At 44.9% G+C, this 71,888-nt stretch overlaps 1 protein-coding gene across 1 annotated transcript; it reads left to right on the forward strand.

Annotated features, from left to right (window-relative positions):
• The first annotated feature begins 536 nt into the window (after positions 1-536).
• On the forward strand, positions 537-51,403 carry IL17REL (interleukin 17 receptor E like). Its single transcript, XM_051962647.1, has 17 exons — positions 537-713; positions 22,476-22,503; positions 28,985-29,134; positions 29,545-29,654; positions 30,656-30,770; positions 32,299-32,343; positions 33,092-33,231; positions 33,840-33,911; positions 34,845-34,899; positions 35,213-35,376; positions 37,310-37,354; positions 40,313-40,370; positions 41,170-41,315; positions 41,879-41,950; positions 46,844-46,901; positions 50,404-50,461; positions 50,697-51,403. The coding sequence occupies exons 1-17, from the start codon at positions 612-614 to the stop codon at positions 50,725-50,727; spliced, it is 1,449 nt and encodes a 482-aa protein (XP_051818607.1). The 5' UTR covers positions 537-611; the 3' UTR covers positions 50,728-51,403.
• Positions 51,404-71,888: the final 20,485 nt, after the last annotated feature.

The following is a 71,888-nucleotide window of genomic DNA, read 5'->3' on the forward strand; positions in this document are numbered from 1 at the left end:
AGAAATTGTCCCATCCAGATAGCCAAGTTTCTACAGTTCAACATTAAGGATCTACTGGGTAAGGGGCAGCTGGTTGGTTTAGGGAATAGAGCACCGGCCATGAAGTCAGGAGGACTTGAGTTCAAATTTAGCCCCAGACACTTAACCTCAATTACTTCAGGAAAAAAAGAAAAAGAAAAGGAAAGGAAAAAAAAAGATTTGCTGTGTATGACTAAAGCTCAAAATCTTCGGGTACTTCTCAGTTTCTGAGGGCACTTTGCATGTATTATGTGATTTGATCCTCCCCGTGTGACCTCAGGTAAATCCCCTCTGCCAAACTGGGTCACTGGACTAGCTGTTCTCTGCAGTCCTAACCTCTCGTGAGGAGTCTCTGAAATTCTAGTTACTAAATGCTCTTCAGCTCCCTCCCCTGGGAGAATCTGAAATCCTAAAGGAGCCTTAACAAATCAGCACACATCCTTGTCTTCCCCGCCCCCCCCCTCTGCCCTCCCCCCACAGAGAGTCAGTGTGGAATCTCTCCTATTTATAGTGGGGCAGGAGCTTCGGTGTCTCAGCAAGGAAAGAGAGGCCAGCCTCCAGCACAGCCTCCCTGGCTCCCCGCAGACCCAGAGATGCTTTCAGGAAATGCCATCCTTTTTCTAACCCTGGTCTGGGGGACCCGGGAAGGGCAGACTATCCTCCAGATCGCAAAATGTGGCTTTGCCTGTTCAGAGGTAAGTGCTTACCTTCTTCCTCCCCAAGTCAGGGTCTCTGAGATTGCCTTGGAGCCGGTGGGCGGCTGGGGAAGGGCTCCAGAACCTGATTTGGATCCTCCAATACCGACTTAGGATCGCCCCGGGCAGGAGGAGGACCAGATGCGCAAACCCAGCGCTGAGCCGGCAGGCTTTGGAGAATCCCCGTGGATGCTGAGTGCGATGGGGAGTCTGCCGGCTGCCCCTGAGTCCCGAAGGGTGCTGAGCTGCCGGGATTGTTAGGATGAGGAGGAGCCAATACAGGGAAAAGGGAATCGGCGCCTGTTTGGGTTGCCGTGCAGACTTTGGGGGAGCCCAAGCTTTTGTTCCAGCCTCTCCTTGGATCTTCTGGGCTGAGGCTTGGTCCCAGGGACTACACTGAGACACCTCAGAACCATTCATCTCTTGCTCCGGAGGTGATGTTTGCTTCATGAATCCCCTGGTGTGTTATTCCCAGGCTGCATTTCTGAGGCACTTGTGTCAGACTCTTGTGCTGAATTGGGGTATCAGGCAGGAGGAGGGAGCTGGAGCACCTCAGAACCATTCATCTCTTGCTCCAGAGGTGATGTTTGCTCCATGAATTCCCCCTAGTCAGGTGTGTTATTCCCAGGCTGCATTTCTGAAGCATTTGTGTCAGACTCTTGTGCTGAATTAGAGTATCAGGCAGGAGGAGGGAGCTGGAGCATCTCAGAACCATTCATCTCTTGCTCTGGAGGTGATGTTTGCTTCATGAGGTCCCTGGTGTGTTATTCCCAAGCTGCATTTCTGAAGCACTTGTGTCAGGATCTTGTGCTGAAGTGGGATATCAGACAAGAGGAGGGGTCTGGAGCACCTCAGAACCATTCATCTCTTGGTCTGAAGGTGATGTTTGCTTCATGAGGTCCCTGGTGTGTTATTCCCAAGCTGCATTTCTGAAGCATTTTCTCACATCAGAGTCTTGTGCCAAGTTGGGGCCGGAGCAGGGGGATTGCATTTGTGCTTGGATGGGGATTTTCTTCAGGATGAGAGGGTAGGGCTGTGCTTGAGAATGAGGGAACAGCAACTGGACCTTCCAAGCGATTTCCCACTGGACTCATCACTGTTTTGTGGTCTCAGCATTTAGGACACCCAAGAAAATCATTTAATGTATCATAGTAGAGCAGATGCATTCTTTTAGGGTGGCAGTCCACAAGCCCCCCTTAAAAGCTATTTGGGATGTTGGAGCATGCAGTCTAGGGTGTTTATGGCCAATGGAGTGCCATGGGGACCGATTGGGGAGGGGGGTTCACCAGTGGTATTGGAGCTTAGGAATCAGAGTAGCCCAGGTCTGCCTAGTGTTTTAAGTTTACAAAGTACATTCTTTACTGCCCTAGGAAGGAGGCCATGATTGACCCAGAAACCCCTTCCCAAATGAAAACCAGTAACTACCCTTGCCACTTACTACCTACCCTAGAACATGGGAATAAGGGACGTACTGGGTTCAGTTTTCCAGATGGGACTGATAAAGGTGAAAATGACCACTTTGATAAAGGGTATAAAGACCTCCAAACCCTAGAATTCAGAACTCTTTCTGTTGGAGTTTTACTGAATCAATCCGGCGGACACTGATTAAGCACCAACTATATGCCAGGTACCATGCTAGTCTTTCGGATAGAGACAGAATTTTTAAAACCAGCTTTGGGGTACATGCCCAGTAACCAGAGGAGAATTAGCAGGGGGCAACAGCAGCAGACACTCATGTTCAGATATGGGGTAATGGAGAGAGCAGGAAGGTCCAGGGTTTGAGGCTCTGGCACTCAGGCTATATGATCTTGGACACGGGATTACTTAGGGGAATCCTGAGGTCCTTTCAAGCTCCAGAATTCTGACGTGCTGCTGTTGGTCTAAGGACACCTGTAGAGGGAGGGGTGTAAGAGAATGAAAATTGTCCATTCCAGGAGCCATCTTGGAGAGACTTAAGTCATCACTAATCAAAGACAGAAACCAATGGCAATAACTGCTCCTTCCTACAAGGCAATGATGTTGGTGCCTTCTTTGCATCACATATCAAGCTTTCTGCTGGCTGAAAGTCTTCTCCTCTCTGATGGAACTCTGACTCAGGATTTCCAAGGTCAAGGCAGTTGCTTTTTCTCACTTTATAATGAGTCAGCTCTGATAATTTTCAGAAATAGCATTTTCTATTTGGAGAATCCAGGCCCTGGTTTGCAGAGGCTGGGACGTATGGCCCTGGCAGTGCTAAACAAATCCACATTGTGTATCCAGGACTTCCCAGGGCAATTCTGGGGCTGAGCCTTATTTCTTATTTAAAAGGCAAGAAGAATATATGAGATCAGATATTTTGCCTTATTCCACATTATAGATCATGATACAAGAACATCCCTCCCCATGTCTCATATTCTGTGATAGCAAATCAGTGGTCATTACGTGCACTTACAGGAATGTGTATCAGACCATTTGATCCGATGCAAAGATGGTACCAGGTGGGCCTGATTGAGTAGACTAACCACACACTACCCCCATGTAGCTAATGAACCAGCAGTGATTGGAGGAGCTCAGGACCTAGGGCATGAGTGTTCCAGGCTGTCAGTAGTGTTGAGTGACTAATTTCAATTGTGTGTGGGTCATCTGTAACCTCATTTAGGGTTTTGGGGGCAAAGCCACTGGAATGGTTTGTCATTTCCTTTTGTCGCTCACTTTACAGATGAGGAAACTAAAGCACACGGGATTAACTGATTTGTCCAGAGTCATACAGCTAGTGTCTAAAGCCAGATTTGTACTTATGAAGATGAGTTTTGTTGACTCTAGGCTGAGTTCTTTATCCATTGAGCTACCAAACTGCTTTAGTCACAATCCATGACTGTCCAGAAAATAGTCAGAAAAGTTATCGGATCCTTGATCAGGAATCTTTGAAGCCATGTGGCAGAGTAACCCCAAACACCCAGGAATATCTTCTACCACTCCCCCAACTCATAGTTATTCAGTCTTTGTTCAAAGATACCCCAAAGGGGTGAACCCTGCACCTTCCAGAATAACCAAGGGGCTTTAGTTCAAAATGGTGGCCTTTGGGCCCAGAGAAGGCCTGAAGAGTGACTGTGGCTGAGTCATTATACCTTCTTTTTGGAGTTCCTTTCTCCAATGGACTGTTAGATCCTCAAGGATAGGGACCTGTCTCACTTTTGCCTGTGCATCCCCAGGGCCTAATTGAATGACCACGTTAGCACCCTGAATGTGATGACTGCATTAGCACCCTGGATACCTTAGGATCAGCTGGAGTCAGGATAACCAAAAGTCCTTGGTCTTTATTCTTGGTCTTTAGGGGTAGAAGTGAATTGGATGGAAGCAGAATCTCAGCAACCTGCCTCTCCGTCTCCTGCCCAGGAGTGACTCTGGCTAGTCTCACTCCACCCCCTAGTCCCTCCTACAATTCTCTGTATACACCAAACGATTGGGCCAGAACAGGATAGTGTGAAGGGCCATTTTCCAAGCATATTCTTATAGAGTATTGTCCAATAGGTAATTAGCCTCAAGTGCTCGATTGTATGACCTCAGTGCATTAACTCAAGAGTTTCATCTTCCGCTTTCTTTTGTTTTAGAACATAGGTGGTCACACCATCCCTTACTTCCTAGGGAGGTGAGAACCCCAAAAAGGAGATGATCACATCCTCCCTGACATCTCAGGAAGGGAGATGAAAAGCACCAACAGGAAGTGTGGGGATTGCTGGAGGGTTTCTGGGCTGAAGGGTCTTATTAGAAAAACAGGTATATGCAGGTCCATTGTCTGTTTTTATTGCTTGTGGCATACCCATAATTGCAAATGCTTGGATAAGGAATTCATGACCACTCGGGCTGTCTCTTTTGCTGCTGATATTGCAAAAGTGAATCCTGAAAAAGTGTCTGCCACAATGTGGATAAAAGACAGATGACTAAAAGATTTTTAATGGGTCACATCCATTTGCCAGATTTCATTGGGTCTCAAACCACGAGGGTTCTTCCCTGGAGGCAGTGTAAGAGCATCAAAAGGAAGGCAAGCTGTATGGGCTTTTACTTTTTTTTTTTTTTAATAACTTTTTATTGATAGAACCCATGCCAGGGTAATTTTTTACAGCATTATCCCTTGCATTCACTTCTGTTCTGATTTTTCCCCTCCCTCCCTGCACCCCCTCCCCTAGATGGCAAGCAGTCCTTTACATGTTGAATAGGTTATAGTATATCCTAGATACAATATATGTGTGCATGTATGGGCTTTTACTATGCTCCTAGCTTCCTCTCTTGTTATCCCAAATTGTAAACATAAAGCTCGAGCAGCCTGATGGTATTTAGAATGAGATTCTTGAGCTTCTTTAAATAAAGGAGTATTGGCCAACATAGTCAGAAGGCTATCTGCCTTTGAATTACCATCAAAAATAGAACCTGGAAGTCCACTATGAGAGTGAACATGCAAGATATAAATCTTACCTGGATGCTTTCTCATTTGCTCTTGAAGTTCCTTAAAGAGCTGATATATATTGGAAGCTACAAATTTTATTTGGGCTGTGGCAATTCTTTGCACCACACCTACTGAATAGGCCGAATCAGATATTATATTTATATCTCCTGGATAATAAGAGCTATTCTCTTTTTAGTTAAGTCACGAGAGTATACAGCATAAATATTATGTTTGGATGCATCTGTAAAGATAGTTGGTCCTTTAAGAGGAACTTTAGAAACCTTTTCTTCAAGAATCCATCGCCAATTATGTAATAGTCTGATTATCTTTAATGGAGACCCGTGTGTAAAATTTGGAGCCATGGCTAATAAAATTTGCCACTCTGGGATGGTTTCACAGCACACATTAATTTGTGCATTAGTATAAAAGATATATATCTTGTCAGGTCTTATCCTAGATAATTGTACTGTTCACTTAATGGCCTTTAATAAAATTCTAGCCACAAGCACTGGGTAAGGAAGAAAGGCTTTGTTCTGGATGTGCCAGGAGGTTCACCCACTCTATCACACTGTCTCCTTGATGAAGGACTGCTGTGGGTGCCTCTTGTGTAACAAAAACTGATATTTCCAAGGGTTTTTGAGTGACTCTTTCAACCACATTGGATAAAGCCAGTTCAACTTCTCTCAAAGTCTCTTGAGTTTGTTTTGTAAGCTGGCGTGGTGAATTTAAAGCACTGTCTCCCCTTAAAATGTCATATAACGGTCGTGGTTGATAGGTAGTCAAGCCTAACACTGGATGCATCCAATGGATATCTCCTATCCATTTCTGAAAGTCATTTAAGGTGTTTAGCTTCTCTGTTCTTAAGGAAAGTTTTTGTACTGTGAGCACCTTAGGGTGTTCTTCATATCCTAAATATTGAAAAGGAGCATGCCGTTGAATTTTTTTTCTGGAATTATGTACAATTTGTAGTTCCTCAGTGTTTCCATGGTCTTTTGTAGACATGCTTCTAACATTTGTTCCTCAGGTGCACATCCCAATATATTATCCATGTAATGTAATAACATAACTTTTGGAAATGCTTTTCTTATTGGACTAAGAGCAACAGCAACATACATTTGACACATAGTAGGGCTGTTTTTCATTTCCTGTGCAAAACTGTCCATATCTTTTGTAAGGCTCAGCTAAGTTAATACTGGGCACTGAAAAGACAAATCTTTTCATATCCTCTTTATCTAGAGGGATAGAATAGAAACAATCCTTAATGTCTATAACCCAAAGAGGCTATTCTCTAGGCAATTGAGTAGGAGATGGAAACCCAGGATGAAGAGTTCCCTCAGTTTCCATCTGTTCATTTACCTCTCTTAAATCAGTCAACATCCTTCATTTTCCAGATTTCTTTCTTACAACAAATACTGGGGAATTCCAAGGACTTAGAGAAGGTTGTAAGTATCCTTGGTCAAGTTGTTCCTGTACTATATCTAATAAGGCCTGAATTCTATTGCTACCTAAGGGCCACTGTTCTATCCGCACTGGTGTATCAGTTTTCCATTGGATAGGAATGGGTGAAAATGTTGGCAGGCCTTCAACAGCAGTCCTGCCTAAAAAACCGAAGTACTCATTTTTAATCCTAATTGTTGTAAAATGTGTCTTCCCCACAGATTGAAGGGGATTTTTCAACTATAAAAGGAGTAAAAACTTCTGTTTTGCCTTTAAATATCCATCTCAAAGGGGTAGTACTAACTTCACATGCTATTGATCCCCCTCCACCAGACATGTAGGTGTCTGCCTTAATCTTTGGCCAGTGACTGGGCCAGTTGTCACCTCTAATGACTGTACCATCTGCACCTGTGTCTACCAATCCTTCTAATGGTATACATTTTATATAGATAGTGAGCATAGGTCAGTCAACTGTCACAGCTGCTGTCCAGTATATTCCTGGATTTTGTGGCTTGGAGTCAGAATCTGGGCAACTATCACCAGATTGCTTATTAGGATCTGTATCAATAAACCTGATGCTACTACTTCTCCTGGTTGATAAGTCACACATTGTCTACCTGTGTTAGTGACTGGGATATTATCTACACATTCCCTAGTTTCCCACAGTGTGGATGGACACTGTTTTGTAAGTACACTCAGAAAGTGAAAATGGTCAAGCCTACTGTGCCTGGAGGCAAGGGATCCATCGGCTGGAGAGGAACAGATTTTATCTCTCCAGAGGGTATTTCAGTTGTCCCAGCTGCATACAACTCTATTCTCCCCAATTGTAATCCCTTTCTCCCATCAGATGGCTTCCTGGCTGATTGGTCATGTCTGGGTACTGAACTTCTAAGCACTCTCTGGGTATAGCATCAGCTACCATCATGCCCCAAGTATTTTTTGCCTTGGGCCCTGGGGCTGGGCTCCTCTTCCATTTCTCTGAATCAGTCTACATTTTGATGCCCAACAGAAGCCTCTGTTGCATTTCAGACATGGGGTTTTGGGTCTTGTTCTCCCACCCTGTTTTCTCACTCTGTCTCTAAGACAACATTGAGCTTTCAGATGCCCTACTTTACCACAATGAAAGCATTGATGAGTCTCTCTGGAAGTCCCTTGCCAAAAGGGTCCCTGTCTTCCCATGTTCGGATCTTGGGAAGTCTGCATCATAGCCTGGCTATAAAAGGCATTTGTGCCCACTGTGGCACAGCGTCTTATGAGCTCCTCTAAAGGAGCATCCTTGCGTAGTCCTAGTATAATCCTTCTACAAACCTCATTAGCATTTTCTTTAGCAAGTTGCCTTATCATAATTTCTGTTACTGCATTTTCACAATTAGTTTGTATGACAGCTGTCTGCAAACGTCCCACAAAATCAGCAAAGGGTTTATTTGGCCCTTGTGCAATTTTTGTGAAGGCCTCATCCTTGTCATTTTTACCGGGGAGAAAAGCCCATGCTTTGAAAGCAGCAGCAGCAGCAATTTGCTCATATGCTTCTATGGGGTAATTAATCTGTATTGAAATTTCTGCATAAGAACCTACACCTGTTAGTTGATCATAGGTGATTGGAGGATTAACTCCACTATGACTATTTTGTTGGGCTTGTATCCTACAGAGCTCATTATATTCAGAAAGCCACAAGTTTTGTCCAGGTTCTAAGCATGTCCTTGCTATAGATTTCCAGTCCCTAAGGGTTAAGACTTCATAAGCCAAATTCTGTAATAACATCTTAACATAAGTTGATGTAACCCCATAAAGAGTGCAAACTTTTTTCAGATTTTTGAAGATTTCTATATCAAAAGGAATGTATCTTCTACTTTCTTGACCTGAAGAATTAAACTGTTGAATCACAGTATACGTTCTGATTTTCAAATCAGATAAATCCTGTCCTCCTTCTGTGGCTTTAAGTAGTGCCTTTTGCAATCTAGTCATAGGAGGGGGTGATTGCTGGGGGGGAGGTGCTGGTGTTATCACTGCCCCTCCCACTACTCCTCTTCCCTACATCCTGGAAGGTGAAGTTGATGGGGGCGTGTCAATGACCTGCTCAGGTGTAGGCGAGGTTGAAGCTACCTGGTCAGAGTGAGAATCACCATGCTCTTCACCACACCCTTCATCATGCCCTTCACCACGCCCTTCATCCTCACTTAACTCCACATGCCCTCTGGTGATATTGCTATTAATCTGTTCGTTGTCTTCCTCACACTTCCTCATCTGGCTGTTCTTAAAACTTTTCTTTTTTCTATAACTTGCAGGATTCTTTAAGGCCAATTGTATTATGTTGGATATATAGAATGTTTCCTTGGAAATTGAATGAGGACCTTTATCATTGTAGTATTCACATAGTTGATCTCCTACCAGCTTCCAATTATCTAGCCCTCTTTCTTCTTCCTTTAAGAACCAAGGGGACCTGCATTCTAATGTACCCGAGAGTCTAGCGATCTGCAACCAAGTTACAATTAAGCCTTGTCCCTTGATCAACTTAAGCATGCTTTCTATAGCGGCCCCTCGGTGTGGGGCTGGGGGTGGGGCTGGGGTTGGGGGAGAATCTTTTCCTAATATCTGCCCCATTTCAGCTAAAAAAGGTTACTAGTTTAGCCCTTAACAAAATAAGTTCCCTGTTTGCCTATTAAAATACTCACCCTATTTCCTGGTCCCCGAGGACTTCATCAGTGAAATTAGGGTCCGTGATCCCACGTTGGGCACCAAATGTGATGACTGTGTTATCATCCTGGATACCTTAGAATCAGCCGGAGTCAGGATAACCAGAAGTCCTTGGTCTTTATTCTTGGTCCTTAGAGGTAGGAGTAAATTGGATGGAAGCAGAATCTCCTCAACCTGCCTCTATGTCTCCCTCCCAGAAGTGACTCTGGCTAGTCTCACTCCACCCCCTAGTCCCTCCCACGATTCTCTGTATACACCAAATGATTGGGCCAGCACAGGATAGTGTGAAGGGCCATTCTCTAAGCATATTCTTATAGAGTATTGTCCAATCAGTAATTAGCCTCAAGTGCTCAATTATCCGCCCTCAGTACATCAACTCAAAAGTTTCAGCCCTTTACACCTAATACATAATAAGTGCTTAATAAATGTTTCTTGAGTGGTTATAAACTGGGGGGACTAGGACTGGATGGCCTTTGGGTCCTTTTCAGCTTAGCCTTACATAAGACTATCTACTCAATGAATCTCTGAAGGGAGGGGATGACTTCATGGGGAAGGGAGGGGATGACTTCACGGGGAAGGGAGAACTCTCTACCCTCAAAAACTCCAAATCTAGCTAGGAAACTAGACTAGCAAACAGCAGTCAACTTGACAATGTTCCCAAGAGCATGTGATCCAAAGCAGTGACCCATTGGCTGATGCTGTAGGAGCTCGGAGAGGCCAGATGGGCTGGGGCGATCAGGAAAGGCCTTCTGAGAGAGCAGAGAGAATTTGGACTGAGATGGGGAAAATGGTAAAGATGAAAAGCTGGGGCGAGAGATAGTAAAGACACAAAGAGACAGTAAAGGCACAAAGACATAGTAAAGGCACAAAGACACAGTAAAGGCACAAAGAGCAGGAATGAGCTGGCAGTCTTTGGAGCAGAATGAGAACTCCAGATGACAGGGAAACAGGATGTCTCTTGGGACTCAGCAACCTTTTCTCCGGCACCTAAGGGAGATTAGGATGGGAGGGATCCTGGAGGAATTGTTTGAGGAATTGAGTGGGAAGACTCCTACATATCCGTAAGGCTTAAATGAGACTATTTACCAAAAGCAAACTTGCTGCCAAGTCATGCTGACAATGAGACATTTGGGGAAAGTCTCCTGGCACCCTCCCTTAGCATTCCACAGAGCCAAGGAGCTGGTACCATCAACAGCTGGCTGCCCAGCAGGGGCTCCTGATGAATCTTGGTGGCCTTCTTGGCCATCTGTCTGCTGTAGTCATCTGTGATGGATCTAAACCTGCCAGGAATGACTTTTATTTCTCCAGCGGGATCCAATGGGGGTCAACATTCAGGAAGTTCTCATTATTCTTAGCCAGCTTTCCTCCTGCCTGTCCTGGATCTTTATGGGCAGGACAAACCCCGCTTTTTCTCCTTTTGACTTTAGGACAAGCTGGGTCTGGTTGCGGAGGGGTGCTCACATCTGGGTGTCCAGGAAGGGTAGGCTCCCTCCCCACAAAAGAATGACAGGAAGTGTGAACTTTGTCTCATCTTGCTTAGACTTTCCAAGAGCTCTTCTGGGCTGGCCAGTACCCAGTCAGCCCCACTTAAGCCCAGCTTCCCAGGCTGAGGTATGGAAGTTCCATCTGTGACCCCCAATTATCCTAAGAACCCCACGTGGCCATAGCCAACAAGACAGTTTTCCAGACAGATTTGCAATGAGAGTTTAACCAAAGTGTTGGAGGGTTTCCCCCCACTCCTGTTAACTGCTTGGATTCTTATTTTAGTGAGGGAAGCTTCTTCATAAGGAGTGCTACTGGACAGCTGCACTGTAATAAACTGTGCCCTGGTGGGCTGCGCCATAGAGGGATTTAAGACATGTTCCCATTTTCCATCAGCCTTTCCCTGGCCCCTTCTAAGTCTGGCCTGGGAAGCTAAAAAAGTTCATCCAGGTCCAAGTTTCATTGTGTCCTGCGAGTCCCTTCTCCTAGATTCTCATCCTTCCCCATTTATTAGCATCAAACTGGTTTGTAGCCTCTCTTCCATCACGAGATCCCACCATTTGGGGCCCAGGCCCCTTAGCTCCCTTCTTCCCTCAATGTCTGGCTTGTACTGGGTACGTACCCTACCGTCAGTATGCAGAGCATGGGAAATATGACACTGCAGAGGAATGGGGGCAATAGGACATTTAAACACAGGGCCCACTTGCCAAGACCAGACTCTTATCTCCAGCTCCACAAGATGGAGGGGGTCATCTCTAGTCCCAGATTACTGACACCTAAGACTACCCTCCTTAGAATTTCTTTCCCTCTGCCCCCCATAGTGAAGAAGTAGCCCTTATGGGAGTGGCTAGAGGGGTCCCCCATGCAATGTTTTTCCTACTTCTGTTCTTGACTTGCCTCCCCTGGAACTTCTTTCCTATAGGAGATAGCTTTGACTCTTTACAAACCATGGTTTCTCACCCTTTAGGATTTTTCAGTGATTTGTGATCAGGAAAGGACTTTTATACTGGTTAGGGGAGTGTCTTTATGGGGAGAGAGAACTTAGCCTGAGCCTCTAGCTAGGAGGGGGCTAGTTGGCAATAGAATGGATGGGAGGGTCTTCCTTTGGAGAGATCTGCTCCATTCTGAATGGAACCAAGGTGAGACTCGGGTGCTTGACCTTCCCAGCCAGGTTTGCCCCCTCCCTTTCCACCCCCCCTCCCCATTAATGAAGACACATTTGTGGGGAAAGGGTGGGGGTGTTACAAGCCACTAACAAGTATTTCAAGAACCGGGAAGTTTTAATCCCTTGCCTCCAAGCTTCAAGTTGTGAAATTTCATTTTCATAACATCTCTTTTCAGCAGCAAGCTGGGCTGTGTCCAGGCCAGGGCCAGGGGCCAGAGGATGGGAAGGCTCAGGAAGAGGAAGCAGGGGGACCAGGTGGGATTCCCCGGTTACCACAAGACTGTCAACCAAGCCTTGGGAGTTCTGTCAGCTTTCCCTGAGAGTGACTCACTTAACCCCTTCTGAGAGTTACTTCCTCCCAGGCCTTGGGCGAGCTGAGCTGGGTGGGCCCATGTGCTCCAGCCAGTGCTAGGCTCCATGGAGGGGGAGGCAAGCCCAAGCCTGCCCTCGGGGAGACCCCCCAGAGCTGGAGCAGACAGGGAAAACTTCCTGAAATAGGCACTTATTTGTGAACAATGTTAATCTAGGTAAAGGCATGGTGACGGGGAGCTCAGAAACCCAGAAGCAGAGGCAGCAATGAGCCTGACTTGTAAGGATGTGACTCAGTTTCCTCCTCTGCAAACAGAGAGGCTTGGATTAGGTGAGCTCTGAAGGCCTTTCCATTCTTCATTCAGGACCCTAAACAGTCACACAGGTGATCCCTGTAGGGTCTGGGACTGTCCCCCTCTCATGAAAGCGAGACACCTGTGGTTGGCAGGGACTTGAAGTTACCTAGAACCACCCCAGCTGGAGGTCGGCACCCAGGGCTGCTGGCCTCTGGGCTCCATCCTTCCTTCCCCCTCCTAAAGAGTTCCGTATACAAGTCCCTTTGGCTAGGTCTGGCTTCTGGGAGGAGGCGATGAAGATGATGGGAGACATCATCTTTCTACCCAAATAAGGGGCAGCTCTATTCCCTCCTTCCTGCTAATGCAAAATAAAGCTGAAGTTGTTCAGCCTCAGCCCTTGCCTTTCACCCTGCGCCATCTCTGCCCTTAGCTCCCTCTCCCTCTCTGTCTCTGTCTTACTTTGGTTCCTTGGAAGGCATTGGAGGAGGAATAAAAGATTTATACTCTCATGGGTTTCTGGTTCGTGACTGATTTTCCATCCTTGTTCCATAAGTAATCCTGAATAAAGTGGAGATCCCAAGAAAGGGATTCTTAACCTAGAGTATGTGAACATTTCTTTTTTTTAGTATTTTGTTTTTTCCAATTATAGGTAAACATAATTTTCACATTTATTTTCGTAAGATTTTGAATTTCATTTTTTTTCTCCTCTTCCCAAGACAGCAAGCAGTCCCAATATAGGTTGTACATATACAATCATGTAAACACATTTCTATATTAGTCATATTGTAAAAGAAAAAATAGAACAAAAGGGAAAAACCACACAAAAAAGGGGGGAAAAAGTGAAAATAGTCTGCTTCAATCTGCATCCAGACTCCATAGTTCTTTTTCTGGATGTGGATACATTTTCCATCAAGAGTCTTTCGGAATTGTCTTGGATCATAATAATGCTAAGAAAAGCTAAGTGAATCAAAGCTGATCATCGCACAATGTTTTGTTTTTTGTTTGTTTTTTACTGTACAATGTTCTCCTGGTAGTTCTCAATTCACTTAGTATCAGTTCATGTAAATCTTTCAAGGTTTTTCTTAAATTTGCTTGCTTATCATTTCTTATATATATAATATAACATTATATTCATCGTGGCTTATTCAGACATTTCCCAATCAATAGACATCCCCTCAATTTCCAATTCTTCGCCACCACAAAAAGAGCTGCTGTAAACATTTTTGTCTGTGTGAATCCTTTCACTCTTTTATGATCTCTTTGGGATACAGACCCAGTGGTGGTATTATTGGATCAAAAGGACATGCAGTTCAAAAGGACATGTAGTTTAATTGCCCTTTGGGCATAGTAGTATGTGAACTTTTGAAAGAGATTCTGGTACAGTTAGATCACTTTCCTTTATAATCTGTCTTTTATTTTATGCATTTACAAGGATTATTTTGAGAAAGGATCCCAAGACTTCAGCGGCCTGGCTACCCCAAAGGATCTGTGTCACACAAAAAGACTAAGAACTCTTGCTATAAGAATTGGGAGTGGGAAAGTGTTGAGAAGGAGGGGTAGAAGGCCAGAGGATGGATCGGATCTTGATTTGCCAGGCTTCACCACTGCCTTCACCAAATAGCCTTCTGCGGATGAAATAGCTTTGGGAAGCCTGGCCTGCCTGGGCCTTTCGTTGCCCTAGAGTAAGATAGAAATGAGGGAAGAATCTAGGAAGGAGTGTATCCATTCTCACTGCAAAATCCCAGAGCCACCAGCTGTAGGACAAAACCCAGGTCCACGTGGTCTAACTCAGTCACTGAAGGTGGGGAGGAGAGAAGAGGAGTCCTCTTCCAATGGAGGGGGCATCCATTCTCAGAAGGGACTTAGGATCTAGGAATGCCCCCTACCTCCTCCTGGACAAGGAGCCTTTTCTTCAGGACCTCCCTAAATACACTCTCTTCTCACCTCCACAACATCCATTCCCTCTCTTTCCTCAAAATCCTTTTGGAAGCTATGCTAGTGATGGACTGGAGAGAGAGAATTGAGGGAAAAGGCAAGAGAATGTCAAGCCCTGATCTAAAGTGGAGGTTGGGTGGGGGGAGGGGAGGAATCAGATCGGAGGGGAGATGTGCAGATAGAAATGGCAAGCTCTGATTGGCTCTGTAGAGCAAGAGACAGGGAAGAGCAGGGATGCTGTCACAATCGGGCACCCGAGATGCTGGAAAGAAAATGATGGCTTCCACAGAAATAGGAAAGGCCGGGAAAGGGAAGGATTTGAAGAGAAAGGCAATAAATTCTGTTTTAGACATCAAACTTAATATCCAGTAAGTGATTTGGTAATAAAGGAACCAAAGGTCAGGAGAGAAACTAGAACTGGATATTTAGTTCTGGAAATAATCTTCGGTGAGTGCTGATGAGCTAATTGAGAGAAAGCGTAAAGGGGAAGAGACAGGACTCAGGACAAGGCCTTGGGAAACACCCACAGTTAGGGGACATGAAATGGATGAGGAGCCAGCAGTCAGACGAGGAGAGTGGAGTCCCAGCCAAGAGAGGATGTCTAGGAAGAGAAGGTGCTCAAAGGCAAGGAGAATGAGGATGGAGAGGAAGTCATCAGATAGGATAATTCAATTAGATCACTGGTAACTTTGTATTTATTGATCTCAAGCCTAGTCAAGGTCTGGCACATAGTAGGCACTCAATAAGTTCTTGTCAACCGAGTCAGTCCGTTCAACTTCTGGATGTCTCATTGCTAGAAAGATTTTACTTATAATGAGCTGATGACTTCTTGATGACTTCCATCCTTTTTGTTTGTTTGTTTGTTTTTTTACTAGTCTACAAAGACAATTAATGCAGAGAAAATGGGCCAGAATTGCGATTGCATAAATATTGGCAAAGTATTGTCGTCACCCCCATTTTACAGATGAGGTAACAGATTCTGAGAGGTGAACTCAGTTACTTCCTTAATACCTTTGTGCTCTTGAGCAAGTAACTTCCCCTCTTTGAGCCTCAGTTTTCTCATTTGTAAAATGAGGAAGCTGGGTTAAATGACCTTTCAGGTTCCTTCTGGGGTTTTTTTTTCCTCCTATGATTCTCTGACTCAAAATGTGTGTGTCTGTCTTAGGCACACTCATATAGGTATATGTAAATGGACTGAAAGATTATGAAGGAGCCAGGTTGTGAAATGTTTTATATGTCAAATAGAGGATTTTACATTTGGTCCTAGAGGCAGTAGGAAGTCATTGAAGTTTATTGAGTGAGAATGAAATGAAATAGTCAAAACACACATATAGTCAAAGGAAAATCACTTTGTGAGCTGTGTGGAAGATGAATCGAAATATAGAAAATCAGGGACATCAACTAGATAGTATTGAAATAGTATAGCCAGGTAATTAATTAAGGTTTGAGCTAAGTGGGGGCTTCTTTGGAGTGGGATCATACATGTCTGAGAAATGTTGGAAAGATGGAAGCAAAATTGGCAAAATCGTACTGATTGGTTGTGTGGGTTGAGTAAGAGTGAAGACCCGAGGGTGAAATGGAAGCTATGAGAGTTGTGTCTGGAAGATGACCATGATACCAATACCCAACAATAAAAGGAAGTTCAGAGTAGGGGAGAAAGACCACCAGGTCCATGACATTTACTTTCTCGGTATCTTAAGTATCTGTGATCTGTAGCACAGTGGAAAGAGCATTAGTTGTGGAATTAACTGCGTCAGATTGGGCAAGTCACCTCATCTACATAGGCCTGTTTCCTCACCCATAAAATGGAGGAGGGATGGCCTGATGGCCTCTAAGATCTAACTCTAGAGCCTAGATTGGATGATTCCATGATCGCTCCAACACCACCAGTCCCAGTCTCTCTTTGACTCCGTGGAGAAGACCAGATGCCCCTGTGCTGTGACTTCTTCACACTTAGTTGGGCAGGTCCTTGAACACATGCCATTTAGGCTGCCCCAGATCCAGGCCTGATGCTACTAAAGCTTTAAGGACTGTGCTGGTACAGCAACTCAGAAGAGTCGAGGAGAACTCTGGTCCAAATCTCATCTCTCCCAATGAGCTTCTTGGAGACTCAGCTTTCTCTTCTGTAAAACAGCTGCTAATTCCCCTTGTCACTCATCTCCTAGGATTGCCACAAAGTTCTGGTGTGAGAATACTTGGGAAGACATTGCCAGTTTCTAAATACCAGAATGATGGCAACTCCAGCAGTCATGGAGACCTGGGATCGCTTCCAACCACTGGGATACGGGGAGACTAGAATAGGAATAAATGGAAAATCTGACATACTTAGGTCCAAAAAATCAACCATTCAAGGGGGAACTGGAGGGCTGGAGGAATGGTGGCTACCCTGCAATTTACAGGAAATAAAAAATATAGAAATTACAAGAAACAGCAAACTCAATATAACATAAACAGAAAGGGTCCCTATCTTGGAGTGAGGAAGATTTGGATTCAAATTCTACTTCAATTTGCTAGTTATGACTCCGAGCAGGCACTTAACATCTCTGTTCCTCAGTTTCCTTATTTGTAAAATGAAAGCATTGGATTCAGTGACCTCTAAGGTCCCTTTGAACTCTAAATCTCTGGCCCCATTATTCTCCTATGGTGAAGTAGAAGACAAAAGAGCTTATTTGGTCTTCAGATGTGACCTCAGAAGCCTGGTGACCAGACGAGGAAGGTGACAAACTTCAGCCTGCCCTTTGCTCCAAGCAAACCACATCTGATGATTCAAAGAGGAGATATAGGGTAGTGGATCAAACCCAAGTTTGATGCCAAATCAAATGCCCCCTTAATCAATAAGCATTTATTAAGCACCCATTTTGTCCACACCAGGCATCGTATGAAGTATTTGGAGATATGACAATTTTAAAAAATGATGAAATTTCTACCTGTGAGGATTTTCTGTAATATTGACACTTTCTAGTGACATGATCATGAACAAGATACTTCACCTCAGAAGCTCAGTTTCTTCATCTGTAAAATGTACCGTAAAACTGGGGCTCCATGAAATGGCTTAATTCACCAAAACTCAGATGTGAACCCTATCTGCTGACTTTAAACCTCCCCCCCTTCTACAAAATGTAAGGTCCTCGTGAGCAAGAACTGCTTAGTTGGACTCTAACCATGATAATACCTGGCTCAGTACTGAGAATTTCCACACTACCAGATCACTTTTGTTCATCTTTACATATTCCCAATGGAAAAGATTTGGTTTTGAATGCTTATTATTGTTCAGTTTATTACTTTTCACTTAATTAATATGTTTCTGTCAGATTATGCCATGTGTACTACAGCTTCCCAATAAAATAGCTAATTAACACTTAGTGAGTAGTTGCACGTTTAAACAAGTCCCAAATAACAAATGCTTGTTTTAAAATATAAACTTTCTCCAATACACGAACTCCTTCTTCAGCAAGGTTTTTCTTTCCAGGAAGAACAGTTCAATTTATTGTGTGATACTGGAAGCTAATCAGTTGAGCATGGAAATAAAGGGAGCTTTAGAGAAATCCAATCTGGAACTTATTTCCTCTTACATCATGGCACATTATGTGACCATTCTTTGTTTCTGCCTGTAAAATCCTTGGAACAAGTAATGGATACAAAACTGAACTGTCTCTATCATCAGTGACACAATTCTGTACCTTGTTAATTAAAAAGTTGTCACTGGAACTGGGCTACTATCATATGAAAATTACTGTCATCTTTGGATGAAGCTTTTGTTTTTATCCCTGTTTTATGGCTCAAAACTTTGAAAATAAGAACTAAGTCAAGAATCTTCCTTTCCTTAATGGGTCATTCTGAAGAATAAAAGAAAAGGAAAAGAGTCAAGTTGAGAAGAATCTCAGATAAACTGGAGTTGTGTAGGACAAGGATGATGTGATGGGGTGTGGTATGTATCATGATTTATGATACCTAGAAATGTAGTTCCTCTCAATAATTATGAAATTTCAGTGACCACTTAGAAAACAAGAAACCTTCACAACAATTTGTCCATGGTACAAATAGTCTTACCCTGATCCCAAGAGTCCAGGATGTTTGGAACAGGTTATATACTAAAGGATTTCAACATTCATATGAGAGTAACTTTGTGACAAAAGTTCACATCCATAGTTCCTTCAAGAATTGGGTTTTTCAACTCCTAAACTCCAGTTTCTGGGATAAGAATTCACTATTTGACAAAAATGCTGGGAGAACTGGAAAATAACATGTCAGAAACTCACAACCCATACCAAAATAAGGTCAAAATGAGTACATGATTTTGGCATAAAAGGTGATATTATAAGTAAATTAGGAGAGTAAAGGATAGTTAATCTATCAGATCTTGAGAAGGGAGGAATTTATGTCCAAAGAAATGCAAAATGGACAATTTTGATTACATTAAAAATTTTTTTTCACCAACAAAACCATAGCAAGGGATTAGAAGGGAAACAGAAAGGGGGAGGGGGATTTTTATAGTCAGTGTTTCTGATAAAGGCCTCATTTCTAAAATATATAAAGAACTGAGTCAAATTTATAAGAATACAAGACATTCCCCAATTGATAAATGGTCAAAGGATATAAACAATTTTCAGATGAAGAAATTAAAACAATTTATAATCATGTGAAAAATTGTTCTAAATTACTTGAGAAATGCAAATTAAAACAACACTGAGGTTCTTCCTCACAACTCTCAGATTGGCTAAAATGACAGGAAAAGATAAAAATAAATGTTGGAGGGGACTGGGAAAACTGAAAAACTAATGCATTGCTGGTGGAGTTGTGAAATGAGCCATCCATTCTGGTACAATATGGTACTATGCCCAAAGGGCTATGAAACTGTGCATACCCTTTGATCCAGTACTGAGTCTGTCTTTCAAAGAAATCATAAAAGAGGGGAAAAGGACCACATGTGCAAAAAATGTTTATAGTATTTCTTTTTGTGGTGACAAAGAATTGGAAAATAAATAGACGGGGAATGGCTGAACAAGTTATGATATATTATAATAATGGAATATTATTCTAAAAAATATGATGAACAGGATGATTTAAGAAAGTTACATGAACTGATGCTGAGTGAAAGAAACAGAACCGGAAAAACATCATATACAGCAATCGCAATATTGTGAGATGATCAACTATGACAGACGTAGTTCTTTTCAGCAGTTCAATGACCCAAGGCAATGCCAATAAAGTTTGGGTGGAAAATGCCATTCACATCCAGAGAGAGAACTGTGGAAATGGAATATAAATTAATACGTGCTATGTTCACCTTTTTTGTTGTTATTGTTTTCTCCCATTTTTTTTCCTCTCTTGTGGTTTTTCCCTTTTGCTCTGATTTTCCTCTCCCAACATGATTCATAAAGAAATATTTTTAAAATGAATGTATATGTATAACCAAAAAAAAAAAAACCCACACACTGTTTTTACATGTAACTGGGGAAAATTTTAAAAAATTAAAAAGAAAGAAGAGAAAACTGGGTTATTTGTTGAGGGAGAGACAATTCTTCCTCTTCAAGAGCCAGTGGGACCTTTCCCCCGCTAAGCTATCTTTGTCCTTTGGACTGGATTAGCTCACACCATTCACAAAGATGGGGAAACCCGGCACATATCAGAAAATACCTATTCCCTCTGGAGGTTGGACAGAGTTGAGCTGGGTCTGGGCTTCCTGCCAGACCAAAGCAATTTCTTTCCTGGTGAAGAGAGAAAGAGCATAAAAGGAAGTTGCCTGGGAACCAAGAAAAATGACAGAAGTTTGTTTCTTTGAGATCCTGAAGGAAATGAAGCACTGTCCCTTCTGGAGCTGGTGTCTTTGCCTTTTTTCTCTGGCTCTTGGACCTCTTAGGTGGCCTGGGCAAGCTGAGATCTGTGAGCAGCACTTTGTTTGCTCAATACAGCTGCTCGGCCTTACAGCAGGCAACATGACATGTGCCCTCAAGTCAACTTTATGACTCATGACATACAAATAATACAAAAAGAAATGAAAATAAACCACTTGGGCATATATCACAACGAGGCTGATGATCAAAAAAATTGTCTTCAGAGGTGCCAAAATACTCACAGCAGCACTTTTTGCTGGAACGAAGGAGATGTCGTTACATTGGAGAAACCCTATCCTGGGTTCTTATCCTGGAATTCTGTTGTGCTATTAGGGATTGATGAAGGATACAGAAAAGCGAGGGAAGAGTTACACACAGATATAAAGCCAAATGAGCGGGACCAGAGAAACAATGTACACCATAGCTGCAACAACATCAGCAGAAGGAGCAAACGCCGCAAAGCCATTGAGATGGAATTCTGCCAAATTGGAATGACCACTCTTGGCTTGAGAAGACAGATGATAAACTACCTCTTGAGCCAAGTCAACAAGCTTTTATTAGGCGCCTACTTACCTTACACTAGGCATTGTCCTAAGTGCTGGGTATACCAAGAAAAGCCCCTGCCTTCAAGAAGCTCCCAGTCTAATGCGGGGGATTCAATAAGCAATTATTTGATATTCAGTTATGTACAGAGAAAGGATCCTTTGGATATAATTTCCCTCTTCTTTGCAGAGATGGGAGACCATGAATGTGTGTGTGTATGTATACATATATGACACCAGATATTTTAATATACTGCTTAATTTTGTAGAACTCTTTTTCTTTTCTTCTTTTTTCTTCTTTAGTATAAGGCATATAATATAATATATTAATATATATATAATATATAACATATTATATATCATATATAATTAAATATTATATATATGATATATAATATATTGTATATAATATAATATATATATAATAATATATATAATATATATTATAAAGTGCCTCTCTGAGGAGAAATAAAGGAAGGGGTGAAATAGAAAATGTAGATAATGTAAAAATCAAAGATATAAATGAAAATTCATTGTTTGTGAGAGAGAGAGGGGGGGAAGCAGAAGAGAGAGAGCGAGAGAGACAGAAAGAGACAGTGAGAGAGAGACAGACAGAGAAAGAGAGAGAGGAGAGGAGAAAAGAATCGAGAGAGAGAAGGAAAGAGGAAGGGAGAAAGGGAGGGAGAGAGTCAGCTTAGAAATTTAAGGAATAGAATCTCAGAAGTATAGTTTAACAATATAAGTTTAAATTTAATACTGTCAGATCTGGTGTACCATGCCTCCATGAAATTCTCTCTTTAACCCAATGTTCAGGAAAGAGTGTAGCATTAAAGTTACTGCTCACTTCTGGTAGAGGGGTAGGGCTGTATAAAGTAACAGTGGCATAAAGGCTGGCTTTTGGTGAAAGGAGGAAAGGAAGGGGAACCCCAGGGGAGGGACAGGGCAGGGCAGATTGGGAATTTCCTCTAGGACAAAAGGAGGGAAGGAGATAACCAACAAGTTAGAACTGCCCCAGAACCTGAACTTTCTATTCATACCTTTTATTCAAATTCTAGAATACATGTGTTAAAATTCTGTACCATCTAAAATTTCCACCCTGTGACAAAACCCCAGCTGCTCCTGGCTCTTTATAGCTCCAGGTAATTTCTTCAGCCTCTGAGTCTCATTCCACAAGATATAGTGGAAATAATGCTCCAGATCACACAAGCACTTTCTTAGTATTATTCTTTTTTTTTTCTTTTTAGTAAAGGGAAATAGAAATAACATACCAGGAGTAAGTCATTAGAATACACTCCAAATTCGGTTGCCTCCAAGTTTTCTAACTTTCATCATAACTTAAAATTTTCAAAACGCTAAATGTCTTTTTTGTGGTACAAACAGTCTTCTGCTTATCCCAAGGGATTAGGAAAAGTGTAATAGGGTCTACTATGGGACTGCAACAGATGTTGGGGGAAGACTCTTTGTGAGAAATTTTCAGGTCCAATTCAGCCCATGACCCATTCTAAGCCAAGAATTCTAGGCCAAGTTATCTATTCTCCCCAAGGGTCTAAGCAAGACTTGCTGTACTGTGACTCCTTTACCCCTAATAAAGTCTATGGTTCACTACCTTAACTTAATGCTGTCTCTCTGTTCTATTTCTCCTCAGGGGGTGTCTTGCAAGAACAAAGTGAACAGTGAGTATCCAGATGGGGGTAGTCTCTGCTCAGCTCCCCAGCTTGCACTTGTCACCCTTGGGAATCTGGGCTGTCTGTCTCCTAGAAACCCTTCCTCCCTAGCTTCACCTCCATGATCCCAGCCTACTGTGACCTGGTGGTGAAAGTTGCTCCTGGAAGGGTTAGAGACAGAATTTAAACTGGACTTTGAGGAGTGGGCAGGATTTCAGCAAGTAGTCATGGGGGAATAATGCCATTTCTGGAGTGCTAGAATTGGGGGACCTCAAGGATCATTTGCTCTGGTTCCCTCCTTTAAGAAACAAGGTACATGGGTTCCTTTACCATGAGGGCTTCTCCTCAGAGACACTGTTTAAAAAGGCTATAATTCTGACAATTCATGGGCTCTGTGTCCCCATATGCACCTGGCTTATGCTGACCAACATTTTCCTCACCTTTAAGCAGACCTAGATTTAGAGAGGGTCTTGCTCATGTCAAGTCAGGAAAAGATCTGAGACCTGTAGGAGCAGGCCCCAGGGAAAATGAGACAGAAGGGAGAGGGAAGGAAAGAGAGCCATGAAACTTTTAGTGCTGATGAATCCATATCAGCACTGGACCCTCTGAAGAAGAAATAGCCTCCTGAGCTTCAAGAGATGCAGGCGTGGGTCCCTGGGTCCCCCAGGAGAGTCCACGAAGGCCTGATGAGATCAAGGAAGGAACAGCAGTGGGTGGGCTTCCTTCCCCTCCCTGAACAGCTTCCTCTTTGCTTCTTATTGCCACTGACATCGAGAACCTTTCTCTTCCTTTTCTCTGTGTCTGGAATAGGCTGAAGAACATTTTGTTCTGGTCCAGCAAATGATGCTGTCAGAATACATTCAGTAATTAGCATTTATTAAACAGTTATAATGTGCCAGGCCCTGGAAATCCAAAGATACACACTAAATTCCCTCAGAGAGCTTACATCCCCTGAGAAGAGAAAACAGGTATAGTTATCCATTTCTGGAGTGTTAGCAGTGGGGGACTTCTCAAGGGTCATTTGCTTTGGTTTTTTCCTTTAAGAAACAAAGGTACATGGGTTCGTAGGTACTGTGAGGGACATATGTGACATATATGTAATGTATATTTACATTAACTAAATATTAAGTCTTTGTTAGGAAGACAGCTAGCAGCTGAGGGGTATATCAAGAAACACTTCGCATGACAGGGGAAGTTAGAAGTGAGCTTTGAGATTCTACTCCTGAGATTCTAAGAAATGAAGCTGAGAAAGGAGTATATTCTAGGTATTTGGGGGAGAAGAGATGGGGTATCATGTGCAGAACATGAGAAATTTAGGAAGTATTTATGAAGATAATGTCAGGAGAAACAAGTGCTGTTTTCTTCACTTTTGATGACTTAAGAAAATTGGCAGGAAGGAAGGGACAGTTGTGAGTCTATATTGCCAAGGTGGGATCACAAACCTTGGTAACGGAAGGACTGGGAGAGTTGAGAAAGGAAGGATTCAAAGATAATCCAAGTTTCATAGAAAATGGGACAGTTCACCTGTCAGTAAACATTTATTAAGTACCTACTGTGTACACTGGGATAAGCACTGGAGAGAAAAAGATTATCCTTTCTCCCTGGGAGCTCCCAGTCTCATGCAGTAGACATCGTGCAAATAATCAAGTACACCCAGACTGCAGATGGGGTAAATTAGACATTGTCGACAGAGGAAAGGCAATACTTCCTGTAGAAGGTGGGATTTTAGCTGGGATTTGGAGGAAGTCAGGAGAGCAAGAGGGGAAGATGAGGAGGGAGAACTTCTCAGGCATGGGGGGCAGGTGGGGAAAATTCCCAGAGCCAAAAAATTGGAAAGTCCTATTCTGCAGACAAACCAATTTTCCTGAAGAGGGAACTAAGAATCAGTGAATTTGAGTTAAGTTCTGGAAAATTTCTATACTGTTTCCCTAAAAGGGATGGATTGTGGATATTCAAAAAGGGAACTAATGATCACTAAAAGCTGGGCTTACTTCCTTGAGAACAGGTCCACGTCAGCCCAGCCTTACCCCATTTCCTTCTTTTAAACTAAGGTTACGAGACTCCGAGTTCGGGGAATTCTGTTGACATAGTATGGCTGTGTTGCAGCAAAGTCTCTGACAGAGAAGCTTGTGTTCTCTTTGTGGGAAACTGAAGAGGTGTGGCCCGGAACATGGTATAGTTAGGTAGGGTAAGCCATGTCTCAATGATCTGACACCAAGTGTGGTCACTAATGGTCCATTGATAGTAATAGTAATGGTAATGGTAATGAGCTTGGAGGTAACCCTTTCCTGGACTTCATATATACTGAGCAACACTTCTTTCCATCGATGACTTAGGAGAGGTTTCCAGTTTGAGCCTTGGAGGGATGGGATTGAGCAAAAGAACTATGACAAAGGGTCCATATCCAGTTATGTGTCTGCTCATCCAATGGATACTAACAGTATCATCCTAATAGTAGTAAAGCTAACCTTAACCTCAAATGGGTTTTTCAGGTCTTCAGACTTGAAAATATTGGGAATCAATGACTCAGATAAAGGCAAGGACCTATCAGATTTGTGGAAGAGAAATTCCATGGCAATTCTCAAAAGGAAAGCCCCTAACATTCCCTCCCCTTCTCTCCATGCCCTGGCCCGAGGGGGTCTACCTTGAGGCTACCCATTGCCAGGACCATACATATCAATCTTCCCCATATAGATATGCAGATGAGCCGATGTTAGGAGTAACAGATCTCAGCAGGGTTAGCAGAAAGCAGGAGGAGTGTATGTATGTCTCTCATCTCTCATTATCTCTCATCATCTCTCATCATCTCATGATGATGAGAGATGATGAGAGATGATAAGAGGAGATGAGAGATAATGAGAGATGATGAGAGATAATGAAAGCTGATGAGAGATGGTGAGATAATGAGAGATGATGAGATGAGATGATGAAGATGATGAGATGATGAGAGATGATGAGGGATAATGAGGTGAGATGATGAGAGATAATGAGGTGAGATGACGAGAAGATGAGAAGGAGATGATGAGATGATGATGAAATGATGATGAGAGATGATGAGATGAGATGATGAGATGAAATGATGAGAGATGATGAGAGATGATGAGATGATGAGAGATGATGAGGGATAATGAGGTGAGATGATGAGAGATAATGAGAGATAATGAGATGAAATGATGAGAAGATGAGGAGATGATGAGATGATGATGAAATGATGATGAGAGATGATAAGATGATGAGATAATGAGAAGATGATGAGATTTTGATGAGAGAAGATGAGAAGATGATGAAATGATGAGAAGAAAATGATGAGATAATGAGAAGATGAGAAGAAGATGATGAGATGATGAGAAGATGAGAAGAAGATGAGATCATGATGAGATGATAAGATCATGAGAAGAAGATGATGGATCATGATGAGATGATGAGAAGAAGATGATGAGATGATGAGAAGATGAGAAGATGATGAAATGATGAGAAGATGAGAAGATGATGAAATGATGAGAAGAAAATGATGAGATAATGAGAAGAAGATGATGAGATGATGAGAAGATGATGAGATCATGATGAGATAATGAGATGATGAGAAGAAGATGATGAGATAATGAGAAGATGAGAAGAAGATGATGAGATGATGAGAAGATGAGAAGATGATGAGAAGAAGATGACAAGATGAGAAGATGATGAGATGATGAGAAGATTATGAGAAGATGATGAGATGATGAGAAGATGAGAAGAAGATGATGAGAAGATGAGAAGATGATGAGAAGAAGATGACAAGATGAGAAGATGATGAGATGATGAGAAGATTATGAGAAGATGATGAGATGATGAGAAGATGAGAAGAAGATGATGAGATGATGAGAAGATGAGAAGATGATGAGAAGAAGATGACAAGATGAGAAGATGATGAGATGATGAGAAGATTATGAGAAGATGATGAGATGATGAGAAGATGAGAAGAAGATGATGAGATGATGAGAAGATGAGAAGATGATGAGATGATGAGATGATGAGAAGAAGATGATGAGATAATGAGAAGATGAGAAGAAGATGATGAGATGATGAGAAGATGATGAGATCATGATGAGAGGATGAAAAGAAGATAAGATGATGATAAGATGATGAGATGATGAGAAGATGATGAGATAATGAGAAGATGAGAAGAAGATGATGAGATAATGAGGAGATGAGAAGAAGATGATGAGATAATGAGGAGATGATGAGAGATGATGAAAGAGAGAGAGAGAGGAAGTATTTTCCCTGAGGAAGAGAAGACTGGAGGACATGATGGCTTTCTTTGAGTACTCAAAATGTTGGCTTAGGTAAAAGGGATTTGACTGCTTTTTGGGCAGAGTTAATGATGGAAAGTATCAGAGATATATTTCAGATCAATTGTTTCAAAAGCATCCCAACTATCAGATTTATACAGTAGGGGAAGGGGCTGCTTCAGGAGATCCTGGGACTATATTTGTAGCAGAAAGGGACCTTAGGGGCCATTCCCCTATATTTAAGTTGAGGAAACCGAGGTCCAGGGAAATGAAGTGATTTTTGCAAAGTCACACAAGTAGTATTTGGCAGAGCCAGGATTTGGCAGATTGGCAGATCTGCATTTTCCCAACCTAACCAAGACCTTATGAAATCCAACTCAGCTTCTGTGAATGTAAGACTAAGTGAATTATTGTCTTGTAGACAAAAACAGTGAAACTAGAAAGAGGAGAGAGTTTGGGGTGGGGAAAAGGAGAATAAACTTTGTTTTAGACATGTGAAGTACCAACTGGGCATCCAGGTGGAGACATGAGGCTGGCACTCAGGATGAGGCTGAGGGCATTGATTTTGGAATGCTCAATATGGGCATGGATGTAGAAAGGGAAACACTGAACTGAGGGTTGAAGACTAAACTGAGGAATGTACTGACAAGACTGGGCTATATTCCAGATTGGGAATTGTCCCGAGGACTGGATCAGGGCCTCTTCATTCTTGGAAAGAGGCAGAAGTGGGACCAACAAGGTGAATCCCACAAGTCTTTATTAAATGCTTAAGATGTGTCAGGCACTGTGCTCAGTACTGGGTATACAAATAAAGGGAAAAACAGTTCTTGCCCTCAAGGAGCTTACATTCTAAATCAGGAAGCTGCATGTAAATAGATAAATTATATCCTGAGTAACTTAAGGGCCAAAGCACTTCCTCTTCAAAACAGGACTTTGTGTCCGGTGACCTACCTTTTCCCTTCATCTCATTTCCCACGTCAGTTCTGGCTGCCCAGCCTCTGCTGTCATTGGCCTTCCTTGGCAGATCACTGGCAAAGAATGAGGCAAGATGGGAAGAGCACTCCCCCTCTCCCAACCTTCTGAGCCTACGCCCCCCTCTTGGCCCAATGTAGCCTTTAGCCACTGCCGCAGACTGGAAAGGGATCACTTGAGATGAGATGGTGGCCATCAGAGTAGAAAGTGGGTGGAGAGCCACAAGGTTTTTCAGAGGTGCTCTGGATAAGCATTGGTGGCTGATTCACCATTCCTATGGTCCTCCCCAGCTGGAAGTGAAGTGATCCCATTTAGGGCTTCTTTCAGTGAAAAGACAGATTCTCTGTGACATCCAGTTTTTTTCCCGTTACCTGACATTAATTATACTCATCAGATCTCTCTGTAAACTGAGTCGAGGCTCTGAATGAGAGCTTGAAAAATTCTCTTGTTAGGATTGTGAATTAAACCTTTTTCATTTTGTCCCCAGAGGGCTTTCTTAGACTATTTTGAAGAAGTGTCCCAGATGGGAGAATTCTCCATAATCACCGCCAGCTATCATGTATTCTCACTGAGTGCAGGATGAAAACATTTTTTTTCCTAGAGCAATAAAAGAGATTTAAGCTAAATTGCAAAGCCTAAAAACAAAACAAAGCAAAAAAACAACAACAACAACAACAAAAAACAAATCCAACTAGTATAGAGTAGTGTTCTAGAGTTGTAGTCAGAACTAGGAAGGACTTTAGAGATCATCTTATTCTTCTCATTTTTCAAAGAGGGAAACTGAGTTCCAATTCAGAGAAAAGATTCAGGGACTTGAATACAGATGTCCCGATTTTTAGACCAGTGCTTCTTGGGTGGGTCAAGCATGGCATTAAGAGGAGCTGGGGCCTCCTCTTGGGTGCTGCCCACTTTCCTCTGGACTGTCAGACCTGTCCAAGTCTGTGTCCAGCCCAGCCTGATGATGATTGATGCCCATGGGCTGTTATCAATGGCAGATAAAACTCTCTGTCTGACCCAAGTCCCAGGTAGGGCACGTAATCCAGTCTGTGGGACCAATTCCAATGATCAGCTTTTCTCTCTTTGATCCAACTGTCGTCATGACTCTTCAGGGTGAGAGGTTGGGGCTGCTTTCCCTGTTGGTGGGTGGAGTCTTCACTCTCCCTTGCCCCTTGCCAGCTGTGGGCATCGTGTCCTTCCCAGAAGCCTCCAGGGAAGGCACGGAGGGATCGACCGCTCCTTCTCTTCCACAGGGAACATTTTTAACAGTTTCTGCCGGCAACCACCCTCCTCCGTGGCGCCACCCACCCTAGAGTCCCTGATGCTGTCCACAGTCATGAAGTGTGTCCACAGAGAGTCTTGTGCTCTGCATCTGAGCGTCAGTGCCAGCCTCGTCATGGAAGGTAAGAGCCAGCAGAGCCTCCATGGTGAGAGCCAGGTGGTCAGAGTGGCTCAGAGTTCACTCCTGCCCAATGTGGGAGCTGTGACCTTCTGGCTGAGATGGGGATTATGAGCTCGCTTTCTATCTGAGTGTAGCTTCTTAAATCTGGGTCCTTTAAGATGCCTTTGAGCCCCAAACAAAAGCTCACCCTTGTACCCTTTCCTTCTATTCCTCCTCCTCAGGCCCCTGGCTGGTCCAAGGATTTTCTCCATGTCTCCTCCCAATCAATCACAACTAGGCCTGAGAATTGTCTTCTCTTAACCCATGGGTACCTGAAGGTCATGGTGGCAGGGAGCGGGGGCTCTGACTCTCTGTCCCTCGTGGACACCAGCAAGCACATGTGATATCCTGCTCACTTTCTCTTGGTCCTAGGAAGCCTTCGAGGCTTGGAGATCTGCCTACTGTCCCTGGACACACAAGAGACAAGATGTCACAGTATCAGGATTCCCAAGGTCTCCAGCCAGAAGATGGTGGGCAAAACGGTGAGCTGGAGGGCAATGGGGGAGAGATGGGGAGGTGGGTGAGAATGAGCTAGAAATGGAGAAAGCAGGGGGCAGGTGCTCTCCAGCACCTCCAGCAGCTTCTTGCTGCCTTCATACATAGCGTGACTATTCCACCCTTGTGCCTAGAAGTCCCTGCTCCCCTTGGTTCTCCCACATATCCTTTAAGAAGCAGCTGTCATGCAAGGGCCCTGAGTTCCCAGGCTCTGGATCCTCTCCTAGCTCTTTCTCCACCCAATCTCTTCAGGGAACAAAAACTAGGAATTAAGTTCCATCATTAAGTACCTACTGTGTGCCAGGTGATACTAAAAAAAAAAGCGTTCTTAATCTCAAGACATTTGTTTGTTTTTAATTAAAACTTTTTTCAAAATTTATTTATTTATTTGTTTGTTTCATTAAAACTTTTTGTTTTCAAAACATATGCATGGATAATTTTCAACATTCACCCTTGCAAAACCCTGTGTTCCAAAATTTTTCCTTCCCTTCTTCCCATCCCCTCCCTTAGATGGCAAATAATCCAATATAGATTAATGGTGAAAGTATTTATTTTTCACTGGGAAGAAAAGTAAACCACAATGATGTGTTCCATCCAGCTCCTAATTCTGTGATCCTGGAGAGGAATATCCACAGGGAAAAGAGATTAAAAACTGAAGGAGGCAAAAGAGGCTTCCTCTAAGGGGGAGCACTCGTGATGGACTTTGAAGGAAAGCTGGGAAATCTATGAATCTTCACTAGACTGGGAGCTTCCTGAGGGCAGGATTCATTTCTTCTCTTCTGTCTCTTCAGTTGCAAAGCTTAGTTCAGTGTGGAGTTCAGGGGGACTCAAGAGGGAGGGGTTCTCTTGATTTCATTGGCCCTCAACCTTGGGGTACTGTCCAGCTCCCTTCAGCTGCTCTCTGTCCCCTCCCCACATGTGCTGAGTAGGAAGCCAGTGGTGTCCTTGTTGGGAAGCCCCCGGTGACATTGTCTACATCTGACCCCAGCTCCAGGTACACTTTGACTGCTTCGAGGTGAGTGTTGCTCAGCACCTTTATGTCACCGTGAAGACCATCCCCTATTACTGTAAGGTCCAGATCAGCCGTGAATACCACGTAGAAGGTAAGGCTCTGCCTCGTGCTCTTAACAGGAGAGAGACCCCGCCGGAACAGGGCTTTGGGCTCCTCCATTGCTCTCTTTCATTTCCTGTCCCCAGACTCTCTTTGACAAAATGGAATGATGGGTTCCTTTAAAAGGCTTGTTGTAGTCGATTGATCAATAAGCCTTTATTAAGTGCCTACTGCATGCAGACTCTGTGCCAGGCAGTGGGGTCAGAAAAACAAAAGGGAAATAGTCGCTGTCCTCAATGAGCTTGCATCCACATAAAAGGAAATACAAAATGGATACAAATATATTGTAAGGGGCCAGTAGCAGTTGGGAAATGCAGAAACACATGTAGAAAGTTGTCCTTGAGTTGAAAGGACATGAGACAGAGATAAGGAGGGATAGTACACCAGGTATGAGGAACAGCCGAGCAAAGGCAGGGTGATGGTTTATCTGTATAAGGGAGTTGTTGGCTACACTAGTTTGTGAAGGGGGATAATAACATGTAATGAGATTTTAAAAGCTGGCCCTTTGTTCAAAAATGGTATTGATTTTGTCATAGGATCCATTATTTAAGTACTGTGAAAATCTTCAATTGGTTCATGAGAATCAATGGGAAAGAAAGTGAAATAGACAATTCACTTGCCATTGCTCTCTCCAAAAATGCTTTTAAAAGACTCCCCCCCGTCAACCCCAGTCTGGGAATTGTCCCTTGGGCCACCTTGGCTTTAGGGGAGGTGTTCTTAATCTGAGATCTTGGGATCTTTTAAAAAAATGATAATTAATGTAACTGATTTCTATTATAATTCTATGTGTCAGAGATCATAAATTGTGAGAAGGGGATTGTGGGCTTCCAGGCTGCCCATGGAGTTCAGGGCACAAAGAGGGTCAAAAACCCTTCCCTCACACAGAAGGGCATTCACTTTTCTTAGCCAGCATAGAAACCAGAGAAAGGAGGTTCCTACTAAAATCTTTAAACATTGCTCTGTTTGGGTCCTTGAGAAGGACCGTGATAGGCTGGAGAGCATCCAGAGGAAGGAAGATGGGATAGGGAGGGCCTGCAGACCAGGCCGTATGAAGGTTCAGAGAAGGAAGCGGGGCTGCTGCTCAGCCAGACTTTGGAGGGGCTTTTTTCAAGTTAGTGGTGGCTGGTTCTGTTAGGCCCCCGAGGGCAGCAGCAAGGGAAGCATGATACCCGTTGGGGCAGGTTTCATCTTGGCAGAAGGGAGGCTTCCCGCCAATTGGAGCTGTCCCAAAGAGCAAAGGGCTGCTTCCAGAGACCCTGGGGTGGGCGTTCTCTGAGCTGTTCCCCTGTAGAGATGTCCCTTTGGTCTGCTCTCAGAGACAGGAGGATCTGGACTCATTCTGAGGCTCTGCTGAGGTCAGGAGTTCAGGGTCAGAAGTTAGGGGTCAGGTCATGATCAGATTAGAGGTCCCAGCATAGGGGTCTGATGGGATTCTGCCTCTCTGGGTACTGACGGCCCCGAGGAGGTGGTTGGTGCTCAGGACTTTGCTCAGACTGAGAACCCCCGGGGGTATTTTGCAGATTGTACAGATGTTGACGTGGCAAGAAACATCCCAGCCTGCTTTGGTGAGTGATATGAGATGCCGTGGTCCCGATTCTGTTCTCCTTTTACCCACCTGTGTGCACAGAGCCCTGCAGGGTCCCCCCTCCCCATCTAACAGCCCTTGAGGATGTCAGCATCTCTAGTTCCCAAGCTAGAATTATACCAAGTCTCCTTGGAGACCTGGATTCAAATTGTGTCTTTCTCTCTGATTACTTATGTGACCTCAGGCAAGTCTTGGTCTCAGTTTCCCCCTTTCTCCTACAATGAAAGCATTCAACCTAACGTCTCCATTTCTTTCCAGTTCTAAGTCCTAAGATTTGGAGTTGACTCCCACCCCTGGGTTTGGGAAAGGACAAACTTTGCTGTATAATATTGGAAGGTTGTCAATGTGGCTCCCTCCTCACTGGCACAGGAGAGCATGTGGCAGCTCCATGGCTCCCCGCTGCAGCCCGTTCCCAAGGCCCCTTCCTGCCCACTGTCTTCTCAGACCTTCCCACAGCTCTTGGAAAGGGGAAGGAGGGAGAGGTGGGAGGAAGATTGGAATTAGACAAGGGCAAACTGAGGTTCACTACTGGATTCTACTGGAAGTCAAGACTAGGACCCAGGACTCCTAGCAGCCTCCTGCCCCCACGAGGGTTCAGCTGTGCCCTGGGGCTGGGTAGAGTCCTCTCAGGGTCCAGGAAGGGGCTCAATTAGTGGTTGACAGGAGCACGGCAGCTTTCCCGGCTTTGGAGAGAGCCAGGCCCCATCCTTACCTTCTATCCCCACCAGCTGGGAGGCTCCAGTACAATGTTGACCATGTCCAGAAGGCCATCGAGGTGCACTTTGCAGACATCCCCCAAGGACAGTCCTACTATGTCCGGCTGTGTCTCAAATGGTTTGCCTGTGAAGATTACAGTCCACCAGTACTGGTAAATCCAGATGACATTTGGGGCTGCCGGGCAGAGGGACGCTCTCATCTCAGCCAGTGGGAGCAGAGGAGGAAGGTTCCCAGCTTGGCAACAGGGACCCCAAAATAGAGGAGGAAGGTTCTCAGCTTGATAACAGGGAATTCAGTACAGAGGACAGCTCTTAGCTCAGGTATCAGGGACCCCAGTACAGAGGACAGCTCTTAGCATCAAGGACCCCAAAACAGAGGAGGAAGGTTCTTAGGTTGACATCAGGGACCCCAGGGCAGAGAAGGAAGGTTCTCACCTTGACATCAGGGACCCCAGTACAGAGCATAGTTCTTATCCTCTCAGGCATCAGGGACCTTAGGGCAGAAAAGGGACTTTAGCTGGCCTAGAACTGGGGGAGCAAAGACAAGCACATGAAAAGGACACTTAGAAGACTCATGGGAGGTACTCAGCACATGTACATATGGGAGGTGGTTCCCACATATGCTACAGTAGGTTCAATACATAAAGAGGGGGTTAGGCACTCCCAAGGGACAGAGGGGCTGGGTGCACACCCAAAGGACTCTCAGCACCTCCCCATCCCACTGGAATGAGTGGATTTCAGCCAGCCCCTTTGGATACAGGTGAATGCAGAGCAGCCTGGGAAGCCAGTGTCCCTGAAGTATTCACAGCTGCTGCCATGCCTGTGTATTGAGGTCAGTGCTCTCTCCTCCCTCCTTCCTCCCTCCCACACCTGATATCCTGCTGCCTCACCCTTCTCCACCCCCACCCTCACTCCCTGCCTGAATCCCATAACGGACAACCCTGGGTACTTTATTCATTTACAAAACGAAGGGATTAGATTAGATGACCTTAACAACCCCTCCCATATTTAACAGTCTCTAATGTTAATGCTTGACCCAACCTGAACACGTACTCCCCTTCACATGACTCAGCCCTGGGAGTACTGCTCCATGTGAGAAGAGGAACATTTCCCCAAGCATCCTTGAGCTGAACTTGCCACAGACTCAGGCCCAGAGAGCTTCAAGGAGCCTGAAGCAGTAATTTGGAGCCATTTGGAATTACCCTCACACACACTTTGGTCAGGACGCCCTCCGGATGACCGCTATCCCTTCTATGGGACATTTGCCACCTCCTTGGATGGCTTGTCCCAAGGTGTTGCCATCCTCAGGGGGTATGGAAGTCCTCCCTTGTACCTCAGCTAAATCACTCCAGCAGGAGGGATTTAGGCAGATTCCCCTTGTTCTGTCCTGGAAAAGCTCCAAAGGGGCCGGGTCTTGTGGTTCAAACTGCCGTGCTAATTTTTGGCTCCTTGGGGTTCATTAAAGCTTCACTAAGACTGGTTGGATCAGTTTCCATAGTACATTATCTCATTTAATCCTCACAAATTGCATTGTGCAGAGTTTAGCACTATTTTACAGATGAAGAAACTGAGGTCTGAAAGTGCTCTAGTACAGGTAACTTTAGCACTCAGGTCTCCCTATTCCAAATACGGTGCCCTCCATTCTGCCTTTCCTTGAGCCAGGGAGATGGCACCCCTCTCTTGTTCTATCAGTCTGTGCTTTTAGGAAACATGGCGGGAGGTGCCCCGAAGCTGAGCTGACAATGCTTTTCCTTTTCCCTGTCAGGGCTGGGCTGCTGTCCCCGATGCGGTGAGAATCCAGATCTGTCCCTTTGAAAATGGCAAGTAAGGAGCAGCCTTCAGCAGGGTGGCCCCTTCTCTCTTCCTGCTGCCCCTGGGGACCCTCTCCCTCCTCTGGGAGACACGTCTCCCAGTCCTGGGCTATCCATGCTGGCTCCTGTTCCAAAAGGGCTCTCTCTGTGGTCATTTGGAGAGGGGATCCTGGGATGTGGCTTCATTTGTTTCAGTCTGCCCAGTCTGTTGGGTTAGCTTTGATATCAAAGGCTGCCCAGGGAAGGGGGATACTGAGGGGAAGGACAAGGGCGGAGCTGTTCCCTTTCTGACCCCTCTGTTTGTATGTCTCTGTGTGTATAGACACCAGAATCCTGTGGGATTACATCTTCTACAACCCCTTCACCCAGTCCCTGAGCTGGGAACCCCCCTGCCCTGTCCAGGGCCAAGTCCACCTGTGTGGGATGTCAGAGATGGGTCATCAGTGCCGGGAGCTGAGCCACACAGGCCGCACAGTCCCAGGCAATGTAAGTGCAGGGAGCCCTTGGGCCTTTAGTCTCTGGAAAAGGCCTAGAGACTGCTGCCAGACCTCTGCCCCTCCCAGCCACTCTCCTGGAGTCAGAGTGCAGCTGATCTGGTATTGAACACTGTCTTGGGAGAGTCCCACATGAGGATGACTGAGATCAAACAAAGAGAATTTTCTGATACGTGCTAATGATAAATTAGTCATTAAAGTGCCAAGGCAAAAAAAGTAGCCTCTCTCTTGAAGAGGCTGGTCACCGACCTATGGTGGGGAGGGGACACATAGGAACAAATGGGACAAAGCTACATATGCATGTATGTGTGTGTTTATATATGAATGTGAATGTCCCAAAGCTCATCGGTATGGGGTTCTCTCAAAAATGGTAGAAATCAAAGTTCTGGGACTATGTGAAGGTTGTGAAATAGGGAAGGGGAATTGGAGAGGGTAAGAGAGAAGATAAATAGACAAGTAGATGAGTAGATCGATACAGACAAGTAGGGAAGTAGATAGACAGCTAAGTAAGTAATTAAAGAGACAAGTAGATGGGTAGATAGATAACTAGATAGACGAACAGATGGACAGATAGACAGATAGATGGATGGACGGATGGATGGATGAATAGATGGATAGATAGGTGGATGGATGGATGGATGGATGAATAGATGGATGGATAGATAGATAGATAGATCGATGGATGAATAGATGGATGGATGGATGGATGGATGGATGGATAGATGGATAGATAGGTGGATGGATGGATGAATAGATGGATAGATAGGTAGATAGATAGATGAGATAGATGGACAGGTAAACAAGTAGATAAGCAGATAAATATACTCAAAGGGATATAAGTAGACAAGTAGATAGCTAACAAGTAGATAGAGAGATAATTAGATAGACAAATAGATAGACTGACCAGCAGACTGACAGATCTACAGATTAAATAGATAGAAAGATAAATGATAAATAGATAGGTAGGCAGGTAAACAAGTAGATAAGTAGATAGATAGACTCCAAGAAATATAATTAGATAAGTAGACAGACTGACCAGCAGACCAACAGACAAGACAGCCAGGTAGATAGATAGATAGACAGACAGACAAATACATCAGTGAACAAGTAGATAAACAGATAGATATACTCAAAGAGATACAACTAGACAAGTAGATAGCTAAACAATAGATAGAAAGATAATTAGATAGAGAACTTGACAGACTAACTAGCAGACTGACAGACCAACAGGTAGGTAGGTAGATAGATAGACAGATAGATAGATAGATAGACAGATAGGTGTTATAAGTAAATGGAAAAGTAGATAAGCAGAAGGCTGAAAATGTCAGTTCTTCTGGTCAATGGCTTGACCATTCTCAACTCCAAAAGCCCAATGGGGAAACACGCCATCTGGTGGGGTGGCCATTCCTTTGACTAAGATCTCATTCCAATACCTTCAGACAGCAGTAGTTCTCAAAAAGGTTTCAAAACAGACCAGAGATAACAAGTAAAACTTCCTGCCAGAAAGGGGGCTCCCTGGGATCTCAGGAGCTCTTTCTCCCCATGTACAAGGCCAGTACACAGACAGATCGGGGTCCCAGGTAGATTGGCTCCAGCTCCAGATCTCACTGGCCTTGCTTGCTTGGTCCTGTCCCAGACATTTTGCCCATATTGAGGCCCCCATTTCCTCCTCCATGACATTCTCCCATTCCTGAACAAGAGGCAATGGACTCAAGATGCAGAATGAGTCATGATTTTTGACAAAGTCTATGGGGGGTATTTTTTTTTTTTTGCTTAACTTTGCATATCTGTTCCAAAGATTTTGTTTTTCTTTTTTAGTGTCAGGGATGGGGGATGGAATAAGACAAATGCTTGCTAACTGAAAAAAATTAACACAAGAAACGCCAGTTCCCTGATAGTCATTGAATGTCTCCTCTTCCTTACAGGTACATTACTTGCAGGTGGATCCACAGCCATGGCTTTGTATGAAGGTGAGTCAGTGGTTAACTCCATTCTGGCAGCCCACATGTGAATTGACAGAGGGAAAGGAGCAGGGAGAAGGAGATGGTCTTGGTCGTGTAATCTGAACCTTTGAGTTCTTCAACAAATCCCCTTTTCCCCATAAGGGTCACATTTTATGAGAGGCAAAGGACAGAGGAGTAAGACTGCAAAACTACAAATGGCTCAGGAAAGAAGTGGGGAAAGCAGAACCTCTGTTCTGACCCCTGGCCATAGGCACGTGTCCAAAGTGACCCAGAAGTCTGGGATTGGAGCTTCAGTCTTTTGTTTTTGTTTTTTGTTTTTTTGTTTTTTTTTTTTGTTTTTTTTTTTTGAAAAGACAAGTTTATTTTCACTGAGAAACCACTCAGTGGGCCAGTTCCTGACAGGAATTAGCCTGGTCTTTTGTTTTTGACATAAATGATTGTGATGGTGATGATAATGAATGACCCACAGCTTACCCAGAATCCCTCAGTCAGTAGAAGAACCAGGATTTGAACTTGGGGCTTCTGAATCAGGGTTAAATTCACTGCACCATACTCCCTCCCAAACAGAGGAAAACCTTTGGGCTTCTCTGTGAGGGGACCTAGATCACTCTTTTTTTTCTGAGAAAAACACAATGGAGAAGGAAATGGCAAACCAGTCCAATATCTCTGCCAAGAAAACCCCAAATGGGGTCACGGAGAGCCGGACATGACTGAGATGGCAGAACAACAAATGATCTGAGAGAAGTGGCCAACACATAGGACAGAAGTTGAATCCAAGAAACATTTTAAAAGCTGTCAGATCAAGGGGCTGAATGGAGTAGAATGAGGGTTTTTAGATCTGACCTGGGATTCCATTGGCATTCTCCAGAATGCTCAGGGAGGAAATTCTCCAATAAAACAGAGTGAGATCTGCTCTGTAGTTTGGCTCTACAGAGCTGCCTGAGGTTCTAAAAAATTAAATGACTCATTAAGTCATCATGTATCATGACTCTTGAGATGAAATTTAATTGGGCTGATGGTTGGATTTATAAAACCCAGCCTCAGAAACAAAGTTGGGGGCGCTGGTTCACCTGCAAGCTGATTCTGGGCCAGCAGCGTGATCTGTCAAGGCGTATTCTTGAAGCCGAGACACCATGGCTGCCATCCTCTGGCTTTGTCCAAACACAAGCTGCTCTACAGATGCATGATTCCTGTTTTTAGACATCACCGTCTTGGAAAAATAGTTACTGTCAAGATGCCAGAGAAGACCAGCTAGTAAAGGGAAGGATCCTGAGATCATCCCTTCTTTGGAATCCTTATTAAACAGTATCTGGTTTTGTTGAAGGAACCAGGGATGTCGAACAAGGGGGAAGAGAAGAATAAAATCTTGGAGAGCTTTCTCTGAGGGCAGTATTTGGAGATAAGGGATTTGATTTCTTCTGCTTGGCTTGAACCAAGAACAACAGCTGGAAGTTATCTAGCGTGGTGTGAGGACATTTCCCAACAATCAGAGGCAGGTCAGGCTGCTTCAGAAGGGGGGGGGGGGAGTTTCCCCTGGCGCAGAATATCTTAAGCATAGGCCAGATGACCATTTATCAGGGCGTCCTCAAGAGGATTCTTGTTCCAATATGGATTGGATTCATGACCGAAGAGCTTTCTAAGAGACTCCGTGATTTTGAAGAATTGCAAATTCTGATCTCTTCCTTAAGTCTTTCTGGAGTCATTATTTCCTGAGTCACTCCCCCCCCCCTCACTTCCCCCCTAACTTCTCCTTTTACTGCTTTGTACTTAATTATCACTCAAAATACCTTGTGTGTATTTTGTAGCCTTTGCATCTTTATTGCATTCTCTGTCCTTGTAACCCCAGTGCTTAACATACAGAGGGTGCATAATTCTTGTTGGTTGATCACAGAATCAAACCAAGCTTTAATATTTCTCCATCATTAGCAGGCCTTGTTTCCATTTTCTGTACAAATATTTTAAAATCGGAAGCTGGTCTGGGAGAGCTCCCATGGCATCCATGTGACTTTATTTTTTAAAATTTTTTTTATTAAAGCTTCTTTATTTTTAAAACATATGCATGGATAAATTTTCAACATTGCAAAATCTTGTGCTCCAATTTCTCCCTTTTCCTCCACCCACCCTTAGATGTCAAGTAACCCAATATATGTTAAACATGGTCAATATATATGTTAAATCCAACATATGTAAAAATATTTATACAATTCTCTTGCTGCACACACACAAAAAATCAGATCAAAAAAAGAAAAAAAATGAGAAAGAAAATAAAATGCAAGCAAACCATGACAAAGAGTGAAAATTCTATGTTGTGGTCCACAGTCAGTTCCCACAGTCCTCTCTTTGGGTGTAGACAGTTCTCATCATCACAAGATCATTGGAACTGGCCTGAATCATCTCATTGTTAAAAAGAGCCCATGTGGCTTTCTTTAGACAATTCTTTTTTGCTCTTCTCAGTGGACTTGTGGCTTTGTGCAGCTTTCATTTTTGAGAGTTACCCATCCCTCCTTAGCTCACTTCCCCCTTTAAGATTTTAGCTGGGGAATCCCATTTATGCTTATCTCCTTTGAAATCTAGGGGATGTCTTTTAAATTTTATTTTATTTTTGCTGAGGCAATTGGGGTTAAGTGACTTGCCCAGCTAGGAAGTGTTAAGTGTCTGAGGTCGGATTTGAACTCAGGTCCTCCTGACTTCAGGGCTGGTGCTCTATCCACTGAGCCACTTAATCGCCTCTCTAGACTATGTGACTCATTTCATTCCCCTGCTCCTAGGGGGTCCTGCTATCTCTTTAAGTCTCAGTTTCCTCTTGTGTACAATAAAGGAGCTGGACCAGAAGCCCTGAATCCCTTCATCAATGGAGACTTCAGTTCTGTTTGCTGTGTTTGCAGTCCTGTGAGGACTTTGGGGGACAGTGATTGGCTTCCCTCACAGGGTCCGCTCTACCTCTCCCTTTCTCTTTCTCTGCAGTTCACAACCCTGCAAGGCTCTTGGGTGAAATGTCCCTTTGCTGATAGAAAATTTCCAGGTAATTACCCAGAATTGGGGCCATAGCCCAGTGAATGGTCCAAAAAGGGAGATGGAAGAATGGATGCTCCAGCTCAAGGAGGGAACCCACATTCTCACTTTGTGTCTGATTATTTCCATGCTGGCAAATTAAAACATGCAGTATTTTCCAGGTTCAGGGATCAGCACTCAAAGAACATTTGTTAAGGGGGAGTACATGCAGAGCCCTAATAACTCAAGGCATGAGGGGGGACTGCAAAATCAAACTAAGGCTCAGTCACTGCCTTGGGAGAGCTCTCGGTCTTGTTATCTTCTGGACCTCCCCTGGCCAGGACCTATTTTGTCCACGTGTAGGATCCCCTCGGTAGAATGTAGGCTTGTTGAAGGCAGGGGATTGGCTGGTCTTATTTCTATAGTTACAGCTCATAGCAAAGCACAGACCTTCATCGTTGCCCCATAAACGTTTGTTGGTTCATGAAACACAAGTTTTAGGACATAGCAATAGAGCAGTAGGTCACCCAGGGGTGTCCCCGTCAGTAAGATGGATCAAAAAAGGCTTCTTGGAGGAAGAGGCTTTGGAGCAGAATAAAGAGAGATGGAAGGATAGAGGGATAGGAATGGCATTACCAGATTTACCTTGGAGATTTTAGCCCATCTCAGGCTCTGTGCATGGGGAGAGAGTCATGGGGGAAAGAGAAAGAAGAATCCGGGGCTTCGGGCCAGGGCTGGGCAGAAATGTTGAGCTCTAATGTGGCAGGAGCCCCCATTTGTGCCTCATGGCTGTGCCCCTCATGCGGGGACCACCCTGGGCTCATTATCAGGCTGGAAGATGAAGATTCATCAGTTGCCAGACAAGCTCCGGGCCTCCTTCATCTCAAAGAGCCCAGCCAGGTTCCAGGTGCGTCTGTGTAACCGAACCGACTCTTCCCACTGCCATGTGCTCAAGACCATCTCTGTGGCTCCACAGGTGAGTTGGGAGGGAGTTCAGACCCAAGGGACCGACACCTTAGAGCGTCCACCCATAGCGTCCTAACTTGGAGACTCCAGGAGCCTTCCAAGGCCCTCTGCCTGCAGGAAGCCTTCCCGGATTTCTCTGGCCCAGGGGATCAATAAGGTTAGGGGAAGGCTGGGGGACATAAGTGCTGGAGCTTGGGGGGTTAGACGGAGCGTCCGCAGAGAGACCTGTGTTGATCCCCCTGCTGGCACCCAGAGCCAAGCCCAGGCCATCCCTGCCTCCCTATACTAAAGCAATCAGGGAAAGCTTCCCAGGGAAGGAGGTTTCCTGAGGAGGAGTGCTCATGAGTGAGTGTAGCTGCATGTGGGCAGAGAGGGTGTGCCGTGGCCCTCGTAGCTCGGTCTGTGGCACAAGCTGGGTCCTGTTACCGTCATGGAGCTGCCAAGCCAGGTTTAGTTCCTGGAGGCAGCTGGGAGCGGACAGCTTGGGGATTGATGGAGGAGGAGAGGAGAGGCTGAAGCTGCCCTGGGAGAGGCGCCTGACCTACCCACTGTGACTGCTTTTCTGTGCCCCAGGGAGATGCAGATGCCATGGGCCACATTGACGTTCCCGAGCCGGAGGTCTGCTCCTCAGATGTCTGCATCCAGGTGGGTCCCCTTTCCTCCTGGGGTTGAGGCAAGTCTCTGAACCTAGAAATGGGCCCTGTAAGCTGCCGTGCCTGCCATGCCCTACCTGGCAGATCCACCTGGAATCAAGGGGGACTCTGGGTGGGGAAGGCCATTCATCCATTCATTTATTCATTGCTAACGTTCTTTAAGTGCCTTCTGTATGCAGAGCCTAGTGCTGGAGACTGGAAGAGATAGGGAACTTAGCACCCCAAGTTCTCTAGTTAGAGAACAAGACTCAGACATGGAGACCTAGGCAACATCTATATGACTAGATGAGTTTTCTGAAACTGAAGAAGCTTGGAGCAGACAGAGCCATATGGGATGGGTGGTCTGACCTGCCTTGGCAAAGATGGGGGGTCCGTGACTGAGTTTGCACTGCAGGTGTGCCAGCTGGGCACAGGGAGGGGGAGGACCAGACACCCAAGGCTGGGTAATCTCTCCTTTGGCATCCAAAGGAGGTGATGGGCTGGTACCATATCTCGGGTCTGGTGGACTAAGGCTTGGTTCAGAAACAAATCCTTCCCTGATGGCTCTGGAGGGGGAGGGTAAATCTTGCTTCACTCATCCTTTCCCACCCCGTCTTGGCTACACAAAAAATACATAAATAAAAAATAGCCAGGAGCTTCATTTATCTGAGCAAACAGAAAGCTGAGAAATTGCTGAAATGGGGATATACCGAAGAATACATAATAATGAGACCTCAGCTCAAAACAGAGAGACAGAGACAGACACACAGAGAGAGACAGAGACAGAGGCAGAAACAGACAGAGAAAGAAGGAGGGAGGGAGGGAGAAAAGGATTATGGGGGGAAAGAGACAGAGAGATCTCAGCTAGAGGAGGACCATTCTAGAAGTCTCAAGTATTTCAAGCAAGTTCAGAGATATGGGGCCAAAGTGTATCATTCACATTCTCTCTGTGATTGTCCTTCATTCCCTCCCTCCTTCCTTCCTCCCTCCTTCCTTTCTTCCTCCTTCCTCCTTTCTCTCTCTCTCTCTCTCTCTCTCTCTCTCTCTCTCTCTCTCTCTCTCTCTCTCTCTCTCTCTCTCTCTCTGTCTCTCTCTGTATGTCTTTCTGTTTCTCTGTCTGTCTGTCTGTCTTTCTGTTTCTCTCTCTCTCTTCCTCGAGTGTCTTCCATCTACAGATTATTGTCTCTCTTGGTTTGAGCTGAGGGCTCATCTCTTTCAGAATACCTAGAACTAACCTGAGTAAGTTCCTCCTGCAGATAGGCAGCAGACGCAGCATTCTCTCCACCAATCAAGAGTCTCATCTCCCTCTGCATATGCAGGAGCAGGCAGTGTATCCCAGGTTTGAGAGAAAGCTGGGTCCCAGCTCCACAGGATCAGACACTTTGGCCCCAAAGAATCCACCTCCCCAAGTAGCTGTGCAGCCTGCTGAGCCACTCCCAGGGAGGAAGAACCTAGCACTTCCTCCATCCTACCTTGGACCAGCTCTGCTTGTTAGGCAGTTTTTCCTGGCCTCTGGCTTAAGTTAGAAAAGCCCTGTCTTTGCTCCCACTCTGCCCTCTGGGGCCAAACAGAACAAACCTAATACTGGGGGGTCTCTCTGAGACCCCATCCCCACCCTAGTATTTTTCCAGAGTGTTACAGGAGAAGTAGATTGGAGAGTTTTGTAATTCCTAAGGCTTGCAAGGTCTGAAGAGGAGGCCACAAGCTCATAGATCCCTGAAGGGACCTCAAAAGGTGATCTAGTCTAATCCCTTCATTTTACAACATGGGAAACTGAGGCCCAAGAAGGCTCATTGATTTCACACAGGGGTAAGTGACAGAGGTAGCATTTTCTCCAGGCATTATAGTCAAGTTGTATATCTATATATCATCTATCTATCTATCTATCTATCTATGTATTTATGGATGTATCTATGTATCTGTCTATGTATTTATGTATCTATCTATGTATCTTGTATGTATCTGTGCATCTTTCTATGTGTTTATGTATGTATCTATGTATGTATCCATATATCTATATATCTATGTATCTATCTCTATATATATGTATCTATATATCTATGCATCTGTGTATCTATCTATGTATCCATGTATGTACCCATATATCTAAATATCTATGTATCTATCTATGTATGTATCTATATATCTATGTATCTATGTATGTATCCCTATATCTATTTATCTATATATCTATCTATGTATCTATATATCTATGTATCTATCTATCTCTGTATCTATATATCTATGTATCTATGTATGTATCCATATATCTATATATCCTATGTATCTATCTATGTATGTATCTATATAGCTATGTATCTGTGTATCTATGTATCTATGTATGTATCCATATATCTAAATATCTATGTATGAATCTATCTATATATTTATGTATCTATGTATCTATTTATATATCTATGTATTTATGTATCTATCTATGTATCTATGTATATATCCATATATCTATATATCTATGTATCAACGTATCTATGTATCTATCTATATATGTATATATTTATGTATCTATGTATCTATCTATGTATTATGTATCTTGTATGTATTTATGCATCTTTCTATGTATTTATGTATGTATCTATGTATCTATGTATCTTGTATGTATCTATGCATCTTTCTATATATTTATGTATGTATCTATGTATCTTGTATGTGTCTATGTATCTATCTATGTATTTATGTATCTACCTATGTATCTGTATCTAGCTATGTAGCTATGTATCTATATATCTATATGTCTATGTATCTATGTATGTATCCATATATCTATGTATCTATTTATGTAATCTATGTATCTATGTATATGTATCTATGTATGTATGTATCTATATATCTTTGTATCTATGTATCTATCTATATATTTATGTATCTATGTATCTGTGTATCTATCTATCTATCTATCTATCTATAACTGAATAGTGCTGAATAGGGAGCCACTGGAGATCTTTGAGCAGAATAGCAACTTGACCACCTTTTTCTGGCAATGTCTGAAGGATAAATGCAGGAAGGATAGTGGGGGAGGGAGAGGAAGATCTGATAGGAAACAATTATGACAAGGGCCTGATAGCTATGAGGAATATGCAATTATTGAATGCCTGCTGTATGCCCGACACTGTGTTACAATTATTGTCTCATTTAACCTTCACAACAACCCTGTGAGGCAGGTACTGTTTTACAGTTGGAGAAACTGAGGCAGAGGTGAAGTGACTTGCCAAAAAGACATCACAGTGGTGGTCTCCACAGAGCTGAGGGAGAGGGAGACAGCCAAAGGCAGATGGCTATTCATCCAGCTACCTGATTGAGTGTAACTTGGGATACCTGGGGTCTAGTCCCAGTTTTTTAGGCTGAGTGAAGCCCTCTGCTCCTGGAAGGAGCAGGACACCGATCTGCCCCAGGGAATCACCATGGCATCTACTAGGGACTATAGGTCCAAAAGAATGTAGTCCAAGGCCTCCTGAGGTGTAAGACAGCGACAGGAGGTGTAGACACCAGATCCCTAATTAAGAGTCCTCTCCTCAGCCTCTGTAATTCTATTAGGGACTCAGCAGGGATCCCGGGCCCATTTCTAAGGTTCTAGAGGATTTCCTGCCCTGCCCTTTGGACCAGAACAACGAGGAAGCGAGGAGCATGGCGCTACAGCTCCCTGTGCCGTCTCTCAGCCTCCCCCAGCTCAGAGGATCCCTCCCTCGCCTGTTCTGTCCTTGGGCCCTCTCCTGGCACGGAACAGGGCCTGCCTTGTGACATCTCAGATGGTTCGCTGCCAGAGTTTGGCAGGGGAAGAAAAATAAAAGCAGTGGATGCCAGAGTCAGGGTCCAAAACAATTTTCAGGCCAATCTTTGAAATCATGGATGGTATGATGAGCTGAATCTCATAAAATGGTATTTAATTCGATCAACAAACACTTAGTAAGAGATCAATGTAAAGTCCTTTTTGGTTCAAAAAGTCATTTGTATAAATGAGGTAGATAGGGGTTTGGGGCCCAAACATTTGGGATTCCTTGGGGACTCCTGGGCACACTGTGGCCACAAAGGCAAATCTGGGCTACATTAAAAGAGGTTCCATGTCCAACACCCCACTGAGGCTCAGTGGCAAGGGAATTGGCTCTGGAGTCAGAGGTCCTGGATTCAAATCCTGATTGCCACCTATGATCTGTATCACATAATTTGCCTGGACTCCAGCTCCTCACCTGTAAAACCAGAGGGACTGTGCTTGAAGGCTTCCTTCCAGCCTCAGACTCCCTGGTATTCCAGGAAGGCAAGCCATTGTCAGACCCCGTGTACCATCTTGGGCTCTGTTCTGGATGCCACATTTTAAGAAAGGATGCAATCAAGAGAAGAGTGATTAGATGGGCATGAGCCCACGGCCCTTGAGCATCACTTGGAGGATGGAGGGCTGGTTAACCTCCAGAAGAGCGGACCATAGAGAGGGAGCGCTATCGGTCTTCAGGAAAGGGTCTTCCTGGAGAAGTGGGATTAACTTTGTTCTGCCCACGGGGAAGAACTGGAGGCAAAATATCACCCTGAGAGCTGTCCTAAAATGTGGGGAGTGAGGTCCCCTCTTTGAAAACATCTTCAGGAGGAGCCTGGATGACCGACCACTTGTCAGGGATGTCAGAAAGGGATTGAGTAGAAAAAAACTCCATTGTCCCTGAAGTCAGGCAATATCCAAGTTCAAATCTCTACGTGGCTTACCCAGGACCTCTGATTCCAGAGTAAAGCATTTCCTAGCTGGACTTGAGTTTCCTCCTGTAAAATGGAGTCCCTCATCATACTTGTAAACCTGCCCTCACTGGGTTTCTATGAGGATGGAAGGTCATCATGATAAAGTCTTGGAGAAATTTGTATTATGGTTTTCTACAGAAGAATAATCATCTTCATTGGGTCTCTACAGGGCTGGAGGACAGATGTGGATTATTCAATTCCTGTACAGATGTGTGACATCAGATGCAGTGAGTCGGGATGTGGGACTGTTGGGTAAATAGCCCAGGGTTCCCCAAGGGAGCCCCTAGTTGAGTGGGTAATAATGCCTGCCCTCATGGACCCCCCCAGCTAAGATGTTCTCTTGTCAGGAAGCCCCATCTGAGATGTTCTGCCCTCGGGGAGCCCCCATCTGAGATGCTCTGCCCCCAGGGAGCTCCTTTTCTGAGGGGAGACACAGCCTAGCCCTCAAGGAGCCTCCTATCTGAGAAGGGGGGGTGGGAACAGCAGGGAACATCAGGGAGCACCTGTTCTGTAGAGATCTGGAAATGAGGATATATTCCCATGGTCCCTGTTCTCAGGGAACAAGAGGCTGGGAAGGGATGTCAGCTATTCCTATGGCATGACTTCTGGGGGGTGGGCGGCCTGATCAGGTCCTAGGGAAAGACAGGTCCTTGCTGAGCTCAGGAACACACACCCTGGGTGAGGGGCAGCCTGAGGGTCCCAGGTATTTTAACCTGGGCTTTCTGAGGCTCAGGCTAACGGAGCCCTGGGAACCCCTGGAACTTGTGGTACATGAGGAAGTTCTCAGTGCTGTGAAAGGGCCTGGGAAGGTCTGGGAAGATCCCTTGTTCTTCTCTGCGACCGATCCCCATGTTTCCTTAGACCGAAGGGTTGCTCCCATCCACCGTGCCCTCCATAAGACAGAGACTTCTCTTCTCCATGGATGGCTGGGGCTCAGAGGGTTCATTGAAGACCTGGCCTTCATTGGCAGAGCCAGAAGCTTCCCTGGGATGGGAATCCTGATGCTCTTTGGCTCAAAGGAGGAATGGGAAGCAGCAGTGGGGAGAGACAGCGGGCACGGGGGGATTCAAGGGCAGGGAGCAACACACTGTGGGATCAGCGGGCCCAAGGCACAATCCACCAATGCCATTATTAGCCAGGTCTTGCCTGTTCCCTTGGTACAAGGAGCCGATTGCCCTCCTTGATCTTAGCGGTCTCTCCCAACATACCTCAAAATGGGTCTTATGCCAGGTACCCAGGTCCTGGGGAGAACTGAGGATTCTTTGGTTGTCAGAGCACTCGGCTGAGAGGCGGGAGCCCTAGATGGGAGACCCCAGCCCCACCCGGCTCCTTTTGCAGCTCCGTCCCACTCCCAACAGCCCGGCATCTGCCCCAGCAGGCCGGAGGTTGCTCCGGGACGAGCAGATGGGAAGAAAGTGTCTGACATCTGGGGTGGGCGTGGGGCTGGCTCCCTTCCAGAGCGGGACCATCTTCCCAGTGCAGGGCTTCAGGGCTCACCCTCCTGGCGTGTGCCAGCCCAGCCCCTCCCAGCCCAGCCCTGGGGAGCTTGTGGCAACCTTTCAAACCTGCAGGAGGGAAAGGGGGAACAGGTCTACGTGCGCCTTCCCTTGCCCCTGCTGGAGGGAGGGGAGCAGACTCGGGAGATGAGGAGGCAGGGAAGGGGCTGGACCTAGGACGGGACAGGTGGGAGACATCTGCAGAGGGGCTGGACTCCCGATCCCCTCCCCAAAGCCCGTTCTCGATTCTGCCCCACGTTGTCCGTGTGTTTGGCAAACCTCCAGCCTCACTCTGGCTGTAGAAGAGTCCACTAGTGCTAGGGTCCATCTTCACTGAGCATCAGCCCCCATTATTGATAGGCCCCTCCAGAGCCTGAAGTCGCTCAGTCAACACTTATTACGCTCTTATTTAAGGGTAAATTACAGGCCGGTCGCTGCACAGAGCTCTAGGGATATGAAAAGGGACAAAAGGCAATCTTCCCTCCGGAAGCTCAGTCTCTGCTGACTTGAAACAGGAAAAGAAGGCCCCGGGCCAGGGTTTTGTGGTTAGTTTTTGCCAGCAGCCCCTGAGCGGGAGGAGGCTCTCCAGCCTCCCTGGGGTCCCCGCTCCAGCTAGAGCAGGCTCCCGGGCACCAAGCCCCGGCACTTCGGGCATCTGGAACCGATTGCTTCTCCGTCCGCCTGGGGATCTTGGCCCCAGATTTCACCATGAGCCTGTGTATTTGAAGCCCTGGGGGGTACAGCCTCATTTCCAGAATCGTTTTTCTTAGAACTCAAGGACCCTTGTGTTCTCAGATCGGAGCCACGTTGTAGGATGACAAATCCTGACCTTGAGAAGCCCCATCCAAGTTCCTATTCAGCAGGGGGAACCGTTTCCCTGGATCCAGGAGCCACCGCGGTCTCTGAGGCCCAGTGGGAACCCCCCCCCCCGGGTCACGGCTCCCCCTGTGGAAGCCCGCCATTGAGGGGAGACAGCCCTTCCCGACATCAAGCCTGAACTCTCCACTCTGTAACATCTCCCCTCCCCTCCTGGATCTGCCTCTAAAGAACAATTGAGGGCAGATAGGTGGTGCAGTGGGTAGAGCCCCAGCCCTGAAATCAGGAGGACCTGAGTTCAAATCTGGCCTCAGATACTTAACATTTCCTGGCTGTGTGATCCTGGGCAAGTCACAACCCCAATTGCCTCAGCAAAAGCAAAACAGAACAAAACAGAACAGGGCTGAGCCCTTTCCAACCCCAGGCTTCCAAGGACCTGCAGACAACTGCCAAGTCTCCCCCAAGTTTTTTTTATCACCCTCAACCTCCCAGGTGCCAAATCTTTACAAGAGATGTTCTCCTGGATTAACTCTGGATTCCCAATGTCGCAATTTAAACGTGGTGTCCAAGAGGAAACAGAATCCCCTAAATGCAATCCGACCTAGTCAGAGAGTATCAGAGACAGCAACTCCCTTCCCCTCTCCTGGATCCTCTGCTCTCTCATTACAGCCACGTTTTTTTGACTGCCTCATCTCACGGCTAGCATAGTGTTAAATCCGCAGCCCACTGGGACCCTCAGATCTTAGTCACTTCTTTCTTTCCTTTTGGGGACATCCACACAACACACATATACCCGGATGCTTAGGGACTGCCCGCGGGGGCACGGGAGCTGTCTCATGTCTGTCCCAGCTGGTCCAGATTAGGGCTGCCTTTGCCTTCAGAAGTGTTAGGGCAACAGAAAGAACTCTGGCCTTCGAGGCAGGAGCCCTGGATTTGATTTCCTGGCCAGTCACTCCCTCCCATGGCCTCTGGGGCAGGGAGCCTCGGGAGGGGGGCGAGGATGCTGTGAGAGAGGCCCTCCATAAAGCTGGCCCTTGCCACAGAGATGAGCAATAATATCGATCTACTCAAGCTTGAATGTGAAGGTGCCAAGGGCCTGCCTGTCCACGGGGAGCTGCCAGGATGGGGGGGAGGGAAGGAAGGGGAGCAGCCCTCCCGGAGCCCCCATTTGGGGGGTGCAGAGGGGCAATCCCCAAGCTCTGCCCTCAGAAAACTCTGTTTTTTGGAGGAGGTACAGAGGAGTAGTCCCCCAGGCTCTACCTCAGGGAGTTAATCATTAAGAAGAGACACACAGAGATTAGTGGGACCAGACAGGGTCTGACCCTGAGTTTAGCTTAGGGTTCTGACTTGAAGGCTGGGGATCCCCCTCCCCAGGTTCTGGCCTGGCCTTACGCAGAGCTCTCTCCTCTTCTCCCAGACAGTTCCTCTAAGAAGAAACATCGAGGGCTCCCTAACTCTCCTCTCAGCATCCACAAGTAGGTACCCAGGACTGGATTCTGTTGAGGGGGTAGAGCTGGGGAGACCTGAGAACATTTCAGGCCAAGCCAGGTGGCTTGGAGATGCCCCAGGTGGGGCAGGGGCTGTTTGGACCCATGGCCTCCCTGAGAGCTGCCTTCAGGAAGGTGGGGGAATGGGGGAGCCGTGCCCCACGGACTCAGGGCTTGGGTAGGGCAGCCCATTCATTGCCACCATCTTCAACTGTTTCTGCAGGTGGGAAGGAAGAGTTCTCGCTTCTCTGTAAGGATGGAGGCTAGTGTCCACCTCCTTTGCCAGTGCTCATGTCTCTTCTGGGCAGCCCCAGAGCATCCTTTGCCTTCTCCCAAGAACTCCTGCTGCTGGATGGTTCCCAAGGATGCCAGCTGCAGGCTGGGCCCCCTCACCACCAGAGCAGTGGCCCATGGACTTCCAGGTGGTCTCGGGGACTTGCTGTTGTCCTGATTTCATTGAGGGGCTGAGCAGACTCTCCAAATGCCCTGTTTCTTCCTCACCTGTTCCCCTTCCTGCCCACCTCCCCTCACCTCCTGTGTCCCTCAGCTCTGACGCTGAGGACCAAGTCCTCCTTTGTCACTAGAACCCGGGGCAGGAGCTCTTGAACATGATTGCCACTCCACCCCAAGACTGTAACCCGGAGCTTGTGGCTCAGTGAGGGGTAGGGGGGCTGCCCACCTGGGCCCCAGAAGCCCACAGGGTCCCCTCTCTGGTCTGTTGCTCAGATGCCCCCAGCCCCTTGGGATGCACACCAGCACGAGTGCAGTCTGGGAGCTCTGCCAGGCCTTGGGCACTGCCTTCTGCCCTGCCCAGCTGTCTGATCATCCGGCAGAGGGAAGGGTCCTGGGAGGCAGGAACTGTGTCATGTTTGACTTTGTATCTTGTATATGGCACGTAGTAGGAAATGAATAAACACTTCTTAAATCGAATGGAGTTGGTTGGGAAGAAAGGGATAGGGCTGACAAGTGAAGCTGATTAGGGTCTCCTCCACTGTCCCTTGGGGTGGGGAACTCCTCCATCTTTTCTTCAGCCTTTTCTTCAGCTCTGAGTCAGTGTCCCCCTGTGGTTGAGAGAATCTTCCTATTAATTCTCAGGGTGACTTACTTTCCCCCCTCTTCAAATCCTCCCCGGGCTGCTAGCGCAGCCAGTTTCCTGACCTCCCCCAGTCCCTCCTCAGTCTCTCCCAGAAAATCCAGGTGGCTCCCAGAAGAACTACCACGGTGGGAAGCACCTCCTGAGATAATCCCGTTGCCCTCCCACCCAGTTCTAATTATTGGAAGCTTCCTCCTCCCTTTGCATCTGAATACCCTGCTTCAAGTCCCTTCCCAACTTCCCGCTTTCACTCTGGCCCTGGGGGAACCAAGCCTTCTTCTGGGGGGACCTCCACAGCTTTCCAGACGCTGAGTCACCCTTCAGAGCGCTGAATCGTGGCTTCCAGGTGGATGATTAAGCCCTCCCTGAGCCGATCCCTCAGCTCCCCTGAGTCTTTGAAAGGCTAGAAAGAGAGAAAGGGACCTATGAACCAGGCACACGGGAGGAAGCTGCAAGAAGACCTGGGCTCGGTGTAAGAACCGTCCCTGACTCTGGGCTCTCCCAAATGGGAGGGGGGGGCCGCAGATCCCAAGCATCATTGCCCCTCACCTCGGGGGACTCCGGAACAATCGCTGCTTCCATGGGGGAGTCATATGCATGGGGAGGGGTGACTGTATTTCATCCTGTAAGATATGCAGAGTTTGCTAAGTGCTCAGAAGAATCCCCAAAGTTTTACAGAAACAAGCGCAGCCCATTGGACCCCCCCAGGAGGAAAAGGGACTTGGTATGGCTGTCGGATAGCCAGTGGCCACTCAGGCGCATCCCGAGCCCCTTCTGATGGGGACGTCCTATAGTTGGGACTCCCCTAGAAAGCAAACACGCTTCAGGGCTACTTAACATCAATCCCCTCCCCATGGGATATGCGCTCTCTAAATCACCCCTGGCTTTGCTTCCAAGTGAGAGGCACCCCGCAATCAGGAGCCTTTTCTTAGGGAGCAAAACGCCTCAGACCCCAAGATTGGCTTAAAGAACCACCAGTTAGATGTTCCTGACCATTGTCCACAAATCAGGCCACGTCATTTCTGCATCACGGTGCTTGGCAAAACGGCCAGGGGCCTGAGCCGGAGAAAGTGGCTGCTTAAACTCTTTCCTCCCAGGCCATATGCAGTAGCAGCCACCCTCAGTTCCTTGGATGGGGGGAGGAGATTGGGGGAACCACACGGATGAGGAAAAGGGAGCTCCAATAGAGACTGAGTTGTCAGCATGCTTTGGCGGGCTGCAAGACTGCGGACTCAGTTCCTCTTGACGAGTGTCATCCTTCTGAGTCCTGACCAACCGATCGTTTTGGACACAGCCCCGGCCACGGAGAGCTAATCAGGAATGCCGCGTCCTCTCCACAAGACGCCAGTGGTCTTGGCCACACTGTTTATGGGAAAATGACTCAAATACTCCCAGATAAGCCCGGATGCTGTCATCTTATCAAATTGATTAGGGGACCTCTCTTTTCAACACTTTCTTCCCAACCTTAATCAGGGGAAAGTTTCCTAACAATCAGGGCTCATCAAAAGTCTAATAGTTTTCTGAAGGACTGGCCCAAGGGTCTAATGGTCTCATAATTTAGCAGGTAATGAGCTCCTTGCCAGTAGACATATTTAAGCAGAGATTCAATGACTTCTTCGACTTCTTCCTCTTTCTCTTCCTCTTCCTCTTCTTCTTCTTCTTCCTCCTCTTCCTCTTCTTCTTCTTCTTTCTCTTCTTCTTCTTCTTCCTCCTCCTCTTCCTCCTCCTCCTTCTCTTCTTCCTTCTCCTCTTCCTTCTTTTGCTGAGGCAATTAGAGTTAAGTGACTTGCCCAGGATCACACAGTTGGAAAGTGTTAAGTGTCTGAGACCAAATTTGATTCAATAACTTCTTGCATCAGGAAAGATTCCTGCTTAGGTATGGATTGGGTTAAATCACTTCTAAGTTCCCTTCCTGCACCAATTCTCTAAGTCCTGAGCTTTCAAGAGTCCAAACTACTGATCAGCCAAAAACAACGGTTTGCTCATCATTTTCATCAATTGATCTGACTTCCTTAGCAGCCCTTGCCTCTGGTCCTTCCCCCTCTTAGATTTAGGAGGAATATTTGGGGAGTGGGTAAGTGACTTATCCAGGGACACAGAAAGTAAGAGATAAAATCCATGACTTCGTCAGGGTAGATGCCTGGAGATTTTTGGTGTCATTCTTCCACTTCCCTCAACACACACACACATACACACACACATCCTTAGGTCTTCAAGAAAGGACCCAAACTCAAGATAATGAACTCATGGAGATGAAAAAGGCACTAAATGCAATGCTGCTTAATCCATGCTTATGGCCCTTATCCAGTCTCTGTGGTTTTCCTGGGGCATTAATTAGTAGAGGAGGAAGATGGAAAAGAAGGAAGGCATTTATTTTCTGGCTGGGATGGAATTATCCCAGTGATTACTGGGTAATAGTAAATACTGAATAAATGTTGGTTGATTGATGGCCAGATGGGGATGGGGGGACAGGGTGAAGGTGAATGAAGCAGAAGCTGAGATACCATTCTATCACCCACCATTTCAGGAGTGTTTACTAGTCCTGCCAAAGCACACCACAGTCAGAAAGAGATCCGAAGTCAGCTCATGTGTAAAGTAGAGCAGAAGGAAAGCTTTAGCCAACTCAGCCGCCATCTTAGCCTTGGCAACCAGAGAATTGGATTAGGGCAGTAGTAGGGCAGGGAAATTACTTTTTTCTTATCTTCGTTGGTAACCTTGTGTTAGCTTCCTCAGATTGACTGCCAGAAGACCCAGGAAAGATTAAGAACTCTCAGGCTAGAGTATCGTTGACTTGGGCAGTAAGGATCAAAAGTAGAAGGAGGTTGGGGAAGTCAGTGGGACTCCCTCTGGTCACTACTGTCCGGTGCTGAAGGAAGAACCTGAAGGGTGTTTGCATCTGTTTCCTCGATATAGTCTCTGTTTTTATCTCTGTCTCTCTCCTTTCTCTATCTCTGTCTTTCAGGGTTTCTACATACATGTCATAATAATGATAAATGTTTCTCTAACACGTACTATGTGCCAGGTACTGTGCTAAGTCTTGACAATGATTTCATTTGATTCTCATGACACTCATTTCAAAAAGAAGGAAACTGAGGCAAATAAATTGACTTGCCTAGAGTCTCACAGCTAGATAGAATCTGTGTAGATGTATACAAAACATGTCCATGATGTTCTGGGTCTAGCTCTTCCATATAATTTATGACCTGCATATTCAGTAGTTAGTATTTCTTTTTTAAAAAATGAGGAAAACCAATGTGGGCCCTTTTCGATGAACTGAAATGGAAAAATATTAGTCCTACTCTCATTTTATTTTGTTGCTACCAGAGGATGGATAACAAAAGCTTGTTAAAATTAGGAATAAGATTATTGAAAATAGAAAGTAAATATCCCAACCCACTGTCCTTCAATAGAAAGCATTTGTGGGTGATGAGGTTGTCATGTGGTAGCCAGTGAGACATCTCGGAAAGGTCCACACAGAAGCAGGAGGGTCACAACCCTATAGTCCCACAGTGGGATGGAACTCAGAGGGCAGCTAGTTCAACAAGTGCCAGACAAGAGTTTGCCCTTACAAGTGCTCCTCCAGCCTCTGCAGAGTTTCCTCCCTGCCTGCCTCTCTTCACCTGTCCCTCTTTCCTTTCTCCCAGGTGAAGGGCAGAGAGTGGGGGCTTGCTTTTAGCAGTGATTGTGCATGAGTGGGGGAAGGATGGGGATGGGATAAGCAGGTGGCTACCCAGATCAGGAGAGGCTCCAGACAGCCTGGAGTGTTGGATGAGGGAAAATGGGGAAAGATCATATTCCAGTGTAACCATTTCAGTCCCTATCTGGATGGATGTTTTTGTGAGTCACATACCCGGAGGAAGCCGTGATCTCCTCCCACTGAGTCACAAATCTGGTTGGGACTTGGATGAGGAGCCTAGAGCTTGGAGTTTATCAAGTTTTCATTTCTTCAAACCAGATTGGGGAGAGAATGGGAGAAAGTGATTTGTCTAAGATCACACAACAACCAGGAAGTAGGAGATCAGGCAACCCAACTGAGAGGGCAATTAGTCATCACCAAGAGTGCTTTCCCCACCTCATCCTGACAAACGGGGGCCCTGCCTCTACTTGATCTCCAGCTTTGATGATGGGGGTCCTCCCTCCCATGGCATTCCATTCCAATTTTGGATATTTCCAAATGGTAGGAAGTTTTTCCTTTTAAGCTTAACTATGCCTCAAAACAACCCTTTCTCGCAGCTACACCCAAAGAAAGAACACTGGGAAATGAATATAAACTGCTTGCATTTTTGTTTTTCTTCCCGGGTTATTTATACTTTCTGAATTCAATTCTCCCTGTGCAACAAGAAAACTATTCGGTTCTGCACACATATATTGTATCTAGGATATACTGTAACCTATTTAACATGTAAAGGACTGCTTGCCATCTGGGGGAGGGGGTGGAGGGAGGGAGGGGAAAAATCGGAACAGAAACGAGTGCAAGGGATAATGTTGTAAAAAAAATTACCCTGGCATGGGTTCTGTCAATAAAAAGTTATTAAAAAAAAAAAAACCTTTCTCCTCCCATCATTCCCTGTTCTGTCCCCTGAAACAAAGCAGGACTTTCACACACAGATGCTTTCACAGAACTCCTCTGAGTATTTTTGAGGGCAGTTTTCATGTGGAGAATAGTTGAGGATCACACCAGTTATAAGTCCAGTTGTGGACTTACACATTTGGGGAGTTTGAAAGGGGGGAGGTTTGAGGAGAAAAGATGATGAGTTCAGTTTAGGCTGTCTATGGGACGTCCAACCTGAGATGTCCAGTGGGCATTTGGAGAAGGTAACCACAGATTCAAAGAAAGGGTAAGAATGGATAAGCAGATTTGAAAATCGTCAACAGAGAGATGGTAATTGAACCATGGGAGCTGATGAGATCTCCAAGAGAACTGTAATAGAGAGAAGATAGGCGGGTCCTCGATGGAACGTTAGGGGACACCTACAGTTAATGAATGTGACCTGGATGAAGAATATCCTCTACAACACCTCTTGTCAATGATCATTCCATCAGCCTGTATTTAAAGAACCCTGTAATGGGAAAGCTCACTGGGACCTATTAGTAGTGGTAGTGAGCTTCCCATTGGTGAATGTTTGAGAGCAAAGTCTGAGTAAGCCTTTATCTCAAATGGCCTCAGGGATGCTCAGGTACGAATTGGTGCCTTTTAGGTTCCTTTTCAGTTTTGAAATGGGAATTCAGTGACTTAGAAGCAGATGATCTGAGATTGTGGACTCACTGACTTTCACATCACATCTGACCCTATGTGATCCTGGTCAAGCCACTTAACCTCGATGAGTCTCATTTTCCCTCATTTATGTGAGAACAGGGGATCACTCTATCACTCCTTGGCACCTAAAGTACCAGTAAGATGCCTTATAAGGCCAGGTGAGAATATCTCTATTGCCTTAACCTAGACAAACTCTAGACAAGCTGGGAAAAGTTCACGATCAGTTTAGAAGTCCTTGAAAATCATTGGGAGAAACATAATGACGCTGGACAAGAAACATCTTTGGATTGGTTCAGAAGTTGACATGCATGTGTACAGACAAGCTGCAAGCTAGATTGAAATTGGGCTCGTGAGGGTCTGGCAGCTTGGTGGGAGCAACCTCTAGCCAAATCCCTGAGGCGAAAGTCCTTGGCTGGGGGAGCTACTTGGCTCCGTCTCCCTCTTTAGACCAGAGGGGGATCTCCTTGGCATCCAACATCAGTGGTGGATGATGGTCTATGTAGCAGAGCCAGGGACAGATTAGATAAAATGAGGAAGGAACAGCAAGACTCTAGAAGCCTGACACAAAGCTAAAGACTGTTTATGGGGAACTTCCCGAGTCCTCTATGAGCAGAGAATGGAGCTCCCAGGATCTCTGGGTTGCCCTTTTTCCATGTGCACTTTGTGCCATGCTCTGTATGTTCTGATGAGAGTGGCCCAGAATTACACGGGGATTTCCCCCTTTTCTAAAAACTAATTAAATCTGGCTGACTCATTGACACCTACTGGTACATAGGTGGAGAAACATCTAATGCTAGAGGCTCATGCACTATAGTGTTAGAAAGACATCCCCCAAGTCAGAAGGACCTGAGTTCAAATCTGGCCTCAGGCACTTAATACTTCCTATTTGTATGACCCAAGTTACTTAACCCCCAATTGCCTCAGGAAAAAAAAGACACCCCCAGCTCCTCTTGGTTAACCCTAGAAAACTAAGAAGACCCATTGAGAAGGAGGCTGGGATGCCATGTGCCCCATATCATAGGAAGGGGTTGGACTGAGTATCCCCTGAGGTCCCTTTCAACTCCTCTGGTCCTAGGAATCCTGACTCAATAGGAATTTCATCTCTTACTTTACTCAACTGTCAAAAGAGGATGATTATCATTGCCTTAGGAATTGCTGTAAGAAGGGTGCTCCTACAAAAATGTGGGTGCTAGTAATTGGTGTTGTGCCCTTGTGTCTCAAACATGTGCGTCTGTGTCTGTCCTTGTGTCCTGGACCTGGGTTTGATCCCCTATGCCAGCCTGGGAATCCCCAAAATGTTGGCTTGAGCTCCATGAGCTTGTCGGTGCTAAGGAGTTCTGGGGTGGTTGAGCAGGGGCTGGGCTGGGCACCTGTGCCAGGTTGGGAACCCCCTAAGGGCTGGCCTGGGCAACATGAGCTTGTCCATGCTATAGAGCTCCAGGGAGGTTGAGCAGAGGCTGGGCTGGGCACCTGTGCCAGGCTGGGACCTCCCTAAGGGCTGGCCTGGGCTCCATGAGCTTGTCTGTGCTAAAGCGCTCTGGGGAGGTTGAGCAGGGGCTGGGTTGGGCACCTGTGCCAGGCTGGGACCCCCCCTAAGGGCTGGCCTGGGCTCCATGAGCTTGTCCATGCTATAGAGCTCCAGGGAGGTTGAGCAGAGGCTGGAGCTGGGGGCCCCCTTCTCTCTTCCCCTCCCCACTACCCCTTTCTAGATCCAAAGTCAGAAGCCCCCCTGGCGGTGAGGGTCTCAGTGAGAGGGAGGCAGGGAGGAGCAAGTAGCCCCTTCCCAGTGGGAGCCCAAAGACACTACACCCTCCCTTTCAAGTCAGGCAGCTCTATCTAGATCTTTGGAAACTCTACACTTTTTTGAGAGCTTAGGGGACAGATGGCTTCACTGTTATCACCAGCCTGGGCAGCTCCCAACCCTGCTCAACTCCATGGCCCCCTTTGGAGCCAGAGCTGCTCTCTGCAATGACTCAACCCCACACCCTGCTCATCGCTGAGCCCCCACCCATCAGGGTTAGGCGCTGCTCTGGGGCATCCTGTGGCCCGGAGGCTGTTCGGAGGCTCACACCTCTGGAGTCTTTTCCCACCTGCCCCACCCTTTCTCTGATCCCTCTCACTTTTCCTTTTCCTTTCTTTTCCTTTCACCCTTTTTCCCTTTTCTCCCCTCCATTTCCTTTCCTCCTCCAGGCTTTCCCCACTAGAGCTCCTGCCTATCATGCAATGGCTGTCCTCATGAACTCATCTCTCCCAACCTGTACAATGGGGATGAGGATGGGGGGAAGACACCCTAACACTTTTCTTCGCCCTCCTTTTCCTCCTTTCTTCTCTTCTCCCCTCCTCCCTTCTCTCCTTCCCTCTTCCTGTTTTTTCCTCCTCCTCCGTCAAAAACAGATTAGGTACTTACTATGTCTAGGGAACAACACACAGGGAATATATTGGCAAAGAGGAAATAGTTTCTGCCATTAAGGAACTTATGTTCCCCAAGGGCACCCAACAGATATATAGACCAGATAACGTGTCTGTGCTCTGCCGTGAAGAGTTGAGTCCCGAAACGACTGAAAAACAACAATAAGCACATTAGGAACTGTGATCCAAGTGTCCCTGAAGGTAAAGAAAACGTTAGAACGCTTACAGATCTTTTCTATCTTTCATGTTTGTTGTTCTTTTTTCATGTTTATCCATAAACGCCCTTGGATGACTTTGCTTAATTCAATCTCTTACCAAGCATTCAAAAAAACAAAAACAAAAAAACAACCCTATATTCTCCGTGTTTTATGAGGCAATAAGACACACAATAGTCCACCATCCTTTTCAGTAAAATCTCCCTGCTTAGGAAGTAATCTAAGTATTTGCAGATTAAAGTGCTCTTGAGACGTATTTAAACACACTGTCATCGATGTCAATGTCTCTTCTTCCATCGATCTCCCATTTCCCCACATTACTAACTTGTCGGAATTGTTTTCATTGCACCCCACGTATTCCCTCATTTCTCCTCGATTCGCCTTAATTGTTATATCTGTTCTGACAAGTCGGTGGGCTGCCTACGTACACCAACAACTGAGCTAGCAAGGACTTCCTTACCAGAAACAGATTGTTTCTTGTCTTTGAATAGAATCAGTGTCATTTTTTCAGCTGCTATTTGGGGTTTATCATGCTCTGTCTTCCCTGTTTTTCTTGAAGAAAGCGCTAGTGAAAGACAGGCAGACGTGACCTAGCGTAGAGTGTTTGGCTGCCTCATTCCTTACCCCTGATTCAGATTTCCCATCATCCCTTTTGGCCACCCTCACCTATGCCCATCTTTGTGCTGAAGTCATGAGCATCGGTGATATAGGTACTGAGTTTGCAAGGTCTTAGAGTGTTCTCTGAGCATTTCTCTACCTTTGAATCCATTTTTAGTGCATGAACTGCCATTATTTTCACGGTGATCCCTTTCTCATCAGGAACTGCAGTATGAGATGACTTAACGTCTCATGACTTTAATGTTTTTCTTGCCTTAGGGTGTGTAGAGTCAGCGCAAACCCAAGCTGATTGTTGTTTTATTTTAATTTCTTACACTGAGGCAATTAGGGTTAAGTGACTTGCCCAGGGTCACACAGCTAGGAAGGGTTAAGTGTCTGAGATCAGATTTGAACTCAGGTCCCCCTGACTTCAGGGCTGGTGCTCTATCCACTGCACAACCTAGCCGCCCCAGATTGTTACATTTTCTGTGTAGGCAAGAGAGAAACAAAACTACGCCACAAGCCAGGACTTGATTTATTGTTTTGTGGATTGTCTAGAGTGAAGGAAATGATGGAGAAAATATTACTAATGCAGATTGAATTTCAAAATATCTTGTGCATACATTTTTCCCTCCAGAGAGATGGTTGTTAAATATTTACCAGCACCTCCCTGCTTATATGATAAAATTAATTCCACCAACTCTTTTCTGTGTCTTCCCAAGAAGGACTTGGGAGCCGGCCTTCCTTGGAGCTGCCACCCCTTTCTCTGTCTCTGGGATCCTTTATGGAGAGTAAATCGAATTTAATTTGAAGTGACAGCTTTTCCAGAAGCATGTTTATTTGTGGTCATCGGGTGGTCTCCTCTGTGGATGACATCAGCAGCCAAGTTTATAGATGGCTTGAACCCTGTATGATTTTTTGCCAGAAAGAGTGCAAAGAAAATTAAGAAGAGACCACTAAGAACTGGGGAAAGGGGGAGAAGGAACCTCCCGGAGGAGGGGCAAAGCTTTTCTGAGCTCCTTGGTACTGACTAAAAGCCTCCCCCCTCCACTTCCCCAGTAAGTGGGACAGCTAAGTGGTGAAGTGGGAAAAGTGCCAGGTCTGGAGTCAAGAAAACGCATCTTTGTGAATTCAGAGCTGGCCTCGGACTTCCAGTCGTGTGATCTTGGGCAAGTCACTTACTCAGTTTGCCTCAGTTTCCTCACCTGTAAAATGAGCTGGAGAAGTATCTTTGCCAAAAAAACCTCCAATAGGGCGGCAAAGAATCGGACGAGGCTGGAAAAACGACTAAAGGACAATCGCAAAGCTTCAGTGAGCATCAGGATAGCAAGATGCCTCAGGGAATGTTTTCTACTTTTGAGTTTCATGGCAGATCCCTCAGGGGAAGTAGGGCCAGTGATATTGTGGCCCGTCTTTTGTACAGATGAGGGAACAAGGGCTCAAGGAAGGAGTCTTGGATGTCACACAGCTGCAAACAGCCCAGGATCACCAGGACCACCAGGATGGGCCCGAATTTGGCTCTGGCAGCTGTGTTCCGCTGGCCTCCCCGATCCACAGTAGCCTCAGCTTGCCAGTTCTCAGAAGAAGGCGTCCCCAAGCCCCCTTTGCTGCTTTTAGATCCCATGCCGCTTTGACGATTTGCTTTGTAGTCAGAGTGAGAACCCAGGCGTACCCTTAACCGCACTTTCGCATCCCTGACCCCCAGCGGCCTGGATGACCCGGATGGAGAGAAATGGGCCAGGTGAAGCTGATGCTTCACGGCCTCCTCCCTACCCTGACTTGCCTCCTGAGGCAACCGAGGAAGAAAGCAAGGAAAAGTTCTAGATTTAAGGTCGTAGAACCTGGGGTCTATCCTGTTTGACTAATTTGCTAGCTTAGGAAAAAAATCCCGTCCTACCTCAGTTTTCCCATCTGTGCAATGGAGGCGTGGTGTTCCAAGGATGGTCTCTACCACCTTCCCAGGTTAGAGTTGAGATGCCAAATCTGCAAGGCAGAGCAGGGTACGAGGGGGCGCCCCCCGTCCTGGGCTCAGTGGGGGTGGCTGGGGAGGGGAGGAGGGACAGAAAGGGTGATAGAGGGAGGGGGAGTGGAGGGGGACTGGGAGCGACTTGGCTGCCTAGAACCGGGGGTGGGAGAGAACTGGAGAGAACCTTCCCGGGTTCCCCTCCGAAGGTTTCCCTGTCGGGATATCCCCTCTCCCTTGGTCTTTCCCCTTTCCCCTCCATCCTCCCCCCCAGAACTTCAGGGGCTCTATTGAAGAGGCAACGGTCCCCGGCTTTTGGCGCCTCCTTGTGGTCACTTAGATCACTGCAGGCAAGGGAGGGAATTTGCCCCGAAAGTATGATGGGTGGGGGGAGCGAGGCGAACACAGACCCCAATGTCTCTATCCCCACCCCCTCCGCAGGTGTGTATCTCCCCGAGTCCCTCCCAGCTCCCAACCCAGAACAAGACTCACTGCTCCTACAGACTTCGCTTTAAGGCTTACAAAAGGTGGGAGGAGAGGAGGTCAAGGATGGTTTTCCTTAAACTTGAACCCAAGATTCTAGACTCAGGAACCGCAGAACTGGAAAAAAAAACATCGGAGACTTCTAGTCCAACACGCACGGGTACAGAACAGGAAGGTCCCTTACACCATATCCACTGAGTGACCATCCTGTGCTTCAGGACCGCCGGTGATGGAGAGCTCACTACCTCTCCAGGCAACCCATTGCACTTCGGAGTAGCTCGCGTTTTCTAGCGCAAGCCCAGGACGTTTCCCCCGAAAAAGCTGGGTTTGGAAATCATTTCCCTGAGGAGTCCAATAACCATAGGAGGATTGGGACAAGCAGGGCTCTGGATTTGGGGTCAGAGGGTTGCCGTTCGGACCCTGTGGCTGCTGCCTGTTCCCTGGGTGATTCTGGGTAAGTAGCTTCCTCTCAGGGGCTCTCGTTCTCTCCTGGAAAGTGAAGCAAGTGGATGCTGAGATCCCGAAACCTCAGCGAGTGGAGATCAGCCACAGCCTGAGCGCAGGAGTGGGCATGGGACGCCCTCTTGTGGCCTTCCGAAGCACCACCACAGTCCTAAAAGTGTCTCTATGGGATGAATCTAGTGGTGGGCACGTTTCCTCCTTCCTGGCCCTCCCCGGCTGGGACCGAGAGGAACCCAGAGCCAGGAGAGCGTATGAACTGAGGGACGGACTCAGCCCCTGCCCTCAGCAAGCCAGCCTTTCCAACTCCATGCCATCTGCCATCGGATAAACTCAATATCCAAGGCACCGATTTAAAAATAAATCAATAAAGTCCAAGGTTTAGGATCAAGGGTAGATCAATATCCAAGGCACTAATTTAAAAAATAAATAAATAAAATACAAGGTTTAAGATCAAAGACAGATCCTTGGGGCACTCCTCTATAGCTTTTATTCCCAATCGACCTGGTTCCACTCAAGAAAGAGCTTGGCAGGGTGGAAAGAGTCATGGACCAAAGCATTGGATCTGGATTCAGGAAAAGCCAAGTTCAAATGTTATCTTAGCTGTTATGTGAGCACGGAAAGCCACTTTATTTCTGTCTGCCTCAGTTTTCCCAACTACAAATAGAATAAAGAATAGAAACAATCCCTTGAGGCTGTTGTGAGGATCAAATATTTGTAAAACACTTGGCAAAACTGAAAGCCATTCTATGGTTTTTTATATATGTATATGTATATATATATATACATATATGCATATACACTTATATGTACATATAGTAATTATATATGTATATATATAATTATATATAGTAGATTATATATGTATATGTGTGTACATATAATTATATACAGTAGATTATATATGTATATGTGTGTATATAATTATATATAGTAGATTATATATGTATATATAATTATATGTATATATAGTAGATTACATGTGTATATGTGTGTATATACTTTTATATAGATTATATATGTATATATGTGTATATATAATTATATGTACATATAGTAAGTTTACATATGTATACATGTATGTATATATAATTCTATGTATACATAATAGATTATATGTATACATGTGGGTATATATACATATATATGTGTGTGTGTGTGTGTGTGTGTGTGTGTATATATTATATATATATATATATATATATATATATATAATATATATATATACACTCCCTATGATTGAGGATTGAGTAACAGGAGCCTTGGTTTTGAATCCTGCCTCAGAAATTTATTCTCTGCCTGATTAAAGAGCCTCCAATAGATTTGCCTAAGACCTCAAGGAAGATAATGGTCAGAACACTCTTTGTAATCTCAATAAATGGTAAATTCTGTTACTTTGGATTCAACCAGTTTCAAATTTGATTGTCTTGTACTACCATCTGCCCCATGTCCATGACAATCACTGGATGAATTTGAGCCACTGTCCACTATTTTGCTGAATTTCAGATAGAGGGCAGCATGATATATAAAAAAAACCACTTCACTCAATGAAAGGATCCAAGTTCAAATCCTGACGCTGTTCGTAGCATTTAGGTAACTTTGGACAAATCATTTCTTTCCTTTGGGTCTTAGTTTCTTCATGTTTAAATCACTTAGATGAACTCCAATGTCCCTTCCAGCTCTAAATTTAGCTAGCTATTCTTTAAATCTGAATACAATTCCCCAGATCCCACGTTTGATGATCTGGTCAAAAAAGGAAACCAGGTTCTTGAAACTAGTCTGACTTTCTGTGATCACTTTTCTTTCCTTTTAAAAAATATTCTATTTTAAATTACACGCCAAACGCCAAAAACATTTCCACATACATAGCTAAATACAAAAAAGAATATTAAATGTGAACCTTTGAATCTCCATTTCAGATAGCTTGATTTTTGGAAAGGGGAATAACAAGTTCTACATGTTACTTTCAAAACTATCCTCTTTGCATGTGTTTCTTTCTTTTGTATACAGTCTAAAAATGTTTCAGTAACCTTTCGTTTTAGATTCAACATTGCCAACTCCATCTCCCCTGGTGAATACATCTCTCCCAACCTCCAATTATAAACTGAGAAAAGGAAAAAATTAGCAACAGACAAGTATATTCAAGCAAAACAAAACTACACAGTGGCCAGGTCTAAAGATGTCTATTTCTTTTTGTACCCTGTGTCTATCGCTTCCCATAGGGGATGGGTAGATCACTTTATCACTGATCTTCTGGAGACATAGCTGCACAGAATTCTGAATTCGTTCAAAACTGTTTTTCTTTACCATGTTGTTATTGTCCTTGTATAAATTATTCTCCCCGTTCTGCTTAATTCTCTCTGTATCATTTCATATTACCCAAGATTCTCTGAAATCATCTCCTTCATTTTTTCTCACAGTTCAATAACAATCATTTCATCCAAGGACCATGATTTGTTCAACCACTCCCCACCTGATGGGCTCCTGCTTAGATTCTATTCCTTGATTTTACTTTTTTTTCTATTTTGCCTTTTAGTCCCCTCTTTGGGGCCAGGAAGTTTATCTTGCTTGTGATTGTTTTCCCCAGATTATCCTCTTGTAGAAAAAAAAAAACTGCTCTCTTTCTATCCTTGATTGTTTCTTGTTGAGTTCAATATATTTCTACACCAAACTATTAGTCTACATGTGTATTCAACCCTCCTTTGTCCATTTAAGATAAGATCGAGGTTCATCTGATGCCTTCGTCCTTCATCTCTTCCTCCATGGATATAAATTCTTTTCATTCATCCCAATGATAAAAAGCCATAAGTTCTACCCCCTTCTTCTTTTCTACATCAGCACATCCATCCTTTTGCCCCTTATTCTCATTAGCCTTTTCAAACCTTCCGAATAGAACCAATCCACCCCAGGTTTTCTTTTTCTTATTTAATTCCCCTAAGACTATTTGAAGATATTAAGATTCTGAAAGGACACTTATCTTCTCTCCCGTTGATATATCAATGCTACATCATTATACAGTTCCTTCTACTTGCTTGAAATAAGTTTATCTTTCTAAATTTTCTCCAGGCTCTTATGTTTCTAATGCAAAGTTTCTACTTAATGCTCATCTTTTCATCAGAAATGCTTGAAAGTTTATTTGATCCATTTAATTTCCATTAGAAATATCACAAATATTTCACCCTCCTTAGACCACACAGAATCTTTTCTCCCTGAATGTTTGAAATCCATTTACCATAGAATACCATATGTTATCTACCTGTCTCATCTTTCAGACTTAAAAATTCAGGGACAGAGACAGAGATAGAGGAAGACAGAAACAGAGAGAGACACACAGAGATGGAGAGAGAATGTGTCTTATCTAAAAACTTAACATTTGTTTCAACACCTTTCAGTGATCTGTATGCAGTGTTATTTAATAATGTGTTAAATAAATAACATCAAAAAAAGATAAATACTTGAAGTCCACTCATAAAAAGTTTATTCCCCACTATTACTACCCCTGCAGAATTGTACTTAGCTTTACATGATACTTTATTCTTGGTTGAAAGCCTGTATTTTTGCCTTTTGAAAAATTGTATTCCAATATCTCTTTTGGTTTATGGTAAAAGCTGGTAGATCTTGTGTATCCTGTGGTTCCTTAATACTTGAAATGCTTCTTTGTAGATGTTACAGTATGGTTTTTTTTTTAATGTGGGATTCCCGCATTTGAGCTGTAGCATCTCTGGGACTTTTCCTTTTGAAATTTCCTTTAGATGATTGCTGAATTTATTTTTAATCGTTTTATAAAAGAAATACACATTTTTTACTTAAGTTAATTTTTTTGTTTTATAATTAGCATATTATAGTATAAAGGTCCACTTAGTTAATTTATTTGGTCAAAATAAGACACTGGAGCTAAACAGTAGGATTGTAAAAGCAGATAGTCTTTTAATAGTTCTCTTGAAATCACAAAAACAGTATTGTACTCAGAATACACACACAAATATTCATAATCTCGTATAATATGCCATTCACAATCTGCACAAACCAAATAAGACATAACTAAATTAGAGATTTTTGGCAGATTTTTATAAAGTACTTGGAGTATCAGCTGTTTTCCCAAAATGTCTTTTTTAAACTACAAAAATAACATAAATTCACAACAGATTTAAGACATTTTTTAAGGATAAAATTCAACATTAATTCAATCTTCTATTTCCTCCCAAGCATGACTAGGAAATAAACCACAAGTAGTAATGTCTACATTTTCAAAAAATTAACTTAGTGAAGTAACCCTTTACAATAGTAACTATATGGTTTTACGGCATTTCACGCATATGCAGTATTCCAAAACATGTATCATGGAGTGTCTTCCACAGAAAATTTCCAAAAAATTGAATGAGGCTATAAATAAAACACCAGGTCTGTAGAGACAGCCTGCTACCTTCACTGGTGTCACCTGCACAAATCTATTATTGCCAAAGAACTTTCAGTGTTGAAAGGTGGGGCTGGGATCAGTGATGTGGGATTGAGTCCCATATGCACATTGAATTTCATTTCATTGTCAAGCACTGGAACAAGAGCTACATAGATAGAAGGAGACCAGAAGCCATTTTTGAACATCCTGGTGCATTTTGTTGTTGTTGAGGCAGTTGGAGGTAAGTGACTTTCTGGGGTCACACAGGTAGGAAATGTTGAGTGTCTGAGGTCAAATTTGAACTCAGGTCCTCCTGACTTTCAAAGCTGGTGCTCTATCCATTGCACCACCTAGCTGCCCTCTGGTGCATCATTTTAAATGATCTCCAATGCACCTGTTGATTTACATTGATTCTCAATCGTGTCACTTAAGAAGAAAATCATGATACATGCACAGACCTGATTTTCTTGGCCCCGAAGCTTGGAGCCTGCAGGACAAAGAAAGCAAAAATTATTCAGGCTATTCATACTAGTTAGAAGAGTCAGGAAAGATCTTGTGTGTTTTTATATTGATTGAGGGAAGTGATTCTTTTCCACGTAGATGTCTGGATCCCACTGGTCACTAACTTGTTTGTATTCCCATAAACCCCTCCTGAAGCAAAATCTGGAAACAAATCTGGCCCATGAACAGCAGTGGGTAGCATGGTGATCCCCTTGCCCCTCGTGCCTCAGCCTCTGTCAGCAGAGATTTTGCCCAGCAAAGCTTCCGAGACCATCAGTAAGGAGCAGCTTGACACTAAACAGAGCAGGACATGGCAGGGCAAAGCTTGCTGGGGCTTTGGGCATTTACACCCTGGAGGAGGGCAAAATAAAGCTGCAAAGTAGAGCTAGACTATCTAGATTAGTTTTTGTGGCTGATTTCAGGTATCTTAGATTTTATTCTTTTCTTCAATCTTTTGACTTTGTTCTAATATTTCTTGCTATTTCATGGAGCTGTTGACTTCTCTCTGGTTTATTACATTCTCCAGAGTCTATTACTCAGGGGAAGGCTTACCACTAATGATTCCCCTCTCTTACAGCATCTGGACACTGAGCAAAGTGTCTTTGAAGGATATATGTGTCTTTGATCTATCTCTGGTCACACAAAGGGGCTATGTGTTTGCTTTTGCTAGTGTGGACTTTCCCGGTGATCCTCTTTCCTATTGCCTATTAGCTGCTGACTGATCTCTTGAGTCATTCTAGTGTGGAAGGAATCACTCACTCTGATTTTTTTTTATCATCATTCAGCCTAGCATGAATTTCCGTTTTTTGCTAAAGTAGTTTTCTGGAGCTGGGCAGCCTGCCTCTATTCAAGCACTCATCTTGATTGGAAGACTGTTTCTTTTTCTAGATATTCACTCACCATCTCTTTAAGATGTTTGAGAATTCTACCAGGAATCAAAGTCAAGCTCACTAGCCTGTAATTTTTGGTTTGAACCTTCTTTCCTCCCTCCTCCCCAGCATCAATATACTACCTTCCCCTATATGGCCAAGCCCCAGCTCTTTAAAACACAGAACAGAAAGGAAATCTTTCTTGTGGGAGGTGGTCTTGACCTAGGTCTTGATGGACCAATAACATTCAGAAGAGGAAAGCTAAGAGGTGAGAGGATGTTTCAGGAAAAGAGTGAAGGCTTAAAGGTGAGAATGAGTCTAATGTCAAGGGTCATGCTAGTTCAGGGAATGAAAGGTCTTCTGGATCACGTAAGCTGAATTTTTGATCCTCCAGAATTATCAACGGTCTTTTGCATTTATTACATCAATTTCAATTCAACTAGAATTTGTTTAGCAGTGACTACTCTGTGTCAGACATTGTATTAGGCACTAAGAATACAAGATAAAATTTAATCACTTCCTTCCCCCTCCCCACCTGTCTATCTCTGTCTCTTTGTCTATCTCTGTCTCCGTCTCTGATTCTGTTTCTCTCTGTCTCTCTCTCTGTGTCTCTCCCTCCTCCTCTCGTCTCTCTCTCTCTCTCTCTCTCTCTCTCTCTCTCTCTCTCTCTCTCTCTCTCTCTCTCTCTCTCTCCCCCACTCTCTTACTTGCTAATCTCTTCCTTTTCTATGGATTTAATGATCATCTCTAGGCAGGTGACTTTTGCCAGTCCATCAACTCCCTACTCTGGCCTTTTTCACTTCTAAGCAGTTGCTAAGTCAAGTGGATTCTACCTCTTCATTGACCTTACCCCCTTTCTCTCTACTCCTATAAGCATCACTCTAGTTCAATCCCTTATCACTCCCCCAATGAACTATAGAATGGTCTCTTTATTGGTCTCTGGGTTTCCAATTTCTCTCCTTTCCAATTCAATTAGATGTCATTTTTGAAGTACAAATCTTGCCATGTCCCTCCCCGACTCAAGAAACTGTAGCAGCTCCCCAGTGCTTCTGAGATCAAATACGAAATCCTCTATTGGCTTTTAAACCCCTTTCCAGTATTCTTCCAGCCCGCCTTTCCCTCATTGTTGCACATCACTTCTTCATGGAGTCAAGAAGATCTGAGTTCAAATCCTGTCTCAGACACTTTATGTCTGGGAGACCTCAGGCAAGTCATTTGTTCTCATCTGCCTCAATTTTTTCATCTATAAAATGGGGACAATAATAGCATATTATTGTTGAAGAGTTGTGAGGATCAAGTGAGGTAATCGTAAAGTGCTTAGCACAGTGCCTGGGACATAATAGGTGCTTTAAAAATCTTAGCCACTGTTGTTATTATTAATCATTTTTATCCAATTATCCACCTACCATTTAGCCCATCTTTTCATTTCATTCACAAGCATATCATGAAAAACTCTACTGATCATTAAAATCAAATACAGTTATCTACTCGTCTAACATCAAGGGAGACATAACTCTGAATTGAGTGTTGGGAAAACATGTAAAAAACCTAACAGGTCATTTGAAATTTGAGAATTGGATGAGCTTGCTCAAGAAAGGAGAGGAAGGGTGAGGGAATCCTTAGGGATTCTTGGCCATGTTGACATCAAGTGCTTCCTCTTTCATGAATTATTACTTGTGAGCGAATAGCAGCTGAATAATTGATGGGGCCCAGGAAGTCAACAGGAGCTCTTTGTCAGCCATGATATCCCCAGGTCACTCAGGACTATTGTTCTTAGCCATGTCGGGCCCTTGGGATTCATGCTATGGGAGGCTGTCCAACCCTCGGCCAACATATTCCATCCTAATTTTTCACGTGATTCTTCCATTTTTTAAATTAACCTCCATGATCCTAGAGCATGGAATCCACATGGCCAGGACTTGTCAAGTGATAGGACTGGGTCTCTAAGCCCAGCTTCAAGGCATGTTCTCTTTTCCTACCAAATCTTCCCAAATTCAAATCTGGTCTCATACATTTACTAGTTCTGTGACACTGGGCAAGTCACTTAATGCTGTTTGCCTCAGTTTCCTCATCTGTAAAATGAGCTGGAGAAGGAAATGGCAAACCATTCCTCTGCCAAGAAAACCCACAATGGAGTCACAAAGAATTGTACACAACTAAAATGAATGAACAAAATATTTTTAATAAATTTTTATGTTTACTTATACTCATTTATGGGCTTTCTCATGATAGAACGTAAGCTCTCTGAGGACGGGACTGTTTCCTTTTTTGTCTTTCTAGCTAACCTGCCTTGCATATATTTGGTTCTTACTAATTTCACCTTAGTTTATACTGACTTTCAAAATAAAATTATTAATTGACCTTCCTTCTGTGGATTCAACCTGATTTCTGTTTGTTCAGAGCTCACCTCAGACCTCCCCTCCTGCACCATCTTCCCAGAGTCTGACCCATTATTCTAAGCTAACCTTTTCCCTAACTCCATCAACATTTAGGGCTTGAGCCTCACAGTTCCATCTTGTTCATATCCTACCCCATCTTGTTCTCTGACTGTTTCTTACACAGAAGTTTCCTATCTTTGTCTGCTTTCCAGAGCCTGGGGCTGCTGCTTCTCTGTCTCCCCTAGACTGGAAGGGACAGCTCCTTTCTTAGCAACAGGGCCCCAATCCATTGCCTCTCTGGGTGGAGGCTGGATGAGGGTGGGGGTTGAGTAGAGGGTATGAAGGGAGGAGAGAAGCAAAGGTCAGGTTGGGGGTGGGGAGTATTGTTGATTGGTCTATATTGATTGATTTGATTGAATTACGAATTCATGGCTTTCACAGTCCCTTTACATCCCCATTAGAACCTGGGGGAGTTCTTCTGTCCATGGTCCTGAACCAGATATTTCCCAGCTCAGTGTAACTAAAAAAAAAGGGGGGGGGGAGGGAGTTTACCATGCTTTTCCTTGAGGGATGTCCACCTCCCTCTCCCTTCCTGTGTGTTAAGTACAGCTCTTGATACTGGGGGTGACACAAAGGCCCAGGGGACAGATGACTCAACCTTGGGGGTCCCCTTGCTCTGAGAGAGGGCACCCTATTCCTGAAGCACTGTTTATGGAAGAGTAAGGATTCTAGTCTTGGGCATTCTCCCTCCCCTCTCTGGGGTTACTCCTTCATCTTTCAAGGAGGTTGAATGAT

The sequence above is a fragment of the Antechinus flavipes genome, chromosome 5 (genome assembly GCF_016432865.1).
Source record: "Antechinus flavipes isolate AdamAnt ecotype Samford, QLD, Australia chromosome 5, AdamAnt_v2, whole genome shotgun sequence".
Taxonomy (NCBI): Eukaryota; Metazoa; Chordata; class Mammalia; order Dasyuromorphia; family Dasyuridae; genus Antechinus; species Antechinus flavipes.

What these genes read in the sequence shown, in the direction of transcription:
- IL17REL (XM_051962647.1), top strand. Translation starts at nt 612, where the DNA reads ATGCTTTCAGGAAATGCCATCCTTTTTCTAACCCTGGTCTGGGGGACC. An exon ending in AGAAGATGGTGGGCAAAACG is followed by an intron (nt 29,655 to 30,655) that starts GTGAGCTGGAGG and finishes ATCTGACCCCAG; the next exon opens with CTCCAGGTACACTTTGACTG. An exon ending in TGCTGATAGAAAATTTCCAG is followed by an intron (nt 40,371 to 41,169) that starts GTAATTACCCAG and finishes GCTCATTATCAG; the next exon opens with GCTGGAAGATGAAGATTCAT.